The 72,089-nt window shown below is 34.0% G+C and overlaps 4 protein-coding genes across 11 annotated transcripts; 2 read left to right on the forward strand and 2 right to left on the reverse strand.

Moving 5' to 3' along the window:
* Nucleotides 1-19,190: 19,190 nt before the first annotated feature.
* LOC129313525 (uncharacterized) lies at nucleotides 19,191-27,994 on the reverse strand. 6 transcript variants are annotated; one of them, XR_008593991.1, is made up of 13 exons: nucleotides 27,663-27,994; nucleotides 25,165-25,353; nucleotides 24,985-25,038; nucleotides 24,644-24,754; nucleotides 24,312-24,374; nucleotides 23,953-24,207; nucleotides 23,565-23,711; nucleotides 23,452-23,479; nucleotides 23,043-23,113; nucleotides 22,076-22,135; nucleotides 21,904-21,993; nucleotides 19,614-21,554; nucleotides 19,191-19,513 (listed from the first exon to the last, which is right to left on the reverse strand). XR_008593991.1 is itself a non-coding variant. In XM_054956726.1 (12 exons), the coding sequence occupies exons 1-12, from the start codon at nucleotides 27,876-27,878 to the stop codon at nucleotides 21,486-21,488; spliced, it is 1,350 nt and encodes a 449-aa protein (XP_054812701.1). In that variant the 5' UTR covers nucleotides 27,879-27,994; the 3' UTR covers nucleotides 19,191-21,485. The 6 variants fall into 6 exon arrangements, 5 of the variants coding, with proteins under 5 accessions (XP_054812701.1, XP_054812703.1, XP_054812700.1 ...); XM_054956726.1 differs by having other exon boundaries at nucleotides 19,191-21,554; nucleotides 27,666-27,994; XM_054956728.1 differs by having other exon boundaries at nucleotides 19,191-21,554; nucleotides 21,904-21,919.
* A 9,475-nt stretch (nucleotides 27,995-37,469) lies between these two features.
* LOC129312889 (sm-like protein LSM8) lies at nucleotides 37,470-41,689 on the forward strand. Of its 3 annotated transcripts, none has more exons than XM_054955666.1 (6): nucleotides 37,470-37,602; nucleotides 37,993-38,089; nucleotides 39,425-39,465; nucleotides 39,552-39,626; nucleotides 41,113-41,165; nucleotides 41,273-41,689. In XM_054955666.1, the coding sequence occupies exons 2-6, from the start codon at nucleotides 38,053-38,055 to the stop codon at nucleotides 41,361-41,363; spliced, it is 297 nt and encodes a 98-aa protein (XP_054811641.1). In that variant the 5' UTR covers nucleotides 37,470-37,602; nucleotides 37,993-38,052; the 3' UTR covers nucleotides 41,364-41,689. The 3 variants fall into 3 exon arrangements, with proteins under 3 accessions (XP_054811641.1, XP_054811643.1, XP_054811642.1); XM_054955668.1 differs by having other exon boundaries at nucleotides 39,437-39,465; XM_054955667.1 differs by having other exon boundaries at nucleotides 37,479-37,602; nucleotides 37,946-38,089.
* Nucleotides 41,690-43,328: 1,639 nt separating this feature from the next.
* Nucleotides 43,329-45,745, forward strand: LOC129313378 (pentatricopeptide repeat-containing protein At1g79080, chloroplastic-like). Its single transcript, XM_054956410.1, is given in 3 exon segments — nucleotides 43,329-43,423; nucleotides 43,576-44,798; nucleotides 44,800-45,745. Coding segments are annotated over 2 exon segments (1,698 nt in total). The 5' UTR covers nucleotides 43,329-43,423; nucleotides 43,576-43,584; the 3' UTR covers nucleotides 45,284-45,745.
* Nucleotides 45,746-46,333: 588 nt separating this feature from the next.
* LOC129313376 (transcription initiation factor TFIID subunit 4b-like) lies at nucleotides 46,334-60,065 on the reverse strand. Its single transcript, XM_054956408.1, has 15 exons — nucleotides 59,767-60,065; nucleotides 55,591-55,677; nucleotides 55,382-55,487; nucleotides 54,118-54,644; nucleotides 53,877-53,972; nucleotides 52,871-53,773; nucleotides 48,649-48,767; nucleotides 48,477-48,564; nucleotides 48,237-48,372; nucleotides 48,066-48,121; nucleotides 47,933-47,989; nucleotides 47,711-47,851; nucleotides 47,478-47,543; nucleotides 47,134-47,395; nucleotides 46,334-46,887 (listed from the first exon to the last, which is right to left on the reverse strand). The coding sequence occupies exons 2-15, from the start codon at nucleotides 55,627-55,629 to the stop codon at nucleotides 46,715-46,717; spliced, it is 2,769 nt and encodes a 922-aa protein (XP_054812383.1). The 5' UTR covers nucleotides 55,630-55,677; nucleotides 59,767-60,065; the 3' UTR covers nucleotides 46,334-46,714.
* Between the last annotated feature and the right edge of the window lie 12,024 nt (nucleotides 60,066-72,089).

Below are 72,089 nucleotides of genomic sequence, written 5' to 3' on the forward strand. Positions count from 1 at the left end.
GTCTATTCAATAAAGATGCTAATAACCATTTGATGTCTTTTATGGAAGTATGTGACTCTTTTGGATAAAATGGGGCGCCTAAACATGTCTTGTGCTTGTGATTGTTTCCAATTTCTCTACAAGATAAGGCTAAAGAATGGTTCAACAATCTTCCTGAAGGTTTTATTAGTTCATAGGAGGATCTTGAGAACAAGTTCAAAACTCGATTCTTCTCTGATGATACAACTGTGGAAGCAAGAGATGAATTTCTTAACTTTAAGCAATATCCAAATGAGTATCTCTATGCAGCTTGGGAGAAATACAAGATGTTGATGAGGAAATGCCCAATCATGGGATGGATAAATAGGTAGTGATTCAAATTTTTTACAATCGGTTGAATCTATCTTCTAAGGCTATGGTTGATTCTATCACAAATGGAGGATATCAAAATGTTCTTGTCAATGAAGTTTTTCAATTCTTGGATCAATTGTCTACAAATAACACTCAAAACATGAATAGAAGGAATACATCAATGATGACTAGTGTTAAAGATGATTCTTCTTCCTAAATTGTAGTCATCTTGAATACAATGAACAAGCATTTTGATGTGTTGGAATCTTAAATGCAAAGGGAAAATTCTCATAATGTGCATGCTATCCAAGCCATTCTAACTATGTGCAATCAATGTAATGATATTCACATGCTAGATCAATGTCCTTTCTATATGATCGCTAAGTCTGTCAACTATATGGGCAAGTTTCAAAATCCTCATAACAACCCTTACTCTTAAACATACAACTTAGGAATGGAAGAATCATCCTAACTTTTCATAGAGTCAAGAGAATTCTTTAAATCTACCTTCCTCTTCTAATGTTAAGCCAACTCACCTCTGGGTTTTCAAGCTCCAGTAAAACCAATGCTGATTAAGGAAGAGGAGTCTAGAATGAAAAAGATGTTATCACAAATCTTGAGTAATCAAGAGTATGCAAGAGTTAAAACTAAGGCAACTCTTTCTCTTCATGAAATGGCAATTAAGAATCTCAAAGTGTAAATAGAGTAATTGGCTTCACAAATGAATGCTATATCAAGAAGTAATCTCCCTAGTGACACTATTCTAAATCCTAAAAAGGATGGTAAGGAGGAGTGTAAGGCAGTCACTTTGAGAAGTAAGATGCAATTATCAAAAGTTCTTATACCAAGTTCAAGTGGTGTGAGTAATGGTACCACTAATATGGTTGTTGATGATAAAGTGATTAATAAAGAAATTATGGTTGAAGAGTATGACAACTCAAAAGAGAATCAAAAAGAGAAAAAGAGTGATGATAAAGCTAAAAAGGTTGCTGATGAGAAGAAGTAATAACAGGCCAAGTCAAAATATATGCCTCCACCACCTTTTCCTCAAAGGTTTAGGAAGCAACAAGAAGATAGCCAATTCAAAAAGTTTCTTAATATGTTCAAGTAATTGCATATCAACATTCTTTTTATGGAAGCCTTGGAGCAAATGCCCAGGTATACTAAGTTCATAAAAGATGTGCTCTCTAAAAAGAGAAGGTTTAATGAGGTTGAGATGATTGCTCTAACTAAGAGTTGTACATATATTATGAAGCAATTACCTCAAAAGATGAAGAATCTCGATAGCTTCTCAATTCCACGTTACATTGGAAATAAATTTTTAGGCAAGGCATTATGTGATCTTGGTGCTAGTATCAATCTTATGCCTCTTTCTATTTTCAATAAATTAGAGTTGGGTGAGGTTAGACCAATAACTGTGACTTTACAATTAGCAGATAGAAGTTTAGCTTATCCACGTAGTGTTATTGAAGATGTTCTTGTGAAGGTGGATAAATTTATTTTTTTAGGTTAACTTCATTATCCTTGATTGTGAGGTGGATCGTGATATTCCTATTATCTGAAGAAAACCATTCTTGACAATCGCTAGAACCTTGATTGATGTTAAGAAAGGTGAGCTTATTATGTAGGTGGATGATGAGCAAGTCACTTTTAATATGCACAAATTGATGAAATCTCCTAATAATCTTGAGTAATGCTTCTTTACTGATATGCTTAATCAAGTTGCACGAGAAAAATTCAATAAGGCGATTCCTAATGATTTTTTAGAAGCCTTGTTGCTAGAAGCTCAACTAAAGACTCAAGATGGAGAAGAGTGTATAGCTATCATGAATGCATCACCGAGTTATTCTAGAAACTGTGTCCAATTTAAATATCTAGATTTATCTTCTCTTGATAGACCATCTTTTAAATCCTCTATTGAAGAGCCACCATCTCTTAAGTTAAAGACATTACCTTCTCACTTCGGTATGTCTATTTGGAAGCCAACAACACTTTACCAATGATTATTGCTATGGACTTGAATGCAAAATAAGAAGAGCAACTTGTGAAAGTCTTGAAAGCTCACAAAAGAGCTATTAGATGGACTATTGCTGACATAAAGGGCATTAGCCCTTTAATTTACATGCATAAATTTTTCTTGAAGACAATTATAAGGCTTTCATAGAACACAGAAGATTGAATCCAATTATGAAGGAGGTTGTGAAGAAGGAGATCTTAAAATGGCTTGATACAGGCATTGTCTATCCTATCTCTGACAGCTCTTAGGTGAGCCCACCCCAATGCATTCTAAAAAAAAGGAGGCATGACTGTAATGGCTAATATCCACAATGAGCTAATTCCTACCCATACTGTTACTAGATGGAGAGTATGCATGTATTACCAAAAGCTAAATGCAGCCACAAGGAAAGATCACTTTCCTCTTCCCTTTATCGACCAAATGCTTAATAAATTAGTTAGAAGGAAATTCTTTTGCTTCCTTGATGGATATTCGGGCTATAACCAAATTGCCATAGCTTTAGAGGATGAAGAAAAAATGACATTCACCTATCCTTATAGGAACTTTTTCTTTCAAGTACATGCCTTATGGGTTATGCAATGCACCAGCCATTTTTCAAAAGTGTATGATAGCAATTTTCTCTGATATGATTAAGTACACTATGAAAGTCTTTATAGATAACTTCATGATTTTTGGGGATTCTTATAAATGAGTGCTTAATCAACTTGGCCAATATGTTGAAAAGATGTGAAGAGACTAATTTGATCTTGAATTGGGAAAAATGTCAATTCATGGTTAAGGAAGTCATAGTTCTTGGCCATAGAATCTCCAAAAATGTCTTGGAAGATAATAGAGCCAAAATTTTTATGATTGAGCAACTTCCTCCATCTACTAATGTCAAGGGTGTGAGGAGCTTTTTTGGCCATGTGAGATTCTATTGCCTCTTCATCAAAGACTTTTTCAAAATAGTTAAGCCCTTTTGCACTCTTCTTAAAAAGATGTTGAATTTAAATTTGATGATTTGTGCCTGAAGGCATTTAAAGATTTGAAGAAAAAACTTATGTCTGCACCTAACATGATAGCTCCTAATTAGAGTTTTCTCTTTACTGTGATATGTAATACTAGTGACTTTGCTGTGGGTACTATGCTCGATCAAAAGAAAGAAAAAGTACTTTACCTAATTTACTATGCTAGCAAAACACTTAATAATGATCAAGAAAATTACACCACAACTAAGAAAGAACTACTTGCTTACCAAGTTTAAATCATATCTTGTGGGTTCTAAGGTGACTGTTTATATCGACCATTTAACTTCAAAGTACTTATTCAACAAGAAGGAGTTTAAGGCAAGGTTAATTCAATGGGTACTATTTCTACAAGAATTTAACTTGGAGATTGTTAATAGGAAGGGTACTGAGAATCAAGTAGCAGACCATCTCTCTTGGTTAAGTATTGATGCTCAACTTAAATGTAATATTGTTAGTGATGAAGCTTTTCCTGATGAGCAACTCTTTAAGGTTGACAACATTCAAACACCATGGTATGCAAACATTGTCAACTATCTTGTTTGTGGCATCTTATCCTTTAAGTTGAAGTTTTATCAAAAGAAGCAGTTTCTCCATGATGCTAAGTTGTATTTTTGGAAAGAACCTTATTTGTTTCTTAATGTGTTAACCAAATGATTAGAAAGTGTGTTCCTGAATGTGAGCAACAAGAAATTCTAAGATGTTGTCATTCTTCTGACTATAGAGGCCACTTTGGGGGTAACAAGACAGTATCTAAAATCTTGCAAAGTAGTTTTTATTAGCCCTCTTTAGGATGCATATGACTTTGTATTGAAGTGTAATAGGTACCAAAGATGGGTAACATATCTAAAAGGAATGAAATACCACTCAATAATATGCTTAAAGTTGAATTGTTTGATGTGTGGGAAGAGACTTTATGGGACCATTTTTCATGTCTTTCAACAATCAATACATCCTTGTTGCTATTGACTATGTCTCAAAATGGGTCAAAGCAGTAGCATTTCCTACTAACGATGCTAAAGTAGTGTTCAAGTTCTTAAAGAAGCATATTTTCACCCCCTTTTGAGCACCAAGAGCCGTTGTGAGTGATAGTGGTACTCATTTTTGTAACAACCAATTTTAATCTCTCTTAAAGAAATATGTTGTCAAGCACAAAGTTGTACTTGCCTACCATCCTCAAACTAATAAGCAAGCTAAAATTTTTAATCAAGAAATCAAGAAGATACTTGAGAATATAGTAGGAGTGACAAGAAAGGATTGATCCACCAAACTTAATGATGCATTGTAGGCTTATCGAACGGCTTACAAAACTCCTATTAGCATGTCTACATTTTGATTAGTTTTTGGGAAAGCATGTCATCTTCTTGTAGAGCTGGAACATGGTGCTTATTGAGCTATCTAAAAGCTCAACTCCGCCTATGTTTATAGCCGGTCCCAAGCCTGGGTAAAGGAGGAGGGTTGTGTTAGGCCATCAACAGCCAATGTAAAACTTTGTTGAATCTATCATGAACATGGACAATAGACATTATAATGTTAATGCTAGGTTGTTGCCCGTAAGTAACGCGCTGCATGGCTTGAGTACAGTGATAAGTGAGTTAGAGCCGCTGCATCGGTGCCCGGATGTAGTGTTAAATGAGCAAGGGCTACCGCATCATTCTAGACGCACGCGGCTAAAGAAGTTAGTCCATAAGAGCAAAATTAGATTTGGTACTTGGAATGTTGGGACATTAAATTGTAAATCTGTAGAGGTTGTAGGGGTTATGATTCAAAGGAAATCAATATCCTTTGCCTGCAAGAAACAAAATGGCGTGGAGAAGAAGCTAAGGATATTCAAGGTTTCAAACTTTGGTATACAGGAAAAGTAAGTGCACGCAATGGAGTAGGCATCATTATAGATAAGGAGTGGAAGAAAAACTTTATAGAAGTTAGCAGAATTGGAGACAGAATTATTTCCTTAAAAATGATAATTGGACGTGAGACTGTTAATATTGTTAGCGCTTATGCGCCGCAAGTCGGGACAGAAGCTAGTCTTAAGGAATTATTTTAGGAGGATCTGGAGGGGTTGATTCGACATATACCACAGAGTGAAAAGATTTTTATTGGAGGAGACTTTAATGGGCATGTTGGGAGGGAAGCTGGTCAGTATGCGAGGGTGCATGGTGGTTTTGGTTTTGGAGAGCTAAACAATGAAGGACAAACTCTTCTTGATTTCTCATTGGCATATGATTTTAAGATTGCCAACACTTATTTCAAGAAGAGAGATGAGCATCTCATCACTTACAAAAGTGGAGCCTCAAGGTCACAGATTGATTTTCTTTTGGTTAGGAACACAGATAGAAGACTTTGTAAAAATTATAAGGTGATCCCCGGAGATACTGTAACGACACAACATAGGGTCCTAGTCCTTGATGTGTGTATTATGAGTAAAATCCAAAAACGTCGACAAGTAGTAACACCAAGGATTAGGTGGTGGCAATTAAAAGGTGAGAAGCAAGATATTTTCAAGCGAAATCTTTTGGATAAAGGAATTTAAGAATCTCAGAGAAGTGCTAACATCATATGGGAGGATATGGCTAAAAAGATACGGGAGGTTGTAAAAGTAGTTTTGGGAGAATCGAAAGGTTCTGGTCTGAGAGATAAGGAGTCTTAGTGGTGGAATAATAGTGTACAGGACAAAATCAAGTATAAAAAGAACTGTTTTAAAGCCATACATTTGTGTAACAATGAGAAAAATTGGGAGAGGTACCGTATGGCTAAGAAGGAAACTAAGAGAGCTGTGGGTAAAGCTCGTTCTAAAGCTTTTGAAGAATTTTATAAGAACCTTGAGACAAAGGAAGGAGAGCAAAATATTTATAAGATTGCCAAGAGTAGGGAAAGAAAATCAAGAGATCTAGAACAGGTAAGGTGTATTAAGGATAAAGAGGGAAGAATTTTAGTTACAGATGATGAAATTAAAAATAGATGGGAGACTTACTTTTCTAAACTTTTCAATGATGGAGAGGATTCATCTAGTAACTTGGAGGATTTAGTAACTGGTGAAGGAGAACAAAATTTGTCATTCTATCGAATAATACGTGATAAGGAGGTAAAGGAAGCTCTTAAGAAAATGGCAAATGGTAGAGCCAACGGACCTGATTGTATATCTATCGAAGCGTGGAAATGTTTAGGTGAAGAAGGGGTGAAATGGTTAACTAAGTTATTTAATATGATTTTACGATCCAAAAAAATGCCTGATGAGTGGAGGAGAAGTACATTAATTTCTATTTATAAAAATAAAGGAGATATTCAGAATTGTACTAACTATAGAGGGATTAAACTCATGAGCCACACAATGAAATTGTGGGAGAAAGTAATTGAGCACAAGTTGAGATTAGAGACAAGTATTTTTGAGAATCAATTTGGTTTTATGCCAGGTAGATCAACTATAGAGGCGATTTATCTACTAAGGGGATTAATGGAAAAGTATCGTTGTAAAGATAAAGATCTACACATGGTTTTTATTGATTTGGAAAAAGCTTATGACTGTATACCAAGAGAAGTGCTTTGGAAAGCGTTGGAAGAAAAGGGAGTACGGATTGCTTATATTAAAGCCATACAAAATATGTATGAGGGGGTAAAAACTAGTATAAGAACACCTAATGGTCAAACAAAGGATTTCCCTATAAAGATTGGACTACATCAGGGATCATCTCTGAGTCCTTATTTGTTCAACTTGATTTTAAATGTTTTGACGGAACATATTCAAGAGGAAATCACGAAATGTATGCTCTTCGCGGATGATATAGTTCTTATAGCAGAGACAAGAGAAGAGGTTAATTGTAAACTTGAGTTATGGAGGAGGACATTGGAGTCGAAAGGTTTTCGTCTGAGTAGAAGTAAGACGGAATATTTATATTGTAAATTTGGTAAAGGAATATTCGACAATAATTTGGAAGTGAAATTAGGAGATCAAATTATACCTCAAGTGAAAAAGTTTAGATATTTGGGAGCCATTATTCAAAATGATGGCGAAATCAGTGGAGATATTTCACATAGAATTCAAGCTGGGTAGTTTAATTGGAGAAAAGCTAAAGGAGTTATTTGTGACCGTAAGGTGCCTAATAAACTTAAAGGAAAGTTTTATCACACTGCTATCAGACCGGTAATGTTATATAGTAGTGAATGTTGGGCTCTAACGGGACAACAAGAGCATAAAGTTGGAGTAGCAGAGATGAGAATGTTACGATGGATGTGCGGACATACACGTAAAGATAAAATTCGAAATGAGCACGTACGCGAAAAAGTGAGGGTGGCACCTATTGAGGAAAAAATGGTAGAAAATCGGTTGAGATGGTTTAGGCATGTACAAAGAAGACCAAGGGAGGCACCAGTGAGAAAAGTGGAACATATAACTTTGAGTCCGATTAAGAGAGGTAGAGGAAGGCCTAAGAGAACACTCTTGGAAGTTGTTGAACGCGATCTCTTAATTAATAATATTCCTAAAAGCTTGATAAATGATAGAGTACAATGGCGTCTTGCAATCCATGTAGCTGACCCCACCTAGTGGGATAAAGGCTTGTTGTTGTTGTTGTTGTTGTTGGGTGAAAAGAGACCTCTCCAACTAAATGAACTTAATGAATTTTGGTTCAATGCCTATGAGAATGCTAGGCAATACAAAGAGAAGACAAAAAGATGGCATGACAATAAAATTCTATGCAAAACATTTGAGCCAAGCTAAAAAGTACTCTTATATAACTCTAGATTGAGATTATTTCCTAGAAAACTCAGGTCTAGATGGTCAGGATCGCTCACTATGGTCTAATCTTTTAATCATGGTGCTGTTGAGCTAGAGAGCATTGAAAGAGAAATATTCAAAGTCAATAGGCAATGATTGAAGCATTATTGAGGTGGTAAGGTAGACCATGAAGCAGTCATCTTGCCCTTATTTGATGCCTATTAAAGAAGAAAAGGGTCAGGCTAAATGACTATAGAATAAGTGTTACTTGGGAGGCAACCCAAGCTCTAAACTTTATCTTTTAATTTTTCCTTTATAGTTTAATTTTTTTAGTAAAGTTATGTGTGATCTTATGCTTTTTGTAGGTTAACATGAAGACATAAAGAAGTATAAGCCTTTAGAGAAGTAAGAAATGTGGCAAAAGATTAAAAGAATCCAACAGGAGGAAAAATTTTAGGGAAGTCAAGCTACTTAAGTTGCTTTTATGATTGTAAACTTGTCTTGGTAATTATTTTGAGCTTATTGAAATGAATGTAAATTTTTATGGTTTGATTCACATGAAAAATGATTCTTTTCGAGGGTTGATTATATTTTTAATTGAAGAAAATTTGTGTATGGTTAATCAATGATGGTTAGAGATTGATTTTAGAGTGAATATAGTGCTTGAAAGAAGTTTTAAGGGGTGAACAAAGAAAAATTTTTGAAAATAGATTGCTGCAGAATTTTGCTTGAAAGTTCTGACAAAAGTCCTGACTTTTGTCTCACAACTTTGGGAGTCTAGAGAAGATGAAAGTTGTGACTTTGGATTTAAGCCTAATCTAAAAGTCACAACTTTGGGTTTATTTGAAAAAAAAGTTAAGAATATATATATATATATATATATATAATTATTATTATTATTGTAGTAGTTGTTGTTTTCCCCCCTTTTGTGCTACGTTTTGTAGCTAAAAAAAATTTTTATTTAGACTATTTTGCTTAAACCCTGTAGGACTCTCAATATCTCCTCTCTTCATTCATTTGATTCAATATTTTGCCTTCCCCTATCTCATGTTCACCCTTATCTCTGCCATCACCTTCTTGCTTCATCTCCATTATTCTGCCGTTACCTTCTTGCTTCATCTCCATCATAGTCATCTCCTTGTTTTATAACCCACCTCCACTAGTTTTTCCACTCACCCACAATGTCTTCTTGCAGATCCAACATAGTCCTCCTCGTTGGTTCATGAGCTTCATCCTTAAGTGTTTGAGCTACGATCCCCCTCACTCGTTGTCATCTCTCGCCTTCCCAAGCTCATTCACGCTGCCCCTTGTGTAATATTCTCATTTTATTAAACATAATTAACTAATATAGCTCCTAGTAATTAGAGACTTAACTCAAAAAGATGATTACCAAGCTTTAGTATAAATTAAGGGATCCCAAGTTTTCTAATAACAATGAGTTTAAAACAATTAAATCCTTGATATCATAGTAAAAATAAGTTTTAGAAGTATAGGATACCGAGGAGGAGTAAAAGAAGTAAAAAACAACTCTCTTAATGTGTGACAGAGCAGTGCATTATAACTTGTGCACTCTGTGCCATGGCGTGTTGCTCTCTATACCACACACTGTGGGTCAGGCACCATGTGCTGCAACGTGTTGCATGAAAATTCAACTGATTCTGCTATCATTTGATAATAGAACTAGGGAACTTTCGATGCACCCTGATTCTCTGTCCGATGTTCAAATGACATGATCTTGGTGTCTATGAAAAGCTCTTTACATGAACTAGCTAATAGCATGGGTTTTGCTTTCAAAACAAGTCATACTAAAAAGTTGGACACCCAAACATATTTTAATCACTTTTCATAACTTTAACACAAAATGGGTGTCCAAAACCTTCAACATGTGCCAAAAGCCTTTTCTAACACCTGGACCATGTCCATTGGACTCTACTCTACTAGTGCAACACGTCACACATACTTAAACCACATCATAATAGAAATGTACTCCTCAACCCCTTTTTACCAAAAACAAAGGGGGAGATAATTTGGCATTACGTTATACCCAATTCAATCAAAACATGTTCAAATATCTAATTCTACACTTGCACTAATGTTTTGGCCCTATTAACATATATATATATATATATATATTTCAATATACACAATTACTCAAGGCTCAAAATATAAATTAGACATTTGCAACAACAAAATAGTGCAAGTATGATGGCATACATCCTAGAATTGGCCAACATATACTATTACACAAAATAAACTAAGCTATAGGCATACAAATAGGAATATGCTAATTCCTAGCCTCTTGAGCCTTTTCCCTCTTTACACTAGAGCTAAAGCCTGAAAAGTGTTAAATGAAAGGGATGAGTCTAGCCACTTAGTAACTAAGGTAAAACCTACCCTATGCAGTTATATATCAATAATAAACCAAGTACGTGCATAAGAAACCAAGTATGTAGAACATGCTCACATCATATCATAACTTGTCATTTATCATTAAATAACTTCTTTATCTCACAAAAACTAGGTGCATTATCACCATATTCTCAGATATATGATCATGACCCATTATTCACGAGACTTGTCACAACTTAACACATGTGACACATCATATATTTACTTAGACAATGATCAACCAACCTTATACCCTCCTTATTTTCTCATACTGAAATTGTGGGTTATAACACTGATTAGGGCTCTATCTGCGTGACTGGACTACCCAAACTCACTAATTATGAGGTGTGACTCGACTAAAGATCACAGGACTTACTCTTAGACCACGGTTTCCCCCATTCTTAAATCTTTAGGGTGTCTTATATCCTAGACTATTCTCCTTATTAAACTGGTGGAGATATTTAGGTTCTAGTTCCTTGACAAACTATAGAACAGTCCCTTGATAAACTGTAGGACAAGGCTATACTTCAGTGTATCGGAAGGTAGCCTAAATATCATATGAATTTTTCTCTACTCCCAATCCTTAGGTGAACTCCCGTCACTGATCATGCCATAATCAATTACTCACTCGTTTTTACTTTTTCATTTTCATTTATCATTATTACAACAATCACGCTGGGCTCATGACCGTGTGCTACCGAAATATGTATTCTCTTCATTTTTTCAATATTATTCTCACTTATCTCAAAATCCACTTCTCATTAACACATAATTATCTCTACACAACATCACATTCATTTTCCAAAAGCATAAACATATTCATAGTTCGAAAACCCTCTTGACTTCACATTTTACATTTTAAGCCAAAAATAGCATTATGCACATTCAAATTCTCATACACTCATTAAAACTAATACATGATTTCACATTAAAAATCAATCTCATACATGTAAAATTCACAATTCAAATTTAAAAATCAATTATCAATCAATTAATATATAACTACCTAAAGTAGGATTCTCTTAGTTACCTCAAACCTTTGAGAAGTTAAAGGTTTATCCCTTAATATAAGAGCTTCCAAACTTGAATTCCAAGCCAAATAGGTGACTAAGAGCTAAACATTACAATCAAATAAGTTAAAATTCATCAACATTACCAATTTAAGCATTAAACCCTCAATCTCTACTTCTAAATTGTCTAACATTTACTCCACAAGAATTTGAGCCTATCATTAGGTTTAATTATTACCTTTAGTCTCCAATAACATTAATGAACCATTAAACTCTCATTAATGACATCATACTCTTCCAACCACCCAAATTAAATACAAATTCAAATATTTATGGTGCCCAATAACCTAAGACACCAAAACTCATTATACTTAGATTTAGATATTCTAATACACTCCTATTAACTCCATTTGAATCAATAAATTTAGACTCATAACCTATATGGACCAAAATTTACTTTTGTTATTAAACCTTAACCATAAACTCATAAATGTAGAAGAGGTGGAGAGATTAAGGAGCATGGTACTTACCTTGGGTATTTGTAGCCTCCAAAATACTCTCAATGTCGTCTACTAGTAAACCCTAATAGAGCTTGGTGCATCCTCTTCATTCTCTTCTTTCTCATTCTTTCTTGTCTATCTTAGGTTCGCGTCTAATAAATTATAGAAAATGGCCATACACCATGATAGACGTACAATGTGCTGCGACGCATGGCACAAAGAGGTCCTCCTTCGCATCTAAAATATCTATGTGCCGTAGTAGGCAATCTCCACGCCATAGCATGTAGCACAGCAACATCATTCTTCATTTTTCTTCTCCTTTTGATGTTCAGGTGGCCCGCCTTAGTACCCAACCCATAATTAGGGCTAAAATACAATCAAATATGCTTATTAGACTTCCCTAGCTACACACTACCTTAACTTACTTAATTACCTTAATTTGGTTTAATTAATAAGGTGATTAAAAATTAGGATGTTATGCCCTGTATCTCATTTTCCTCCACCCTTAGTCTTTATCTCATCTCATTTACTTCATTCTCCATCAGCAGCCACTGTTTTTTTCTCATTCCACCTTCTTTGTTCCATTTTCATTTGAGCTACCACACGTCTTTTGACTCTCGCTATTTTTTTGTCACCCCTATTCTTTAGTCCATGCTCCAGCCCTTCTTTATCAACCACTAGCCTTTCCCTTATTTCTCCTTTCTTTGCCATTTTCATTCAAGCCATAATAATTAATCAGCCATTATCCCTATCTTTGTATCACCTTGTTCTTATCGTTCGCCACCCTCAAGTCTTCCTTTCCATGTTCACTCACCCTTCCTCCTCTTTCCATTGTAACCCTCTACTCCAATCTATGTTTCAACGTCATCATTTAGATTTGGTGATTGCTTCAATCAACATCAACCCCTATGCAGATCTACCACAACCCTCCTCCTTGGTTTATGAGCTTCATTCTCAAGTGGTTGAGCTATGAGTCCTCTCACTTGATGTCGTCTATCCCTTTCACAAGCTTCAATCTCAGCTCTACTCAAACCTTTACCATCAACCTTGTGCTGTCATTGCCGTCAGTGTTTGGTCCACTCATCTTCACCATTATCTCTATTATCTCTACTATAACTTCTCCATCAATTGGAAGCTTCCTGATTGGTGTCATTTTTTTTCATTATCTACCTCTCACATAGCCGTTTTCTTTAAATCCCTTTAGTCTCTTCGGTGATTGCTTATATCACTGTTGAACCTTATCCCCTTATTTTCTACCATTATTTCATCACATTCCCTCTTTCTCTCTTGTCAAGCATGTCGTTAATCTCTAGAGTTGAACAACAAGGGCATTATCATCGTCTTAATTTCAAAGGTGATGAAGCCTCGTTGCGTTGGAAGTTAGTTTATCACTACTTCACTAATCAATTGAATTCAAAGAACATAGGGTCCTTGTCAGAAGTTGCAATCTTACTTTTCTCCCTTATGTTTTAAGATCCATGCTCTTGCTCATTAAGTTCGAACCCTGTTCTGCTACTCAATCATTTTAATGTTGTTGGGCATTTTTTCCTATTTGAGGTAACCTATTTTATTATGTTAGTTTTCATGTGCTCTAGGTAGTTTAGAATCTCTCACACTGAACTCTACAATTTTGATGTTGCTACAAGAACTGATTTAAATAAGCTGAGAAATTATGAAAATGAAATCTATATTTTAAGGGCAATAGCACATGTGTTTTAGCATTGGCTTTGTAGCTTAATTTTAATTGTATTAGTTGAACTATAACTAAGAATTTTTGAAATGATGTTCTAATTTGATTACCATTGTCATCGAGAAATGTTTGCTTTGAGATAGCTTTGCTACAGTGTTGGGAATTTTGTTATGATGCGTATTTGGTCCTTGACCATAACTTATTTTGTCCTCAGCCACATTGAAACTTTTAGCTAATGATAACTAGTTTTGGGAGTTGATTGCCATTTTTAAACCCAAATTCATAGTCTCTAGATACTCGTTATGGTATTTCATTGTGCTAAAATGTGTGTTTTCATGCCTCTAGATAGCTAATAATTTTAGCAATAGGCCCTGGATAGTTGCTTCGATTGCTGAATTTTGTCTCAACTAGAGCTTAAAATTGCTAATTGCATTGCCAAACCATGGGTGAAGATCTTAGTTTAAGATTTATTCTGTGCTGATCCTCGCTTTGGAGTTGATTACTATTATACAACAGACAAACTCAGTTTGTTATTGTCAGTTGAGATTGGGAAATTTCTATATTGGAACATTGACTAACTGGATATAGGTGGTTGATTGTCCCAATTTTAACCTTTTAAACAAGAATGAGTTGAGTTTGTCTTGTTGGATGCTTTAATACTTGAATTGGGCTCCCTAAATATGGCTGTTGGAAATTTTAAATTGTTTGAAGCATGCTTTAAAGGTTCTAGATGTGGAAAAAAAATGTAATGGTAAAGCAAGAAGAGGAAGCCAATACTGATGTTGGCTTTGACTTAGATGCTAATGATCACACTAATTAACTTTTCATTATATCTTATATTTTTTGTTTTGTTTTTATTAGTAACTTTTTAGTGAGACTCTTTTTAGTGTGCCTGTGGATATGATCACTCTATACTTTGCTACAGGTTTTGATTTTTTTGTGCCTCTCATGCAACATCTTTTTGCATGAGAGAGGACCCTCATTTTGATCTTTTGACAATGAGGACACTGTTTAATTTAAGTTTGGGGATTTTGGTTGATTTGTCATGAACTTCAATTTTAAAACTTAGCTATTTACTGTTCCTCTTTTCTAAAATTTGAGCTAGATTGAGAAATTTTTTATTCAACTGAATGAATGATCTAATGATAGAATGTTGCTTAAACTATATTTTTATATGAAGTGGTGATCAATATTTTGGCATGCTTGATTTGTAGTGTTCAGGCTTATTTTCCAACAATTGGTAAAATTTTCTTTTGCACTTTTGAACTAAACAATAATTTGAATGCCTCTGTTAGGAAATTTTGTGGCAAATTAATGTGCATTTTATTTCTCAATTAAGAGACTCTAAAAGCTATCTTGAAATCTCTTGAGGCATTTTAATCACTTTGTATGATATTGAAAAATGATTTAGGCATTCTTTCAAATGCGTTTGAACCTTTCAAGCCAACCTATTGCATTATTTCCATTTGATCCCCTTTTGAGGGAATGGTTAGTTTTTCATTATCTCAAGTTCTTTGAATTTCATTTATCCTTCACAATGATGGAATGGTTAGTTTTTCATTATCTCAAGTTTTTCATTGCTATCCTCTTTGATATACATTTGGAGCAACTAGTGAGGATATTTTATGCATGCTTAGTAGATGGATAATTGGTCAATCTAGTTATTTTATTGCTTATTTTAGTTGAGGATGAGTAAAAATCTAAGTTTGGGGGTGTGTTAATCTCTAAAATTTTATGTTATTTCATCACATTTTTCTTAGATTCTAATCCATTTTGGCTCAATTGCATATGTTTTTATTGCCCAAATTAAAAAAATGTGTATTTTGTTTTGGGTTTGTATTCTTGGCTTTGATTTGATATTTTTTGGCCTAATTTTGTATTATTTTGGTTGAAGACCTTGATTAAAAGCATTTTTAGAGCTTTGTGGATGTTTTTAGAAGGATTTTGGATGAAGAAATCAAGCACAAAGTGAACAATTTTCGTTAGCTGCAAAAACAGTGTAAAACTACCAAAGTCGTCCCAAAGTCATAACTTTCGTTTGCAGCTTTTACTGCTATCAGAAAATGCTATGTTTTATTAAGTCTGAAATTGGTTGGGTTGGACACATATATTCAGAGAGCTCGACCTAGAAGTCATTCTACACACTTGAAGACACTTTAAATGCTTTGTTGTGCTAGGATTTGAGCTTTAGATGATGTGGATCCAAGAGTTGAAGCTTTAAAAAGATTTGAAGCTCTATTTATTCAGTTCCTTTGCTTCTTCTCCATTTCTCTTCTTGTAATCTTGTAATAGCTATGAATATCTTGTGTATTTATAGTTTTTTGATATTTATGAGTAGCTAAACTCCTTGCTCTATGATTATTTTGAACCCTTGTATGGATTAACATTATATTCCTCCTCTCTTTTTGTGATTAATGATGTGTGTGTGTGTGTGTGTGTGTGTGTGTGTGTGTTTATATTACTCTTTGCTTAATGCTTCTAAGATGATTGGCAACTATTTAGATGTTGGGTTCACTTAATTGATGCTTGAGAGGGCTAGGTTGAATGTAGAACTTGGGTAAAATTTTGCAAGAACTTGATATTTGCATGCTGAATGGATGGTTTTGCTAATAAGATAGAGATATACTTGCTAGCCTTGCATAGCCACATTAGGATTGGTATTTAAAATTGAGTTTTATTAATTGTAACAAGAGATTGGGCCATTAATTTAACTAAACACTTGTTCATGACTTGAGAGAGATTGTTCAAGTATTTTTAGAACGCTGGGTTAGCACTTATTTTCATTAAAAGCATTTATGAAAGGAGGTAATTTTGGTGTTATAAAATGCAAGGGGGATAAATAATCCTAGGTCCCAATTTGTGTTTGAAGTTTGTAAATCAATTACTTTTCTTTATTTTTAGTGTTTTAGTTTGCAAAAAATTATTTTCACCTAATTATATTTGGCTCAACTTAATTAAACTCACTTAGTCTTTTGTTTGATCATTGTTTTTGAACAAATCCTTAAGGAAATAATACTTTACTTTTATTATATTACTTGTTATGACCCGTGCACTTGCAGTGAGCAACAACTTCATTGCATTATGTCAAATTGCAAAACCACGCATGAAATTGATGGTAGCCACGTGTGATTTGTTACTTGTTGCACAATCTCATTTTGCTTTGTTGAGTTTTAAGTCTTCTCAAGCTAAGCTAAAATTGTTCATATGTATGATCATTAATTCATAAATTTATATCTCTTGATAGTACAAAATCTTCCTTAAGTTATGTGTAGTTCCACACGTGAAAATGCACCAAACGAGTTTGTGCTTTAGTACTTGCAATTTCACGCGTAATAGCTTTTTAGTTCCATGCAAGTTTTGATCACATAAATTTGCCAGCCATTTCACGCGTGAGAGAGAAAAGGTTCACATGTGATTTATCATACAGAACTGATGATTGTTTCTCATGTGCAAAACCATGAGTGAGAGCTAATGGTGCACTCGAAAGTTTTAGTACTTTGATATGTGAATATATTCATAAGTGCAAATATGAGAAAGCAATATGGTACCATGTGAGTTTTGGCACACAGAACTGAATGATTATTCAGAAGTGTAAAACTACTCATGAGAGCTCAAGGTTCTCACATGTGATTTATCACAGACAGATTCCTGGGATAATTCCAGTGCAAATGCACAAATGATTATACCAGTCACTTATAAGAAAATGCACTAATGAATAGAATCAATGTTCTAATGGTCTGTCAACTTTCAAAACTATATAAATAATTCATTTTGAACCAGAATAGGAACTAATGATCCTTGAGCGAATAAATTATCATTTGTGCATTTAAAAAGCTTTCAAATTGTGCTTTTACATCTTACATTCCTTCATTATTCTTGAAAAGAATTGTGAAAAGATCTCATAAGTTTATAAGCTTTCAATTGTATTCTCATCTACTCTTTAAGAAAGTTTTCTGCAAAAGCTTCTCTTATTTTCTCTAAAATCTTGAAAAGTAATTTTTCAAGTGCTTGTAACAATTTATTGAATTGTGGCAAGGTTATTAAGTGAATCAAAATAAGTTTAGTTTGAGAGTTGTACTGTGGTAGCAAGCACCCATTGAAGCTTGTGATCTTATTGAAAATTTCAAGTGTGATCTTGAGGATGAGACATAGGCTAATTTTGAGACTGAACCAGTTTAAATCTCATGCATCTTATATTCTTCCTTTACTCTTTAGTTCTTCTCTCTTTTTAAGTTTTTAAAGTTTTTAAGTGTCACCCAATTCACCCCTTATTAGGTGCCAGCCTATCCTAACAATGAACAAGACATGTGGAAAGGATAAGTGGACAAGTAGATGAGAAAGAGGAAGAAGAAGAAGATGAGAAAGTGGAAGAAGGAAACTAAGAGGAAGTAGAAGAAGCAAAAAGCCAGATAGATGGATAGTCATGTTCATTAAAAATCACATGCATGGAAACATAAATTCAACCTTTAGGATCCCAACACTTATAGCCTTTATGAACAGAACTATAGCCAACAAAAACACAATTAATAGATTGATAATTCATCTTATGTTTATTATAGGGCCTAGCAAGTAAAAAACATAAGCAACCAAAAGTCCTCAAATGAGTGTAATCAGGAGCTTTATTGTAGAACCTTGTAAATGGTGACAGCACTTTAAGAATTTTAGTATGTAACCTATTCTGAACATAAGCAGCAATGTGAAAAGCCTTAAGCCACAAGGAAAAGCAAGAAGAAGCATTAGTAAGTAATATAAGACCTGCCTCAGCAATGGTTTTATGTTTTCGCTTAGTGATCCCATTCTGTTCATGAGTATAGGGACAACTAATATGATGTAGAATGCCATTCTCCTTCAAATATTTCCCAATCTTCATTTATTCAACACCAGCATCAAATTGTACAGCAAGAATCTTAGCATTAAATTGCAAGTCAACCATCTTTTTGAATGTCAGAAAGATATCATAAGCATTAGATTTTCCAGACATAGGATAAATCCAAGTATATTTGGAAAAAGCATTAGCAAAATGTATATAATACACATGACCTTGCAGAGATTTATGTGAAGCAGGACCCCATATGTCAGTATGAATAAGTTGGAAAGGTGTAGTGTAAGCAGTCTAAGAGTTAGAGAAAGGAAGTTTACGTGCTTTGCCCATACAACAAGATTTGCAAAAGTCAAACACACTTTTATTAGAAGCAAGAACATTACAAAGTTTCATCACATAAGAGACAATAGGAGAGGCCGAATGCCCTAACCTATTATGCCAAAGCCTAAAATTGGAAAAAGACTTTTGCAAAGAAGCATAATCAAAATTACAAGGCAAATAAGAAGGGACAGTATTTGTTGTAGAAGTAACCAAAGCTGAAAATGATGAATGGTGTCTATGATGATGAATCTAATAGAGAATTTCTCATAAAGGACAAAGGCCAGTAGTTGTAGTACCTCGAAAGAACTCTATATTAGTTCGCAAATCCTTGAGAACATAAGCATTGGAAAAGAAAGTAATTAATATCTCATTATCATCCCATAGGTGAAAAATGCTGAGCAAATTTTTGGTAATAGAAGGGACTTGATGAATGTTAGACATGTTTAGATGGTAATTAGCACAAGAAGCAGTAGAATGTCCATTACAATGAACTAACAAACCAGCACCATTACCAACAAAAACTAATTTAGAGTTGATATCACCTAACTTATCATCAACATTCTTGCATGAACGAGTGACATGAGTTGTAGCTCCAGAGTCAAGGTGCCAATCTAGATCAATTAGAGATCAGTAGTAGCAAAATTTGCAATATGACCAACACCAGCTAAATGCTTATCGTCGAAGCTCATAGCCTAAAATTCCTCATCAAAATGATGCCTGCAATCAACAACAAACTGACCCGGCTTAGTACAGATCTGGCAAGGCACAAAACTTTTAGATCGACCACCACAACCATTGAAGCCAGAGCCACCCCTACCATTAGATCTAGAGGAGTATCCTCTTCCATGATGGCTACCACTAGAATGACTACCACGAGAAGAGTTCTTGGGATGAACAAGATTCACTCTCAGTAATAGACTTCTTATTTTTCTCAATCCTAGCTTCTTGAGCTAATAACTCAGCTTCAATCTCATCAACAATGTACGGATCTATTCTGGTAGTAAGTATCGTAATAATGGATCATAATCTTAAGAGAGATGATCAAAAATATGCTCAATATGATCTGATTCAGTTATTGGATGTCCAATGGCAGCAAGAGCATCAACAATCCCCTTGATTTTGAGAAGATAATCATTGGCAGAGAGATCACCTTTCTTTGTGGACTTTAACTGAGTTTTCAATTGGCACACTTCGGCCTTCGTTTGGGCCCCAAAATGCGTCTGAATTCACTCCCAAATCTGGAGAGAGGACTCAGATCCAATGATCCGAGTAAGCGTAGCTTCAAACATTGAACAAGACATCCAAGACCCAAGAAAATTAGGATTAGGTTGGACTCCATCATTGGCGTCACCAATGGCAACATATTTTGTTGGTGGTTTGACATTCTTGTCAATAAAATGCTCAAGACCATGACCGTGAACTACAGTGCTAATTTGTTGTTTCCAGAGATAATTGTGCTCGTCAAGCTTCACAGTAATCAAATGAGTAAAAGTGATTATATCACTTTGAGAAGCAAAGACCACGATCTTGCGAGGAGTCTTCATCATCGATGAATGAGATGATTCAGTTGTCTTCTCCATGTCTAAGATAGATCGCTGCTCTGATACCATGAAGGATTTAAGAGAACATAATCCATGAAAGAGAGAGAGCGTAGATAGGACTTTTGAGAATGATCTGATTACTTCAATATATGAGTATTAGTCTGTAGTCATAATATATATATTTCAAGCACTGAACCTAACCATGGTTAGCTAAATTGGGTTGGTCATAACCACTAATTACTATTTGTAACAGATACATAAGTAAATATAATTATTTCTAATACTTATTAACCCAATCAAGAAAATGTGGTTTTACATTATTTTGTAATAAAACTTTAATTTAACAGTAATTCTTGTAAAAATCAAATAATAGACTTGCTCTTAAAAATAATTACATTTTTCTGAATTTTTTTTTTGGGTGAATTTTTCTACATACTTTAAACTGTGAAAGTGTGATAAATTAGTGTGCGTAAACAGCTGACATATGCCATTTTCTCTCTGTCTATCTATCTATCTATCTTTACAGATTACCAAAATTTTCTGTTCAGAGTTTGAACATTCCTAAAATAGTTTTCAAGGGAGGGCAATAAAATACGACCCAGCACCAGCTTAACGTGCTTAAGCACATAAAAAACTCCATTTAAGCTTAGGTTTTAAGTCGTAACTGATGAGATTCAGATATTTTTAGCTAAGCAAGCCAAAATTAATAAATGATGACAGATAATAGCATTGAGCATTCAATTACTTGGAAGCAAGGAAATCACATCAGTGTGACAGCAAGGATATTGAGTGCAGAAAAGATAATTAAAAATAAAATATTCGAATATAAAATAAGAAAAAGATATCACCTTCTAATATCCCTACATTACTATTGAAAGGTCTAATTGTTAACTTGGAAGTAATGCAATAAACATCATATTCATATCTATTTTAAGCATGTGTAGAAGACTAAACAAATAACTATCGAGTGTTCTGCTGTTAATACACTCCTTGCACGAAAAAGAAAATTCAGAATTTTTCCAAAAATACAACAATAAGAATGCCTTTCAAATCTATACTCAGCAATTGGCTGAAAAAATGCCCTATCTGTCGTTGTGCATTAAATATCAACTTCCCTGTTGATCCTCACTTGATAGCAGCAAGTGCTATCATACATTGAAACGAAACAACATGACATCTCCTTCTTGTACAATGTAGTCTTTACCCTCAGATCTCAGCTGCAAACATATATATATATATATATGTTCAGATTAAATTAGAACAATTGTTCAGGAGAATTCAAAATAGTTCCTAGTTCATGAATTTGTACAGGCCCCCCCCAAAAGAATGAATAACTGAAGATAATCTAAAATCTTCTACATGACGTAAGTGAATGTTTACATTCTAAACGAGACAAAAATAAAAAAACATGATAAGGGTAAAGATGATAAGTCTCACATACAGTAACCTTTTTTTGTGTTGTTTTTTTCCCAGAAATACATATATAAAGATGATGCAATTTAGTAATGGATGTTGAATTATGCTAAATCTCAATCGCACTAATCATTCGAGAAAAAACTGATATACCCCGATATTGATCCTCCTGGGCAAGTAATCGTCCAAAGTTTGACTCTTATTACAGGAAATCTCATCAAAGATGAAAGAGTATTTACAAAGCTGGATTAGCCAAGAAAAAAATAATAAAAGATAGATAGTCAAGTGTTATGTATCATTTGCTTAAAAAAAAAAAGCAACTTACAAGTCCTTTCTCTCTTGCTACAGCAAGTGAACCAGATGCAACAAAATCATCATAAGACACCTAATTTAAAATTGAATCGAAAATAAAGGTGTCAATGCAGCATAAATATGCATAAAAGCAAGCCCTTTCCTACATTATACACCTATATGCATAATTTAAGAAGAATTAAAACCATTAGATATAGCTGTCAAGGTAAATTCCAAGACATTCAGAGCAAAAGTTTAATCGATCTAATTAAAGCAGGTTTATTACTAACCATCAACTAGAAGAACTGAATTTTTAAGCAAGAGAACTGAAAGATTGTCCAATTAGAAACACTATTGTTGAAAGTCATATGCATTTGTCTGCGCGTGATATGTGAAGCAGTGAGGATTATGCTTTAGCTATCTATTGGATTAGTTCCCCCACCCCCACCTCCCGGGGGGGGGGGGGGGATTTTGATCACTAAGTCGAATATATTTTCTTCCCTGTATCTCATTCAGTTACAATGGCATTTCATCTTGGGTTTGGTAATTGGCATGACACACACACGTGGAACACCTGAACAAACAGTGAAGACCACACCCAGAGTTCTGAAATACCAATGGTCATGGCGTAAATAAACTCAGAAATAATTAGTCACAACTATTATTTGTAACTGATTAAAGAGTTATGATGTTCAACAATGTTCCATGAAATGGTAATCTGAAGATGATTGGCGACCACCTTGCATTTCGGTTTAAAATTTAGCCCCTTAACAAAATGTATAACTTTTACTGACAGTTTATTAAGTCTTTTTCTATAGACTTAATGGATCAGGTGTCCCATATCCGAATATTACAACTACCTTGGTTTTATTTTATTTTATTTTTGAACTATCCATATGATATACCAGAGGGCCTCTCACTTTTATGATACTTGCAATGCCAGATTGTATGTTCCAACGTATCACCCCAAGTTCAGAACTATATCCTGTCCTGTTACTTACTGTTTCTGCTCGAATAAAGCCTTTCTCGAAGTCCGAGTGAATGACTCCAGCAGCTTGAGGTGCAGTCATTCCTAGAAAAATAGAGGCATAGAAATATTTAAAAAAAAAAAACAGCACTCCAATCTTGGCAGTGACTATATATCATTACCAATATTCTATAATGAATATGAGCTATCAATGATCTTACTTAATAAAATAGGTCATCTAAACAAAGAAACGGTCAATAAATGAAAAATTAGATGGTATATATTTATTACATCAGTAGATGAAACAAGTTTCATGTTAAAAATCAGTCAAATTTATATGATTCCCAATTATTTGAAAATGATGCTCAGAGCAGGCTGAAGCCAATGACAGTAACATTTTGCTATAATGTAAATTAGCATGCTCACATGCAAACAAAACCAACCTGCAAGTATTGTCCATGCCTTTGTTTCCTGCGTACACATTATAGGGAAAAAATCAGTTTCTAAGTAAATTATGTTATGATATTCAAATATATGTTCCATGCTTTTTTCTTACCTTCTCACCAGAAGTAAAGTAAGTTCGAAGCCCCAAAAGGTTATAGGTTGCCCTAATTAGATTGCCAAGACCACTTTCACTGACACCAAGAGATTTCAAGTATTCTTGTCTTTCTTCAGTTGGTAGTTCAGTAAGCTCTGCTTCAACCTTCAAGACAAAGAATAATCTCAGCTTACTAACCTATCAACAATGACAATATCAAGACTCAAGATTTCATTATTTTGTCTTCTTTCCCCCACTAACTTACAAGATGCAGACAAACCACTGCACTTCCAGAAATTAGCTTTAGATAAATTCCCCAGCACCATTTCATACAAATGCGCTGACTCACAAGAAAGATGCCCTGAACAGTGGTAATAGCTACAATGCTCACTTCGTAAATGAATACCTGTGCTGAAATAGTCACAATTCCTGATTTCAATTCAGATGATAGATTCATGACTTCCTTTACATGGTCATTGCTTGAAGGATCAGCTAGATCAGATTCCGCAACATTGGCCACGTATATGACAGGTTTCATGGTGAGTAAGCAGAGATGCTTTACAGCATCCCTTTCAAAATCTGTTAAGGTCACAGAGCGTGCAGGTTTTCCATCCATGAGTGCTTCCCGGATCTTTTCTAGTGCAGACTTTTCTGCTTCCTCCTAAAATCAAGAAGTTCTAAATTAATTTTAGTAATATATCTTGATCCCATCAATTAACAGGATAGGAAAAGTCACAAGGGATAGTTGCACTCTACAACTGTTACCTTGAGTCTAGATTGAGAATCTTTTGCCTTGCCCTTCTTTAGTTTCTCCAATCTTTTGTCAATCTGCATTTCATAGAAGAACAGAATTTCCATTCTTTAGTTCTCTAGTTGATTTAATAATAGCAAATCATAAAATGAAGGTGTCATTACACAAATAGACAGCCAAAATTCCAAATGAATGCCCTCCACCCCCCAAAAAACCGAAAATATATAATACATATACAATCAAGACAAATACAATTTAAGTTATTTAGCCACTAACATAATCTTGGATGTTCTAAAGGAACAGAAAGGTGGTTAAAGAAGAGAATAATGAAATTAAATAAGCTGACCTGATCCAAGTCTGAGAAAACAAGCTCCAAGTTGATGACATCAATATCAGTCTTGGGATCAACTTTCCCATTCACATGAACAATGTCATTGTCCTCAAAACATCGCACAACCTAATGCAATAATCAATAGATAAATAACAATATAAACTCACGAAATAAAAAATAATGTTCATCAAAACCTGCATTTATCAAAGATATTCAAGATTTCCCAAACTTCATTTCTGATAAGCAATACAAAGAAGAGTGCTTGATTCATCAACAAATGAAAGATAATTTACAAAATAATGTGTATAGTAGCAATGATGACAATGTAACAATGTCAAGGAAATGGTAAGATATACCTGAAGTATAGAGTCAACTTCACGAATATGAGACAAAAACTTATTACCAAGCCCCTGAAACACTTGTAATTAGTAACAAACTCATAGCAGGAAAAAATGCAGATAAATTATAAAAATAAGATCGACAATAAGTCTTCAATGACACATAAAAGCTAGAAAGGAGAGAGATTATGAGAATACCTCTCCTTGACTTGCACCTTTGACTAGCCCAGCAATATCTACAAATTCTACAGATGCTGGCACTGCTCTCTGAGACTTGCTGAGATCAGAAAGCACCTGGAGACGATGATCTGGAACGGCAACGATCCCTACATTTGGCTCTATTGTACAAAAAGGAAAATTAGCTGCTTGAGCCTTTCCATTTTCAACCTAGAAATATATGATCACAATATATCAAGGTTTGATGGATTATGATAGCAGTAAGAGCAAGACAGAAAAATTTTCATAGGACATCCATACAACAACCAGTGGCATCAAGTAAATTTATCAGAACTAGGAGAAACTAATATCACTTTTGTTTTATGTATATATTTTTTAAAAGATGGTCATTATACTTTGTTAGATAGTTGGTAATATACAGATGTACAAGACCCCTGCTGGCAAGTTGCTTGTATAAGTATGGCAAAGAAATCTCTAAATATTATCCAATAAAGCATAACATTCTTGTTCATGGCTTTCAGAGAGAATTCATCTTTTAGATTAAGTTATGCATAAAAATAAAATAACATAACCAAAATTGTAGCCTAGATCTCTTTTGCAGATGAGTCCAACTTCAGCAACCTCTTTTCAATCTCATAGGGCATCTACAACTACTAAAGCATCAAGTTATAAGCTCGATCTCTCCTAAAGCATATGCACAAGGGTGTTAAGAATGAATTGCTTAAAGGATTCTGATGCAACGATATAATAATCTGGTGCTCTAAAAGTTTTTGATGATATAAAAAGGACCAGGAAAAAGGAACAGTTGCGTTTTTCTTTACAATTGCTGCAAGAACTATGTCTAATTACATCTCTAGTGCCAGGATCACGTGGAGAATTTGTCTCAATGTTTTACAAGAAAAAGTAAACATAAATCGTTTGCTTGCATCATGTGAACCTTGTGTTGGCTTGGCTTTTGGGATTCAAGTCAGAGCTCTCAAGCCCAGCACACCAAATATGGTCCAAACAACTTGCAAGGTAATAAAGCTGGAAAATTGAACCAAGAAAATGGAAAGAAAGCTGCATTGAAGTCATTTTTGCTTTGCTATCAGAAGTTGCAGGACATGATCTATATCTCTCTCCATTTCTATCTTATTCCTCTTCCATTAAATCTTTTTAATTATGTCATATGAATGATGCTTGTATCTTTCATGATTATGGACTGTGAACAGGAATAAGGTGCATGTTAATTTTAGTAGTTTGGAACACCCGTCAAGGCCATTCAACAGTCTCCTTTTCCATCCAACTCAGATTATAGCCTAAGCACTTGGCTACACCATTTGGTTCTCTCTTGTCTTTCTTCTTCAAATAAGAATAAGACTGTATCATCTTTAGCCCTTACTATTGTCAATTCATATGCACTACTTTTATTATTTTATCACGATCTTCCCATGGGCTTCTTTCCAGTTTTCTTAACTCAAGCCCTCTTGATAGTCTTCCAGACTAGTACAGTTCCATGGATGAATATAATGAACTAGCTATATCAACTTTGGGTTAGCTTATCTTCAACCTAAGACAACAATCGTCAATCAGTATGTATGTACAGAACAATTTTTTCTTTCTCATGTAAACACTACTCCCCTCAGTCCTTTATAGAGCAACTTTTAGAAAAAATTATTTGGTCCCTAATATAAGGCGCTTAGTGTGGTATTAATTATGTTTTTTTTTCCAATGTTACCCCTATTAAAACTAATGAACTATGAGAGAAAAATGTAATGCAAATTTTTCAAAAAAATTCATTTAAATAGGGATAAAATTGAAAGTTTATTCTATGTTTAGACAAAATTAATAACTTAATCACCTCTCATTAGTTTTGGTGAGATAATTAGAAGTGGCTTATAATAGGGACCAGAGGGAGTATGTCATAAACACGAAGCAACATGAAAGAGAAACCACTTTGATGTTTTGTAGTATTAATGGTATGAACTAGCAGTATCAAAAGTTCAGAATATAATTCTCAATGAGGTAGGTAAACATCCACAGGGAACTATTCAAGGCAAATATAAGTGCAACTTTGCTATTAAATAAGAATCAGGGACCATTTGGAGATTTCAGGAACAAAGAATAACTAATTCGCAGTAGGGGGGGCCGGGGGGTTTATTGAGAATCAGCATGGCTAATATGGTTAGAAATGCAGTCTCTATTTATCCAGAAGACTGAGGCAGAAAATAGATGAGGTCTGGTCAAAGATAGTTCATTCAATTCATTTAAGTACACAAGCAGAGTTACGGTAGTGTCCATGTAAACTAAAGTAAACTGAGAAGCATAGTTCAATCATAATAAAACGAAAACATTGACCAAATGAGCTAGACTTCACACTGGATAGCCAAAAAAGGAACTTTAGAAAAGAAAGCTCCCTTATTTCAATGGACACCCAAATTTTAAAAATACGCTGCATTCCTTATTAGTAGAGTTTCTCGTCAATTTTGGAAACACAGAAACACAATGGCAGAGTAGAAGAAAGGATAAGAATGGCTAACAACGGCATTGAAGAGAGTGGATTTCCCGACGTTGGGAAGACCAACAATACCGGCTCTGAGGCTCATGCTTATCTTAGATGAAGAGAAGCGCCGCCGATGGCCAAAAATGCCTGTAAAGTGAGAGTTTCCGGTGAATAGAGATTGATTTCTGTAGAGGGTCGACTTCAATGGATGCACTAAACTGGGGATAAAGTGATTGCAGGCCGCTCTCGCCATTGCAGCTGATACCAGAGATGCCCAGGGAAGCAAGCGTAGTGAAGATTGAAGACACAAATATTTATCTGCACTGCTCAAATTCTCTGGCTCTCTACTTTCAAGTGCCGCGTATCGAACAGGTTTGCTGGCAATAATCGTCAGTACTCATACCATTTTCTTTTTTTTTTTATTTTGTTTTTGCCTGAAAATACACACTATAATTCTTTTTTCATAATTCCATTGAACTTTTTTTTGTCATTAACTGAAAATTAATTAATTTCAAAGGACTGAATTTCAAATTGTTTTATATATTTATTGCTAAGGTTTTTATGAATATATGAGGTATGAATTTTTATTCAAAAAACATCTGGCCATCTAATATTCAATTGTAAAAATTATGTATTTACTTTTGGTAAAAATCACATTCAATTTCATCAACTAATCCAATGAAAAGTAATCATACAACATGATATTAAAATGAAAGTTAAAATATATTTTTAATAACCTAATTTTACATAATATATCAATTTAATCTTTTTATGTTATAAAGTATATTTTCAATCATTTAACCCTAATACTATTAATTTTTAATAATTTTTTGTATCAATATTGTTATTTAAAAAAAATTAAACCTAATGTAATGTTCTTCAACATTATCCATACTTAACCACTTCACTAGCACAATTAAAGAAATTAGCAAAGGTACCCAAAAAAATTAAATCCAATTTACAATGATAGAAAGTACTAAAGGAAAATAAAAATGATTAACCTTGACTATTGGCATATTTCCAAGATTTCTTTTTAAAATACTTTAAACAAATGAGATCCCAACATGATATACATTGAAAACAAGAATTAAGGCCCTTAAGAAAAATCACTTGAAATCAGAGTATTAATAATTGTGTGAACGCATAGAAAAAATTTTGAGCATTAAAGACAAGTTAAACAAAAGTTGAAAAGATCATTTTCACAAAACAGAGCAATCTGTCATGGCTAAACATGTATTTGTTGTAACTGATGGCACAGAGGCCATAGTACTCAACCACATCCGCTGCAACCAACTAGGCATTCCACCGCGACACACACCTTGATAGAGATATAAAAGCAATTAAAATCTAACTTCTAGAATGCCAAATTTTCAGTTGTGATCTTCGATCAAGGTGAACCAAGCATCCACATGTAAATAATTAAATACCCTAATTAATGGCTTCAATTTTACCTTAATCTGATACCAAATAAGGATCATGGATACTCAAAACTAGAATTAATGATTGTCAAACTTACAATCACATCAACCAAATGTCTACCCCACAAACCTTAAGTATAAACATCTCAACAAGCATAACGAATAGTCAGGTACAACATGCACACCTACAAATCATGCTATTATAATTAATCATCATTCATAACACACACCTTGCATGCTAGGCCTTATTATTAAAAATCATATGAAAACCAATACCAAAAATTGCCCAAGTCAATGCTAGGCACATGTAAATGAAATATAGCTAGACATGAACAAACCCCTATTGTTTGAAACATAAATATTTGAATTATTACATATAAACTAGGCTAGAGACTTATACTCTTGCATCTCTAGCCTAAAAGGCCTCCATTTTTGCTCCTAGCTAGATTGTCTCCTAAAATCATTCAACCATAGGGAGTAAGATTATAAAATCTCAACAATCAAAGCACATAAATTCAAGTACATAAAAGTATGGTAATATAAGCATGTAAGCAAAAGATTCACATTTAACATCCTAATGACACTCAACATATATCATAAACTATTAATCATTAATCACATGGCATAATTCAATCACAATAGTAACGCATGATCATATGCAATCCATCCGTATTCCTTCCCTTATATCTGTTGATTGAATTCATGTGCTATCAAATCATATAAGACTAACTCGTGTGATTGCATTAAGCGTACTCTCTAATTGTTAAGTGTAACACCCTCAAAACTTACAGACTGATTTTTCGCAAATTATTAAAACCATTATCATGGTAGAAAATTTTCTTACCATGATACATCCAAGACATAACGCAAGTCTTAAAATATCCAAAAAGGCAATTAAAACCATGAAGGACAGACATAATCCTCTTGGTCATATAACTACTTTTAATAAAAAGGATTAGAGTTTACATGCTTCACAAAGAAGATATGTTTTAAGTTGGCACAAGATACATTGTATAATTCAAAATAAGAGGCAACGTAAAAAAATGGTGTCTCATACACCATAGTTACACCTCTGGTGCTTTCTCGGCCGGACTCGATCCTGTAAAAATATTAACCACGGGGAATGAGACTTAAAAGTCCCAGTAACCAAAAATTAATATGTAATGATGCATGTGGTTGTAACTAATCATGCGATTGCTAAGTGGGCACACAAAATTTAACCGAACAATATTTTCAAACAAATCGAACAAGTATTTAATTGCATGACTGCACCTTATATCCTCCTTTCACCATGCTCGGACGCCAAATCACCTGGCCAAAGGTGAGTTGGACCAAGCGACATGCCACTCATTGGGTCCAATGAGGGTTTACCACGTAGTTATAATTAACCGAACAGAAATTCCCATTAACACCATACATTAAAATACCCTGATAAGTCATGCATCATTCAAATATCCAAACAGAAATATATCCGAACAATAATATCTCATCATGATAAATAAAAATAAATTTTTGACCCACTTGGCAATAATTTCAAATAAGTATATAATAGTATTTATTTTCAATAATTCATAGTTTTTCCAAACAACAAGTCAACACATAACCATTCACAAACACACTCATCACAACACATTAATAATGGTTACCTTGTGTCTTGAATAACAAGTTCCCCTTCACAACTCTTTTTTTACCACTATCTTTGTCAATATAATCTACATAATTATTTCACAATACTATATATTAATTTTACATTAAAATAAATAACTCTAATTTAAAGAATTAGAAAGTCTTAGATCTATAATCCATATTAATACTAATTTAAGATTTATGCCTCATTTAACTTCCCAAATTCTTTTTCTAAAATTCTCGTACCCTAATAAACTATTTTTTTTATCCTTAAATCACTTCTCGTATCATAATTTCATCCTTCTATATTCTGAAAATTAGTCCAAAAATAAATTAAAAATTTTAGAATTATCCTGAAGCCTCAAATCACCTTTCTATAACCTCAAAAATACTATTCATACTTAAATAAATATTTAATAATCATAATTTATCCCTACATCTCAGATTAACTATCATATAGAAAAATCCTAATCAGAATATTTACTCTATCCTACAAAATAATCATATCACTAGAAAGCTAATATTATTTAGAAAATAACTATAAAATTAATTTTGTAATTAAATAAATTTTTAAATGCTAATCTAAACAGGAAAGTTAGAACATACCTGAAGAAAAAGAAAATAATCCCCCCTTGCAAGAAGACGCCGAGCAACGTGAGAGGAAGAGAGAAAAATAATATAAAAATGGGATTGTGGGTCCCAAAATTATATTAAAAAAAAACTATAGGTCTGAATTTAATTATTCAAACCTTTGGGCCATTACTTGCAAGTTTCTCTAAATTGCATCTTGGGCCCTTAGTTGCAATTTTCACAATTACATAAACTTTTCTTTTCTTCCTTCCCTGCACGTTCTCGCTTTCTTTTATACATGAGGAATCCTTTCCTCATCCCACATTTAACCGATGTGGGACTTCTACACCCCCCTTTCTTTTTTTTTTACTTTCTTTTCTTTTTTTTTAAACTCACACACACATAATAATTTTTTTTTAAATCTTAAAATTATATCTTAACAAAATATTTCTTATATAATTTTAAACCTAAGTTTTTAATTCATAATTAAATTTCTAACCATATTATTATTTTTGAATAATCTCAAATAATATAAATTTCTATTATTATTATTTATTTATTTTTTTAAATAAAAACTTAAATTTCACAACAATTTTTTTTATCTAAAAAAAATCAGGATGTTACATTAAGAGTTACCTGACTAAGGTATATGCTTCCCACTCTTGGACCATGAACTCTCGCTTCTTGAATTTTTGAGGTTTCATAGTTGCCCAACTTCCCCCATCCCTCATAGGAAAGGTGGCATGCTCACACATGTCATTCCCAAGGGACAATGGACATAAAGGCACTTTAATCAAATACGCCAACTACCGTGCACAAATCTTGATAGAGGCAAATGAAATTTCTATATTGTCTTTACTCACTTGGGTGAACTCCTACCCATCCATGATCATGCAAAATGCATATGTTATTCAATATCCTGTCATAAATTTAAACTTGATTAACTTATCTCATAATCAAGTACATACTATTAAGTCAAGAATACATAACCAATATGTAACCTTATGCATAATCATATATTCATACTTATCTTAATTCCAAGCTTCCATTTAAGCACCTATTACAATTCAATCATCAAACTCAACTTATCGTTGTTCATATTTATCATTATGCCAAGTATTGACTTAAACACATACCCTCATTCTTATGCTCATGTTCATTAATTCACATGTCTATGTTCATGCTCATTAGCATTACATTGGTTAAAATTCCATTATCATATCATGCTTAATGTAATGTCTACTTTGATATTCCCATAAATCATCATACAACACTCACTTCATTATGCACATAGGAGGAAATTAAATCACTCCTAAATATATACAATCAGAGAAAGGTTAATAATAAATAATCTAGAAATACTTTTGAAATTAGTTTGGGATCCAAAAACCCTTTAAAATCATTGTTTGAACCCAAATAGATTGTTTTAAAACATCATAAGAAGCATAAAAATAAAACAAGAATCAAGCTACAAGATAACAAGGCCAAAATGTCAATTTTGCACTTTCAAGCACAGATTTCGCAATAGTGATACATACGCCACGTTATGTGATATAGAGAAGGAAGATCTTGCCTCTATACTATATGTCATGACATATGCTTCTCGTGCCATGGCACACGTGCATTGTCATAACAGCTTTTCTAGCCTAGCTTCAAATATGCACCATTTTTGCATCTGATATAATTGGAGTAATTTAAGTACCCTCACGAAACTTGTTCAAAAATCTAACTAATAGTACAAGTTTCAAATCATTTTAGTGCATCTTAGTACTCAAATCAAAAACTTAATACCATTAATCGAATTTAGGGCTTGAACCAAGTTCAATAGATCATTATATACATGGTTAATCATTCAAACACATAACATCAATTCAAATACAAGATTTGATCACTTTAAACCCGATTTAACATAATAAGGCCATATAACATAATACCATAAATAATCGCTGCTTAGTCAAATCATCACTATATAACATACTAAATTTATATATCAACACGGATATATATAATATCTTTTGTACTTGTATTAGTATTTTAGTTATTTACCACAAAAATCACTACATATTCACAACATATACATACTTAGACTAAAATATGACATGCCTACAATATCATACAAGTGCAACCATTAAAATGATATGTATTCTTAATTGCCAACTCATAATATCATATGTTTACAAATATGTACACATTCAAAATTACATAGGGCATTACAAAATAGCTATCAAGCTAATCTTTCCTTGGCTCTTTCCCTTATACTTTGTCTAGCTCCAAACTTGTAAAACTGTAACCGCAAGGTGAGATAAAAATTACAGTAATCAAAATAATCTACATTATTAATTAACATGCATAGACACCTATATTTGTACAAATAAATTCGCCATAGTATAATGCATGACCATTACTCATCCAATCCTCTAATACTCCCAATTGAACTCATAGGCTTTTACAAGACCAATACATATGTCCAATCCAAGCTCATCATTCATGGAAAGGAAGCTTAGCCAAGGTGTCTTAAACTATTTTTGTTAGCCAAGGTGTCTTAAATTACTTTTGAACTACAAATTCCTCCTATAATAAGTAATTAGGGTGTTACTCTAATATCGCATCTTATAGATGCTAAGGAGCATAATTTCTAACACCTCACCATTTCAGGCATTAAAGAGAATATAAGTTGCACCTGATATCCTAAGGTGTCAATAATGCCATATGAACTTATTCTCCACTATCTCCACTAAGGTGAACTCCTACCCTTACTAACATGCACCACACATCAATTCTAGATCATGCATAGATTATTTATATATAATCATGCTCATTTCACCACTTATCCAAATATATGTTCATCCTCATATTAACCTTTTTATTAACATACATTAATATCCATTTAAAACACACACATCTCCCCCCACAAATGTCTTTACCTTTCATTTTTAAAAACAACTCATATACAAATACTTTAATTTTTTTTTTCCAAAAACACTCTACTTTTGCAAAACCTATATATATATTATTTATTCTAAACTTATATAAATAATCTTGTAAATCAATTTTGCATGCTAATAAATAATACAAATTATCCAATTACCTCAACCTTTTTATCACTAAAAGGGTTACCTGTGATACAAAGTTGCTGCTATCTCCTCTTGAACCCTAACAAGATTTCATGCACCTCAATCTACAATAATAGGTATTATATGTTAATTTTGCAACTTAACATAAATACCTTTTAACTAAAACTCTCCCCAATTTCACTCCTCAATTTATAACCCTTACAGTTAAGCTAGCCCAAGCTATATTTTTCTCACACCATCACTTCTAATTCCCATTAAGCATAATTACAACATAACTCACTTAAGAAACCCCAAAACCTTAGATTCATATTAGGGCTCATCTTAATTCTCCTTTCCAACCACCACACCTCACAAAGTCACTCGTTCTATGTCTAAAAAACCTAAACCAAGCTATTGGAATCACATGCAACATGTAATACAAAAATTCCTAGTTTTTCTAACTTATTTCAAAACTTCCCCATTCTGAACTCTCAAGAAATTAAGATGAGAAATAAAGAAGAGTGATGAGAAGCTTACCTGAGTATGTGATGGTAAAAATCCACCTTTAAGATCACCTTAAGTCAAGCCTTAGCACATCTCCTCTTCTCTTCCCTTGTGTCCTTTAAATTTCAAATCTTCCTTTTGTTTTCAAAGTTGAGTCACAACTTAATATTATGATTTTAGTGTCATGCACTACAATGCAGCGTGTATAAATCACAACATGTAACACAGTGAATAAACTCACTTTTTCATGCCATCTTGTCCCAATCCAATCTCCATCCTAGCCCAACCCTATAGCTACCTAATGGTTTAAAACATCCATTAACAATCCAAAAACATGATTAATTAAATTAATCCATTTAATTTTACCTTTAATTAGTAACTAAGCACCAGATTAAAACTCAGGATGTTACACTTAACGGCCAAATTGAAATCCATTCAGTCAAGCCACACAATTTATGCCAACACTATATATTAACATGGTACAGCCACACAACTCAAATCACCATTCTATTTCATCATTAAGTAAGCCTATGATCACATGTCACATAATTCGCAACCATCAATACCAACATACTTGTGTTTTCATATCACTAAGCAATTAACAAACAACTCTTAATTGCAAGCAACAATTATCTATTAGAATTTAACTCTTACTCTTGGTTTCTTTACCAAACTAAAAGTATAAATTTGAATTCCAAGTGAGCTTCCAAATGTACAAAGAACTCTAGAGACAGTCAATTTACAATTTATAATTAACAGCAACATTAATGACTAATAATTATTAAGTATTCCTTAATGGAAATTAAGGCCTAAGTGCCTAATTCGTGATGTAACTTATATTATTAATCTTATTTCTCGTTTCCATTAATTTATTTAACCTCTATGTAGTTCAATGAACACTATTAAGCAACCACATTAGCTTAATCTAGGTTAATTATATCATTAGGGTTAACTCTAAACACATCATTAGCACCCTTAACCAATATCATTTTCTTAAACAAATGATTAGAAACTTAAATAACTATCATTGGACTCCATCATAGTCATAAGAGTGGTTGGAACTCCTATTAATTTTTAGACATAACCCCCAACCTAAAAAAACTTGGAGACAAAAGCACGAAGAGGGCATGAGAATGAATGGAAAAGCTTGCTTAAAAATTTGGTAGTACAAAAACACCTCCAAGCATGGGTAGGGTCAAGCCCTAGTAGAGCTTCATGCTTCTCTCTCAACTTTCTCTTAACTCACCCTCTATTTTTTTATTATGTTTGCACCTCTCGAATTTTAAAATCCAATGCATCCACTATGGCACATGGCATTATTCACCAAAACAGATAGCACAATCTAGAAACCTTAATTCAAGCCCATTAATTTAGATCCAAAGTAGCCCAATAGCTCTTGCAATCCCCATTTAAGCTCCTTATAAGGTCTAATATATGCATTGGCCATCCAATTACTCTAATTAATCTAATTAGAACCTATATTGATTAATCTACTCCCTTAATAATTTTAATTAATTTTATTTTAAATTTTGGGATGTTATACCAAGCATGTCAACATTTGAAAATGCTTTATCAATATTTACAAATTCAATATAAAAAAAATTATAACAATGTTAGGATTGGAGGACTAAAATAATAAATTTTGATGGCTGATCTAAATTATTCTGTAGTTATATATATAGGCAATAGTGGGGTAACTTTTTTTTGGGAAGAAAAAAATAAGAATATTATGGTTGTTTCATGCTCAAACTTACTTTTATTTTAGTCTCGTAGTAATAATTTAGATTATTTTAATCTTTTGTTATAAATTTGCTATAGTGATCCTTGGTTAATATTTTCCGATAGATAGATATATATATATATATATATATATTAAAAAAAAGAAGAAGTTGGAAGAATACCGTTAAATCCCATAGTCTATAGCTGGGACTAGGGCTGCACAAAGGACTGGATGACATTGAATTTCACCCTAATATGAAGTTTAGTTTCTTTTATGAAAAAGATTGGGTTAAGCAACCCGTAGTTCAGTCTTGTCTAGTGATAATTCCAACATTAATAGGATTAAATTTGATCCATAAGACTAGGAGACTAGTCTTGTTAGTCCAATACTCACTTATTTTTTTCCTTTTTCCTTTATGAGGAGCAATAATCCATTTCAATCTAATAAATTCAATTCAGATAATAAAATTACTTATAGTCATAATAAATTCAAAATAATTTCCAACAACAAGAAAGAAACATTCTAGTTACAGTCCAAATGATTTAAATTTATAACTTTAACAAAAATAACACTTGACAAACTTGAACAATACTACATTACAACAACAATTTAAAAACAAATTCAACAAGTCTTCATGCAATTATCTCTTTAATGTCAATTATACTTGAAATATTTGTCAAAAATAAATTAAACATAATTATATTAAATAATAAAATAGGACTGAACCAGGTGGTTTAGATATCTAATCTCCTATTTAGTCTAACCCGAATAAATAGTCTGATTTTTTTCAATCTTTTTAATCTTGAAGGATTAATGTTTATAAAAATTAGATAAGACAAGACTATCTCAAATTAAATTAAATCGAAGTAGATTGAAAAATTTTTGCACAGCCTTAGCTGCAACAATATTTAAAAAGGTTGGCCAAACCCACCATGACGGCATGAGTTAAAGTATTTATAATTAAAATTTTGGATACAATTTCTCTTGAAATTCCCAAACAACCCAATTCCTCGCCGTCCCTCTCGAACGACTTCAGCAACGGTTCTCCGTATTGCCGGCGAGTGACTCCTCTGGAAACTCTTAAAGGTGAATCATTTTAATCTTTTCCTCTCGATAGGTGGATTGTTTATGATATACAATACTAATGTCTCGTAAAAGGTTTATCATTTCCCTTTCTCCGTGTGGCTGTTCATGTGTTTAAATTGTTTACTTGCTTTTTTCTTCTTTTTATTGAATCAGTAGAATTTTTTGTAATGATAAGCGACGGATACAAGAACATATTTCTCTGTTTTGTTTAAAATGCTTGATATTCTCTGTAAACCTCATGTGTGCTTCCAAACTGAGGACTATCGTTAAACTTGTGCTTTTTACTGATGAGCCTCATCATTGTTAAATTGTGGCTTTTTATTTCTCTTTTGCCCCTTTCCAGATGGTTTGATCTTCATTTGCATTGTTTGGTTAATGTTTTGATGTCAGACGCTTCAGAGGCGTGAAGGGTAGTGTGGCATTAACTTGGCTAATACCAAAGCGTGCAAGATGTCAACTGGGCTTGGACTTGAGTCTCTTGTAGATCGTATGTCCTTTGTGTGTTTGTTTGTCTTTTAATATGATGTTTCATATTTCAAATTTCATAATTTTTTTTATGCTTTATTTTACGCTTACTATATGCAACCTAAGTTAACTAAATGCTTTTTTTGAGTGTTGTTCTCCTGAAATATATCTTCAGCAAAGATATATTCCTGATCACTTTTGGCCCCACAGTTTCACCACAACTTTAATTTTATTTCTGAAGTTAGTTTCACTTTGTTCCTTAACTTTCAAGTAGTTTCTCTCTTTTTAACACCATCAATATTTTTGGAAGAAAATGATGAATAGAATTTGACATAGCTAATCTAGGCAAGCTTCATGCCAAATCTCTATTATTTCAAGTTCCCATTAACCTAGCACATGCAATGACAAACTCCCAAAACTGCACTATTTCGCTTTGTCCTTTCTCTTTATATCTATATCTATATATATATATACACATGTCTGTCTATCTATTTATTCTTTTGTAAGTTTTCAATTATTCTCTCTGTTCTATCTGTCCTCTTCATTTGTTTGTACTCCTTTTCAATAGAACACTTAACTGTTTTCTTCAATGCTTAGTTTGTCCTAAGAATGAGGGATAAAGAGCCAGAATTTTTATGCCATGAATTGCCATCTACCTCTGACGCAAGTAATCATTGTTTCTCTATTTTTAAGTGGTTCTTCTCTTCTCGTTTGTTCTATTAGGATGGCTGAAAGAGCTAAGCAGTACATACGTTCTCCTCTTCGTCCTATTTTCAACCATTTTGCTTAATTTAACGTTACATTTTAAAAATATAATGGAAAGGAGGAAAATTCATCATTTGAACATTATCCATGCCAAACCAAAACGACCTAATGATAAAACTGATCAAGCTTCTGTCTTGGTTTGAACTGATTTGTTGGGATTGCTTTGGTTTTTGCCCAGAACCAAACCAAACTGAGCCTATGAACACCTTAACTTATTGTAGAGGTAGATAGCAATTTGTGGGGCTAAAACATGGCTCCTCATCTCCCATTCTTAGGATTCAATAAGCCAGTGAAAAAAATGCACTTAATTAAACAGTGATCAGGGAAGATAGAATTTAATTGGAAGTGTGAAGATAGCGTGAAGCTTTCATAGGTTAAACTGATCATATTGTTGTCATACTTTTCGGTTAAAATAATGGTGTTAGAGTAGAGGAAATATTCTGACTCATATTTTGAAGTCAAGGCACAGAAGTGAAAATAACTAAAATTTGATGTACAAAATAAAACTGAAGGCAAAGTTTTAAGAATTAAAGTGTGCTTTTGCTTATATCTTGAGCTGTTTATTTTTACTGAAGCGTTTACTTTTTGGCAGAGACCATTTCAGTCATTACAAATGATGGACGAAATATAGTGGTGAGCTTTAGTGCTCTGTACTAAATTAGCTCTTGACAGTGAGTATGTATGTATCTTTAATCTAACCACAGCAATTTCCTGTTCAGGGAATCTTGAAAGGTTTTGACCAGGCAACAAATATAATTCTTGATGAATCCCACGAAAGAGTTTTTTCTACTAAGGTATGCAAATCTATAGGGAATTTTTTTTTTTTTTTTTTTACCAAGATCAAGTCATGACCTCAGCCACACACCTAAAAATATTATACAATATTTCATTTCACAATATGGTTATAAAGTATGGATCTAAGATAGGGAAAAACATGTTTTCTGTTTCTAATTATAACTTGAAAACTAGCAGTTATGACCTTTTAAAAATTGCAGTTTTTGAGTATGCTGCTATATTTAGAATCTTCATATGGCTTAGTTAAGTGGTTTTCCAAAAGAAACTATTTGGTGCTGTTTAGAGTTGCCTGATACAGAAAAATGAGGCAATCTCAGCGGATACGGATTTTAAATATTATGCATACATATAGTTCTTTGGCAATCTCATCAGGTACAGATTTTTAATATTACGCATACATGTAGTTCTTTGCTTCAAGAAAATTACAAAGTAGGATCTTCTGCATTTTGATATGCTGACAATTTCAATGCATAATATATCAAAATGAACGTCATGGGCTGTCCTGTAACTGAACCGTTTTTGTGGGGGATATTAGATAATCCACATAACATCTGACAGTACAGTACTCATCTTGAGCCTGCTTTGGATTTTCATGTTTATTCTTTGTCGCTTGAAAGTAACCTTGAAGATTCATTAGCTGATATTACTTATCAAATAAAGCATCAGACTACAATGTGTAGACAATCAAGGGCATTTACTTAGGTAAGGATTTAGTGATATGCTCTTTTAACAAAACATATTAAGCCCTTGCTAAACAAAGAAATTTACTTGAAAATGCAGGAATTCCTCTCTAATCAGACATTCTAGAGAAGTCTAGACCTGACATTGCCACAAAATATTCCCCTCTATCTTGCCATTCTTTGTATGCAATTATGTAATATATGTTAGATTAATGCATTGTTGAACCCAATTGGAAGTAGCACCCTTGACATTGCTTAAAAGGAATTGAGGTCCTTTCACTCAACCCAACCACCATGGGTTGCCAAAATGTTTTGAGTGGATCAATGTTATCTACTCCGTAGTGTTATGGCAGAGTCAATGTTCACAGAAAAGTTCAAACAGTTTATTCAAAGGAAATATGGCCATCTGTTATTGCAGAAATGAACGACACATTTCTAAATCAGATTGGCTCATGATGCATGTGTCATTTTAAAGAATGGTATGGGTTTTGCAATTCAATAATATGTCATTTATATTAATCCTGCTGATCTTTGATCAAGTTTTGCCTGGCAACCATATATGTACTATTGTTTGATAGTTGGGGATGAAGATGCTCTTGGAAAGACTCAGGTGTCCTGACGGATTTGCCACCAGATATAGTATTGATTAATGGGGCATAGTTTGTCTTCTGCCTAAGCTAGAATTGAGTCATTGCTTAAGCTTTTTGTAGTAGCTAAAGATTCTTACTGGAAAAGCTTTTCTTTTGATCCTTGACGTTTCATTTAGTCCTTCAAAAGTCTGCCTCATTCTTATATCTGATAACAGGAAGGTGTCCAGCAACTTGTTCTTGGTTTATACATCATTAGGGGTGACAACATGTAAGTCCTTTTTAGTTTTGTTTGTTATAAAATTTTCTGCTGTCACGCTCCTCGCCTTGTTATGTACTCTTACTCTAATCCTGCGTGGTTTTCTATGGACCTTGCAGTAGTGTTGTAGGTGAATTAGACGAAGATCTTGATTCGAGGCTGGATTTGTCGAAGCTCAGGGCTCAGCCCTTAAAGCCTGTTATCCACTAAACTACCTACCTTACCAGTTGTTTGTTAACTTCTCGGTGGAAAGGTGTGAGTCTCGAGTATGGAGGGTTATTCGATCATGTGAGAGAAAGGAAGTTGTAAAATGATGTGTAAGAGCAAGCTGGCACAATCACAATAGTGTGCAAAGCATTGTTTCTCCTTCGGCTTGGAGATAGTGACTTTCTCATGCGGGTCTTGACTTGAGATCATCTTCTACTTACCAGACTTGGACAATTTTTCTGAGACAACCTTACTTTAGAATATCCGTTTTGTCAATTAATGTAACTAATACTATAGGTTGCTTATCAGTCAATCATTTGTTTGTTTTATTTTGAAGTAAATCAAGTATACATAATAGAAACAAAATAATACAGAAAAGAAAGAAAAAATAAAGTGTTTAACGCCCAATCAAATTCAATATAAAGAATCTAATTGGAAGAAGAAAATTAGAACTATAACAAGATTAAAAGATAAAAAAAAAAGGAAAGCAATTCAAAGAAATCGTTCTTGTGTCCAAAGAACTTAATCCAGTGCCAGCTTTTGAATTCATGTCCAAAAAAATTTCTTCATGTCTATGCTTAGCCATTCCTGCACATCACCACAGAAAAACTAGAATAATTGTCAGGATTTAAGAACTTCCATATCTCCTTTGATCTCATGCAATCTCTCAAAATGTGTATAATTGTTGCCTCATATTGGGCTCATAGGGGTACTCCATATCTTGAGTAAGACATCTCTTGATTCTTACGATGTTTGTAAGAAGTTTCTCATGAGAAGCTTGTCACTAGAAAAAGAAAATATTTTTTCTGGTAAAGGTATTTCCAGATCCTCCTCCGCAACTGATCATGTTGCTGATTATAACGTTGTTCAAACACTAGTTTGTAAGCTTCTCATACCCCCCGGGGGGTGGGGGGAACCATTGGAAGGAGGTTCTCCAATAAAAGAACATCATCTAAACTGCTTGTAGGGGCTTAATCATCTTCAGTTTCTGCATCACCCATGAAGGAAAGTATTTACACCACTCATGCACAAGGGGGAACATGGCAATGATATGGGAAAGTTCAATTCAAATGATAAAAAATGGGAGGAAACAATGAAATTGGAGGGGGGGGGGGGAAGAGGCTTGCATAAAAAATAAAAAAAGCTATCAGCGAGCCATTGTTTTAAACGCTCCAGCTTTAAGCTCTGATACACCGTCTCTTTCTAGCCAAGCATGCCTAGCTGCTCCAGATCTTCACTTTTTGCTTCTCCATTGTGTGTCAACATGAAGCAGATTGAAAGCCGCGCATTAGCATGAGTCGGTTACTCTTCACTGCGGCTATAGCGTATTGAGCTTGAAGCTCATTCGAAATGAAACTCGGCTGGTACTCTCTTAGGGGATATGTTGATGATGATTTTCTAATTAGTTAACTGTAGGTAATACTGTTTTACATTTAAGTTTACGCTGGTTATAATAAAAAAATTTTTGTATGGTTGGTGGTGATCTATAAATATTTTTGTAAGCATTTTTTGAATAAAGAAACATGTCATGATATGCCCCAGATCTTCCAATATTTCGATATGTATTGGAAAAAGTTTTCATTTTGATTAAATTAATTAAAAGCTCACAATGTCATTATTATTTTATTTTTAATATAACAATACAAATGAGTAAAATAATTAACCCTTTTAACTTTATCGGTAAAAAAGCGCTTTTTTTAACTGATGGAATTGGATATAGCAAAAAAAAAAAAAACTAGCTTTTAATGATATAGTAAATTAAATTCAAATTCTTGTAAAATGAGGGACTCATATTTACTACTCAATTTTAATTCAACCAAGGCTGTCTTTGCCAAAAAAAGACACTGAAAAAATCTTTTAACATTAATCATGAGAGAAATATATAAAATAAAATCGCATTATTTACGATGCAATATAAAATTGTCAATGACTAAATGTAATGGGAAACGAAGATTATGACCATTGGCATTTGGCATTAACCGTTCCGGATAACTAAGGAGGCAGTCGTGGTTGGGACATAGGCGATTATCACAGAAGGCCGAGCAATTGATAAATGCTCGCCGGTATCTCTCTCTCTTCTTTAACCTCAACTGTTGAGCCACTCAACATTTGTTCTGTCTCTTCAATCTTCATTTTTGTTTTTAGTCAATACTTTCTCCGTTCTTGAAGCCCAACCTAAATGTTGATGATTGTTTTACATACGAATGTCAGCTAGGATTCAGCTATGGCAGCACTGCTGAATACCGTATCTCCAGCCGCAAATCTGTCACCAAAAACAAAAAGGAATTGTTCTAGCTTTCACTCTCAGATTCCAAACATTCATACCCTTTCACTTAACAAGGGTTTTTCGAGGGTTTTGTCATATAGCCAGATAGCTATTTCTCCTAAAGGTAATGTTTTTACTCTGCCTGATTGGAGGATTGGGAAGAGCGACCCAAAAAGTAAGGAGCTTAGAGTTAATAATGCATTCCTTCATCTAGAGCATATGGTAGGCAAAGGCCATAAGCCTGACGTAACTCAAGCAACTCAGCTTTTGTATGATCTTTGCAAGGCTAACAAAATGAGGAAATCTGTCAGGGTAATGGAGATGATGGTAGGGTCAGGCATTATACCTGACGCAGCTTCCTTCACATACTTGGTCAATTATCTATGCAAGAGGGGTAATGTTGGGTATGCAATGCAATTAGTTGAAAGAATGGAGGAACGTGGTTTTCTTACTAATACTGTTACCTATAACACTCTAGTTAAAGGGCTGTGCATGCATGGGGGTTTAAATCAAAGCTTGCAACTTTTAGATCGATTGACCAAGAAGGGTTTGGTCCCAAATGCATTCACTTATTCTTTTTTACTTGAAGCTGCTTACAAGGAGAGGGGATCCGATGAAGCCGTGAAACTTCTAGATGAAATAATTGCCAAGGGTGGGAAGCCCAATATAGTGAGTTACAATGTTCTGTTAACAGGTTTATGCAAGGAAGGTCGGACTGAAGAAGCTATTAAGCTTTTCAGGGAATTGCCAGCAAAGGGGTTTGATCCTAGTGTTGTGAGCTACAACATTTTGCTGAGGAGTTTGTGCTATGAAGGGAGGTGGGAGGAGGCAAATGAGCTTTTAGCCGAGATGCATGGAAAAAATCAGTCTCCTTCTGTAGTTACCTATAACATATTAATTACTTCTCTTTCCCTCCATGGAAAAACTGAACATGCTTTCAAGGTTTTAGATGAAATGGCAAGGAGTGGATTCAAGGCAACTGCAGCCAGCTATAATCCGATTATTGCCCGTCTCTGCAATGAAGGGAAGGTGGATCTTGTAGTTCAGTGTCTGGAACAAATGATGCTTCGGCATTGTAATCCTAATGAAGGGACATACAATGCTATTGGTATGCTTTGTGAGGTGGGGAAGGTACAAGATTCATTCTTCATAATCCAAAGCTTGGGTAACAAATAACTCCCCCATGCATGACTTCTACCAAAATGTCATTTCAAGTTTGTGCAGGAAAGGGAACACGTATCCAGCTTTTCAGCTACTATATGAAATGACGAAGTATGGATTTACTCCAGATTCTTATACTTATTCATCTTTGATTAGAGGAATGTGTAGAGAGGGCATGTTGGATGAGGCCATTGAGATATTCAAAGTTTTGGAAGAAAATGAGCACAGGCCTGATACTGATAACTATAATGCACTTATACTTGGTCTCTGCAAGTCTCGAAGAACAGACTTGTCTATGGAGATGTTTCAGAGGATGATACGTAAAGAATGCATGCCTAATGAGACAACATATACCATTCTTATTGAAGGGCTTGCTTTTGAAGGAGAAATGGATATTGCTGCCAAGCTTTTGAAGGAGTTGCATTTGAAAGACGTTCTGAGCCAAGGTACTGTTGAAAGACTAGTCATGCAGTTTGGCTTCAAGAAATTGACATAGTAAGAGACAAAACAAAGAAGGTGACGACTCGCGACTTATTTCAGATATGAATGGTTTGTATGGACAATTGAGTGTAATCCTGGTTGCCGGTTAACTGTAAGATCTTAGACAGCCATTGAATTATTGAGCCCAAATACTTGGAAATTTTGCTCTAGAGTTTAGAGGTGACTGAATAAAGGTGTGAGCATAGAATTTAATGATGTCTGCTGTCTGCATTCTCTCTCATGCTTCAGGTTTAACATTCATGTAAAATTTGGCGACTTAGTATGTATGACCTAGGAAGGAGGAAGTACATCCGTTTGTCCAGATTTTCACGGAAAGAAAACTTTAACACCATAGTATATGATGATCGAATAGCTACTCGTAACATCTTTCCTTGTATACAAATCCCATGACCCTGAGCATGCTTCTACTAGACCTGAATTGGTTACCTTGATGACTTGTAATTTCCCAATCTCTTTTCATCTTTTGCGCTCTTACAATATGCAAAGCACTTCTGAGATACTGAATGTGAAACTACGTATATAAGCACTGCCCTTTATAACTTTCAGGCTTTCAGCTCACCATGAATTAGCTGAGCTGCATTTTTCTTTTAAGGCAGTAGCGACATAGATTTCTTTCCCTTTGTTTTTAAATTCTGGTTACGCGCGAAGGTATATAGCTTGTTGAGCTGAGTTTAATAATCCAAAAATGATGTGGTTAAATTACAGATGCCTAAAAAGAGATGCAGAAACTGGCTTAAAGTAGATGAGTTCTTCGACGATCACCCGGTCCCCAAAGAAAAAGGCCTTGCTGATTAGTAATTATGGTTCGTTAAGTTTGAAAAATAAGTAATTTTCAAATTATTTATAGATTTTTTAAAAGAGATGTTATTTAAAAATTTCATGAAAATAAGAAATCGGTGTATTTGGTTATAATCATGACACAAGTTTGTTAATTTACACATTTCAAAATAATCAGAATATGAATACTTTTACATTCTGATTATTTAAAAAAAAAAAACCTAACAAGTGATTGCTTCACTATAAAAAAAAAAAAAAAAAACAAACAAACAAACAAACAAGCGGTTCAATTCCTATAGTTATATTATGGCCAACGTTTAGAAGGCCACCTCTGCATTTCATCTTACATTAAATCGAAGCATATCATGGTTGCAAACAGAAAAATAATAAAAAGAACCGTATGTCATATTGACAAGTGTACATTTTGGCCAAAAAAAAAAATTGACAAGCATATACAAAATTAGGCTAACTTTTTGAACTTCAATTGGATTAATTTCCTACATCGGAGTTGACAGTAGCTTCAGTAGACCAAAAATTTAACCAGTAGCAGGCCAGCCGAATAGCTGAAATCAGCCAAACTAGAGCAGACCTTCAATTCTAGAGCTTATTCAGATTAACGAGGCCAAAATCTTCAAAACCATCTTTTATCTTATTCAGCCAGTGCATCGGAATGAATTCTCTCGTACAAGCTATATATTAGTGGTGACTTGGACATCTGGGGTTCCCTTTCCAGAGCTGCAATCACATCCTTAACAGAGATGCTACGAGCTACTCGAGTTTGATGTGCAATGCCTTGATTTCTCCCAAGTTTTCGAGCAGTTCCTGTTGGAACAGTAACATTCAAGGAAGTAGAACAACTCAGAAATAGCACGAAATCTAGGTCAGGCAGCATCTGCAAATGCTTATGTTAAGCTAACAACAGCGCTACAATGAAAAGGAGAGACCAATTTTATTGGAGAGATTAGAACCACCTTTCACATGTCGATATCTTAGTATCACTTTGTCATTTGACTAGAAAATACAGTACGTGGCACGCATGAATGAATAATCAGTTTGAACGGAACCTACCAGAAGTCCCAAAAGACGTTGAAAGTCTTTTCTCCCCATCCGAATTATCCTTGGTACTTCTTCCAGATGAAGATGCAGACTTGCGACTCGCATCTTTAGCAGGTTGAGAACTAGATGATGCATCTACCACTCCTTCACGTTTTTGACGGGCTTGCTCCGCCATGAGTTGCCATTTTGACAGCATGTCATCTCCCCCAACAGCAGCTCGAGCAGCAACATTTGCAGCATTTGTCCTCATTTTGTCATCCTCTTCCTTATTTACCTACATGATGCCATAAATTAAATAAAAGATTTCTAACATGGACTGTGGAATAATAAAATACACAAGAAAGAGGGATGAATACCTTTGTTGATTTATTACGACCTTCATCCTTATCCTTGTCACAATCAAGCCCAGGATTACTCTCAGCCTGTATAATTCACGGTTTAAATGATAAGAAAACATGTTTCAGAAGCAGATATTCAAAACAACCGCATGTTATGGGAAAATTTCACGGATGCAGCTTCATGTACGTATAAACCTTCTTCAAAAAACTCTTGAAGATAGACAAAAATATCTTCCACGGGTGGAACTCACTTCATTAAGTTTACGAGTCTTCTCTGCTTCTGTCTGTTTCTTCTCCCACTCTTCCCTTGCTCTCTTATTAATTGCCATGATTTGTTGCCGAACGTCTGATGTGACAACAACCCGGTGTCTGGTCTTCTCAAAATCCACTCGCTGGTACGAAATTGATTGGGGGCATAAGAAACTGCTTGCATTGATGAAAGACCGTTCATGCAAACAGTTGAGACAACTGACCTGTTTTGAGAGTCTGATCAGGCTACTTATTAATCCACGCATTCTTTCCTCCACGCACTGAACATTTACTTTCAGCCATGAGTTTACATGCAAAACTACCACAACGTTAATTGAAAATCTGCTCGTATCTCACCAGAGACAAGCATTTCTCTACATCATTGCTCATACCCTTCAAACCACATTTGACCACTGCCAGAGTGAGAGCAAAATGAAGTATAAGGCTATGTATAGATCCAGATAAGTTTAAAGCATACAAAGAATCTTAAACATATGGGCAGCATTAAACAATAAAAAGAAGACTAACTAATATCCATCAATTTGTTCTGCAGTGGTGCTTTCTGCAAAATCAGTCTTTCTTCTTCTTCTTGCACGACTCTTCGAGATGCTTCTGAAATTCGGCTGTCCTCTTTTGGCCCTGAAAATAACTGTTCTTCCTCCTCCTACAAAATAGATAAAATATAGAACCATGTGGGCTTTGATTATAGAAGAAAAACAATCCCTAATCTAGAATTATTTGCCCAAGATCAATGGCAAAGTACGATACCCTAAGATCAACTCCACTAACAGCAGTAACATCATTAAGCTGTTCAATGCTTTGTTCCATAGAAGCCCCAGATGCTTTCTGTTTCTTACTGTAGGATAATAGGCAGATTATAGAGATTAAAAAGGAGTTAGATAAACAATCAATCATGATTCATTAGAATAAGAAAAAAGACCTTGGAGGAGGTGGTGAGGAACCAAGTCCCTCCAGTGGTTTCTTTTGGCCAAGAGAGGGCTTTTTCAGAGGCGCCCTTGCAATAATCCCAGAAGGGTTTGTGGAGATCTGAGAGCTTAGCTGACAAAATGCAAAATCGAACGAGGAAATAGGCATCATTAAGCATAGAGATTATATTACGAGGCAAGCTCCCGTGCACAGGATGACATTTCCCTTAGTAAGGAATATTGGATTCTAAGATAGTGATGCTTGAAAAAGCGGGAAACCTAAGGACACATGAAAAGAAACACGATTGTATGCATTGTTACTCTAGCAACCTGTAATAAATCTTTAAGTCAAAAACACACAGCTACTCCATTAACTGACGTCAATAAAAAAACATCCATTGCCAACAACAACATTACAACAAAGGACAGATTACATGCAGAAGTTTGATTTTTCCTAACCAATAAAATTTATAAAGTAGGAGAACCAGTATTGAAAAGGCCAGAGTAAAGTTTCTTGGTTAATGAGTATAAAACTTAAGTTTAACATCCGACATTAAGTCACAAGCCATTATGCAACTAATAGCAATAGGTGTATTATAAGTCAAGGTGATGGACATTTGGGGCTGATATAGCATCAGCAAGATTAACTCCGCCTATGTTTATAGCCGGTCCCAAGCCCGGGTAAAGGAGGAGGGTTGTGTTAGGCCATCAACAGCCAATGTAAAAATTTGTTGAATCTATCATGAACATGGACAATAGACGTTATAATGTTAATGCTAGGTCGTTGCCCGTAAGTAACGCGCTGCATGGCTCGAGTACAGTGATAAGTGAGTTAGAGCCGCTGCATCGGCGCCCGGATGTAGTGTTAAATGAGCAAGGGCTACCGTGTCATTCTGGACGCACGCGGCTAAAGAAGTTAGTCCATAAGAGCAAAATTAGATTTGGTACTTGGAATGTTGGGACATTAAATTGTAAATCTGTAGAGGTTGTAGGGGTTATGATTCAAAGGAAAATCAATATCCTTTGCTTGCAAGAAACAAAATGGCGTGGAGAAGGAGCTAACGATATTCAAGGTTTCAAACTTTGGTATACAGGAAAAGTAAGTGCACGCAATGGAGTAGGCATCATTATAGATAAGGAGTGGAAGAAGAACGTTGTAGAAGTTAGCAGAATTGGAGACAGAATTATTTCTTTAAAAATGATAATTGGACGTGAGACTGTTAATATTGTTAGCGCTTATGCGCCGCAAGTCGGGACAGAAGCCAGTCTTAAGGAATTATTTTGGGAGGATCTGGAGGGGTTGATTCGACACATACCACAGAGTGAAAAGATTTTTATTGGAGGAGACTTTAATGGGCATGTCGGGAGGGAAGCTGGTCAGTATGCGAGGGTGCATGGTGGTTTTGGTTTTGGAGAGCTAAACAATGAAGGGCAAACTCTTCTTGATTTCTCATTGGCGTATGATTTTAAGATTGCCAACACTTGTTTCAAGAAGAGAGATGAGCATCTCATCACTTACAAAAGTGGAGCCTCAAGGTCGCAGATTGATTTTCTTTTGGTTAGGAACACAGATAGAAAACTTTGTAAAAATTGTAAGGTGATCCCTGGAGATGCTGTAACGACACAACATAGGGTCCTAGTCCTTGATGTGTGTATTATGAGTAAAATCCAAAAACGTCGACAAGTAGTAACACCAAAGATTAGGTGGTGGCAATTAAAAGGTGAGAAGCAAGATATTTTCAAGCGAAATCTTTTGGATAAAGGAATTTGGGATTCTCAGGGAAGTGCTAACATCATATGGGAGGATATGGCTAAAAAGATACGGGAGGTTGCAAAAGTAGTTTTGGGAGAATCGAAAGGTTCTGGTCCGAGAGATAAGGAGTCTTGGTGGTGGAATAATAGTGTACAGGACAAAATCAAGTATAAGAAGAACTGTTTTAAAGCCATACATTTGTGTAACAATGAGGAAAATTGGGAGAGGTACCGTATGGCTAAGAAGGAAACTAAGAGAGCTGTGGGTGAAGCTCGTTCCAGCTTTTGAAGAATTTTATAAGAACCTTGAGACGAAGGAAGGAGAGCAAAATATTTATAAGATTGCCAAGAGTAGGGAAAGAAAATCAAGAGATCTAGAACAGGTAAGGTGTATTAAGGATGAAGAGGGAAGAATTTTAGTTACAGATGATGAAATTAAAAATAGATGGGAGACTTATTTTTCTAAACTTTTCAATGATGGAGAGGATTCATCTAGTAACTTGGAGGATTTAGTAACTGGTGAAGGAGAACAAAATTTGTCATTCTATCGAAAAATACGTGATAAGGAGGTAAAGGAAGCTCTTAAGAAAATGGCAAATGGTAGAGCTAACGGACCTGATTGTATATCTATCGAAGCGTGGAAATGTTTAGGTGAAGAAGGGGTGAGATGGTTAACTAAGTTATTTAATGTGATTTTACGGTCCAAGAAAATGCCTGATGAGTGGAGAAGTACATTAATTCCTATTTATAAAAATAAAGGAGATATTCAGAATTGTACTAACTATAGAGGGATTAAACTCATGAGCCACACAATGAAATTGTGGGAGAAAGTAATTGAGCACAGGTTGAGATTGGAGACAAGTATTTCTGAGAATCAATTTGATTTTATACCAGGTAGATCAACTACAGAGGCAATTTATCTACTAAGGGGATTAATGGAAAAGTATCGTTGTAAAGATAAAGATCTACACATGGTTTTTATTGATTTGGAAAAAGCTTATGACCGTATACCAAGAGAAGTGCTTTGGAAAGCGTTGGAAAAAAAAGGGAGTACGGATTGCTTATATTAAAGCCATACAAGATATGTATGAGGGGGTAAAAACTAGTATAAGAACGCCTAGTGGTCAAACAAAGGATTTTCCTATAAAGATTGGACTACATCAGGGATCATCTCTGAGTCCTTATTTGTTCAACTTGATTTTAAATGTTTTGACGGAACATATTCAAGAGGAAATCCCGAAATGTATGCTCTTCGCGGATGATATAGTTCTTATAGCAGAGACAAGAGAAGAGGTTAATTGCAAACTTGAGTTATGGAGGAGGACATTGGAGTCGAAAGGTTTTCGTCTGAGTAGAAGTAAGACGGAATATTTATATTGTAAATTTGGTAAAGGACTGTTCGAAAATAATTTGGAAGTGAAATTGGGAGATCAAATTATACCTCAAGTGGAAAAGTTTAGATATTTGGGAGCCATTATTCAAAATGATGGCGAAATCAGTGGAGATATTTCACATAGAATTCAAGCTGGGTGGTTTAATTGGAGAAAAGCTAAAGGAGTTATTTGTGACCGTAAGGTGCCTAATAAACTTAAAGGAAAGTTTTATCGTACTGCTATCAGACCGGCAATGTTATATAGTAGTGAATGCTGGGCTCTAACGGGACAGCAAGAGCATAAAGTTGGAGTAGCAGAGATGAGAATGTTACGATGGATGTGCGAACATACACGTAAAGATAAAATTCGAAATGAACACATACGTGAAAAAGTGAGGGTGGCACCTATTGAGGAAAAAATGGTAGAAAATCGATTGAGATGGTTTGGGCATGTACAAAGAAGACCAAGGGAGGCACCAGTGAGAAGAGTGGAACATATAACTTTGAGTCCGATTAAGAGAGGTAGAGGAAGGCCTAAGAGAACACTCTTGGAAGTTGTTGAACGTGATCTCTTAATTAATAATATTTCTAAAAGCTTAATAAATGATAGAGCACAATGGCGTCTTGCAATCCATGTAGCCGACCCCACCTAGTGGGATAAAGGCTTGTTGTTGTTGTTGTTGTTGTTGTATAGCATCAGCAAGATTGATTATACCAGGCTAACGGAAACTGGAAGTAAATCAAGCAAAAAGAAGAATGAAGGTTTTCAAGTAAATAAGATCGTTGAGAACCAGAGTTAGAAACATTGAAACACTTTAGAAAACATCATTTCTATGAGTAACACCTTAATCCCCATTAGTATTCATATCTTCACATTCAATTTTCATACCTCAACTAAAATACAATGAAAAGCGATGCAAATCCATATCTTAGCTATTTTTAGGACAACATTATCAGCGACACACAATATGCAAATGTATGCAGGCAAAAGTCTGATAGAAACATCTAACCCAAAAATTTTGTCATCTTAGAGAAACAAAAATCCATGCATCAGTACGTAGAATGCATTATGCAATAAGCCATAAAGACACAAGTAATGCCAATAAGATTACCGGACTTGGTTCCTGTTGAGCAATCATTGAAGGGGTACCAGAATTGGAATGCAACAAGCTAGAAGTAGTTGTAGGCGGCATATTTGTACATGCTGGAAGACCTCTTGAAAACTCATCCTTTGAAGTTCCCTGATTGCCATTTCCCTGTTCAATCTGACCAGTGCCAACAGAAGAAATTCCATGCAATTTAGATAAATGATGTCTCTGTTGCTGCTCAGCAGACAGGTCAGTAGGTTCCTTTTTAACATTCGAAGGTTGCCAAGCATTGGGTGTTTGTTGTGATCCTGCACTACTTACAAAAGGAGGAGCAGATACTCCCTGCAGTCTCTTTGGATCATTGATGGAATTCTGTCTATCAAGTTTTGTCATGCCAATCAGATTCATACCCTGTGTGGGCCCCCCCAGGTGATTTTGAGCAATGTTTTGATGAGGAATTTGCCTCAAATGGGAATCATGCAGTGGCGCTTTGAGAGATGTAGAACTACTGCTTGTGCCAGAATAAAGATTATAATTGGTACCACTACTTCCATGTGCTGATGAAAAATGCAGATGCTGCTGCTGCTGCTTAGTAAGCCCTTGTATGTGCAAGGAGGACCTTTCTGATTCTTGGCTAGCAAAGTTGGAACTGGAAGATGATATCTGACTCGGTTGCACTGCTTGGGATTCTATTTTAACATCCAATTCCTGAGATTTTTTGACACTATTATCCATAGTTGGATAAACTGGTTCATTCTTCACATGTACAGTTGAAGAATTAATATGAGATTGGTTTGAAGGAGGGTTCACACTTCTGTGATGCAATTGTGCTAATGCATGGGGATCACTGAACTGTGTTGCCCCCGAACTAACAGCAGGCATCCTCATAGGGTGCTGCTGCCCAATGGGTCCTTGGTTGGATCTCGTCTAAAACAGTAGAAAAGAAAGGTTATAAGCATGACCTCGAATGAATGCACATTGGCTTAAAAAAATATCAAATAAGGTACAACATACACTATGCTCCACATACCTGTGATTGCACTTTTGCTAATGCCATTCTGAGCATCTGATCGCCTACAATACTTTTCATAAGCCTCACAAAATTATCCTTTGGAATTTCATCTTTCTATAAAAACAGCAGAAGAAACTGCAAAGTCAGCAACATCGAAAAGCCATGCATAAATCAGACATGGCCCATACCATATAAAAAAAAAAATAAAACAAAAGCAGGTGGAGGGTAGACATTGTTTTGATTGAATTAAAATACACACCTTTAATTTGGCAAACAAAGTTTGGAGTTGCATGGCTCTGTCTTTGGGAAGCTGCGGAAGCAAGATTGGCAGCAATAGGCCAAATGGCACTTGTTTACTACGATTTATTTGGCCGCTTGGCTGGTCAGTGACTGTCGCCTGTTGATTACTCATCTGCTGCAACTTGATATATTGAGATTCATTGCTCTGATTATGCGTTTTGACTGGCTCATTCTTAATAACTGGATCTTTCCCAGGATTTGGGATCCCACTCGTTTGAGGGTTTTGGAGGGAACCGTGTACAGTCTGCCCTTGGTGACCTTCATCTTGAGATTGCTTCTGAGAGGGGGGTGGATGATTAACATCCTGAGGAGCAACATTCTGCAGTTGGCCACTGTGTTTGATCTCCATCTCAGACGAAGATTGTTGTTGCTGCTGAGCAATGTTAGGATCTTGTTGAGTTTGAGGATCAGTTTTATTATCATGGCTAGAAGCTGGCCACTGTGGTAATGACTGACTGTATGTGGTGCTGTTTCCTTGAGACAAAACTGTAGCAATTGTAGTAGCATATGAGTTGAGATTAAGAATTTACCAAGAAAGTATAAAAATCATGTAAATTAACAGCAAATAGAGCTGATAAATTTTCAGAAGATACTTGTCCTTGATTCCTACAATTCTTCCGGTATATTCAAACTAGACTCCAGAATATATTAGCATTCATGAGTCAATAAAAGTCTCCCTTCCAGACTGAAAAGGACGGATGGAAAGAAAATTGTGAAATAAATAATTTCAAGGAAAGAATGTTAGGAAGAAAATCAACTTTGAGCAAAGATTTATCAAAAACACGAGGAATCTGAAGTCTCACAGTACGAACAGGTGCAAGAAAAGATAAACAATAGGATGAAAATAATGAAAGCAAAAAAAAAAAAAACACTATTATTGGTTTATTATAAAAAGAAATATCAGCATTAATAAACAAATTCAAATACTGATAAGGCACTTCCAAGACCTGCCAAAATTATATTGATCAAATTTCATTTCCAGAAAAATCAAGCCATGCTTCATTGAGCTTGCTATTAAAAACAAAGATACCTTGATGTTTCAAAATCAATCATCATGTTTGGACTTTTCCATTTCTATTATCTAAATTACATATAGCAGGCTCACAGACAAAACTGACTAATAACATTACCGAAATAAAATAAAATAAAAAACCATCAAATGCTTTAAACAAAAGTTACTGGAGGTGAAATTCAGAAATATAATGAATCAAAGTGATGCATGCCTGTGTCTGAACCAGAAGGCTGAGAAGTAGACATGTCTCCTCCTATGTCTCTATTTAAGGCGGCCTGGAAGGCTTCCACGTCTGCCCCTGAATGCATCGTTTCATCCTGCACGTCCAAAAACAGTGGTAGAATTAGAAATAGAGAACCCTATGCCACAACTTACGAACGCGGTTTTTTCTGCAAATAAGGTAAAGAAAAGAGAGAAAACCTCATCATCTTCAAGAAGCTTAACTATAGATGGATCCATAACAATTCCAAGTCACCGTTATCTTGGATCATAAATGAAGCAGTTGAACTGAAATGGAATCATTAATGAATATAACTGCAAACGATTTGATCATTTTGTTCAACTTAAATATATGCAGTGTCAAATAACCCAAACATAGAATTTAGTTTAGGGAGAATGATATTTAAAGCCCTCTCAAGAGAATTTATCCCAACAAGGGCACATAAGTTTTGCTTCGAATATTTTCTTATGAAAACACGTATATATTGTTGTTAAAAGCAGAACCTTAGCTTGTTAAATTTTTAAGGAAACCCTAACAAAAAATACAAGTTAAAGTTCAACTTTTAACAACATATACGTATTTTCACAAGACAATATCCAATGCACCCTTATTGTAATAAATTTCCTTGAGAAGGCCTTAAATGTCATTCTCCCCTTAGTTTACTCCACAGATGATAGACTCCACAAGAGAGAGAGAGACAGAGAAACCATCATGATCTAACAACATAAAGAGAGTAAAGTAGGAATAGCAACGGGGGCATATCCAATTTTTGACATTACCAAAATTTGAAGGAAACATCTACCAACCCCTAATCAAATCCCAGAAAAATTGCCCATCTAACATCCTTATCCAAAACTTTCCAATATTCAAAATACTCAATAAACCCATGGTAGATACTATCCATAAAAATTGATAAACAACAATTAACATTTACCCACAAATTTCCCCCAATGAAAGAACTATCATATCATAGACAGACCTATATTACATGCCCCCACTGAAATCTTTGAATTTTGCATAGTTGATATCATACCCTTTTAATTTTTTTTGTTCCAAATACTTTAACAAAGATGCCTTAGCAAGCCAATTGATTCAGGAATCTCCTCCAAGCCACTGAATAATGAAATAATAACACTCCTGCAGTTTATGATCTTCCAATTTCCTCTTGCAATTTATGATCATGAAAACTACTGCCTAGAGTAAGGAGCACAATTGATTGTTTTTGTCAATAGCTTCTAAATTCACGGACCAATAAGCAGCAGGAAATGATTTATCTCAAGCTTCTAAATTTTCAGACACAAATTGAGCCAAGTCATTTACCGAATTATGCATCACAAATACCTTGAGAATTTTATAAATTGATGATAATATAAAGATATTAATAAGCAAAATGCCACTACACAATACAAATCCAACATTGTAAAACAACACGATACAAAGCTTATAAGTTGCTATAAATCAAAATGAAGAGAGCAGAAGTATAATAGCCCATTAGACACCATTCAAGCAAAAACTAGTAATCAAAGTTAAGAAATTAAACTTGATCTGTAAATATTCCCAGATTCAAAACCATTAATACCAACACCAGCTAGCGAGATAAGGCCTATTGTTGTTGTTGTTATCAAAAGCATCAATGCTCAAACAATTGATTGCATGACCAATTTCAAAGCCAAATTAAAATGAAAAATTTAAAACCAAGCAAGAAACGGTGCAATAGCGTCTGACACAAGGGTTGACAACCACACAGGGAACAGATGACATGCAGAACAAACTGCCTGTTTGGATATGTCATTATAATTGATCGTCAGTATGGAAATCCACTTTTTCATCAAAATTATCCTAACACTCCTATTTTCCCACAATTGATTATCTCACCTTAAACTGCACTAGGGCTTAAGCTGATCTCCCTAGCTTTTCAATATCAATTATGCCTATTCAAATATTCAATGTTTGCCAAAATTTCAAAACTACCAAATATACCCTTGTACTGTGTGATTTGTGGTGTCTTTCTCACATCCAAATATATATCTCTAGCATTCATTTTGTTAAATAATTTTATCTATGTGTTTCAAACATTTATTATATTTATATTAAATAATTTTATTTGTATTAAATCATCACTATTATATTTTTTAAATAAATCAAAATAAATGTAATAATATGGGAAAATTAGTCACTTGATTTCTATAGTTTTGATTTAGTTATAACTCAATTTTTAAACTTTAATTTATTATAACTCGATTCTAACAGTTTTAACTCTATCATAACTCAGGTCGTTAGTGCTTGCCCCCTCTAATTAAAAAAAAGAATTAAATAGAGCATGACGAAGATTATCATATGAATGAATATTTATCCTTACCATCATCCATAACATCTTCATCAAACATGGCCAGTCTTCATGCTGTCAATAGAAATCAACTTATATATTATCAACCAAATATTTAATTATTGTAAAACTGATGTTTCATATTTAAGAATTATTGCTTTATGTTTTATTAAATTTATTTCAACTTAGATATATTGAATTGGTTTTTACATACATTAAATTATTAATGTTAATATAATTTAAATTTTTATCACTAATCAAGTATATATAAGTTAGATAATATATGTTAAGTTAATAATATATGTTACTTGTTAAATAAAGTTGAACAAATTTACTAATATTAAATATACAATTTTATCAATATTTTAACTTTTAAACACAATGTCCTTTATGGTAATTTACATATATATATATTTAAAATTGATTTGACTAAATCATCCAACCATCTTCAATTCTATCAAAATTTAAAAAAAAAAAAAAAGTATCCAAACATGATCACGTTATAACATAATCAATTATAATCAAAATCAATCATATTTATCAATTTTTCTTAATCAATTATACCCACCTAAAATCTAAATAGGCTCAAATTCAAATTTATATTCAAAGGCAGATTGAACAAATCAATCTCACTGGATTTAAGGAGGAGACAAAGCCCTAGGGTTATGACCTTCTCCAATACTTGCCGAAGAACAACCACGGAGGACTGACAATGGTGGATGGCATCTTACAGCGAGCTTGGCCAAGTGTGGAAAGCTTGAAGATGCTGCTACCAGCTGCAGTGGAGTGGCTGTTGGAAGGGAGGAGGGAATGACAAGGTAGAAACTCACTGGGAGTAAGGATGGTGGGAGTTAGGGCTGTTCACGGGAGGGTACGGGCCACCCACGCCTTACCCATTACTTACCCATTTTTTGTTAAACAGCTGGCCTCCAGTCTATACCCACATACATCCGTTTGCACCCATTTTAAAACGAGTAGAAATGGATCTAGGCGAGTATGGGCCACCCATTTAAGTTGCAACACCTACTTGCTTTAAAAAAAAAACAATAGAAATATATATTTTTCATCCCATTCTAATTTAACATAAGTGGCATCATTCTAAAAGTTTAAACCTGTGAATAATATAAGGATTACTAATTTAACAATAACTCCACCGGAAACTCCATAAGGCTACCACAAATCAAAAAATTCAAAAAGCACCATAACTTTTTTTTAACGAAAAAAGCACCATAACTTCATGGCAGCCATAAATGACGTTACACAGGTTGAAAAATCATAATAAATCTGCCTTTCACAGCAGCCATAACTTACTGCAACCTTCTTGAATAATGAAAGTAAGAAGTCCCAGCAACCCAAGTAAAACCAGTACAGACAGGAGTCAACCATAATTATAAATGGAAGGCAGAGCACTATTAAGCAGGTTCTTGGTTCTATGGCGTGCACTATTGCAGATTGAAACATCAATGTGTGGCAAACGTAGTTATATAGTTCAAAATACGAATATGAATTATATAATGCCGGCTTTCACAAGCCAAGCATTGTCTAAAATGGAAGATTTCTACATAATTTGTTATGCACCTATATGAACACATTACTGATAGTTTTTATACCTATATGAACATTTTAGAACATAGTTCAAGTAAAGTATTTTGCCAAATGTCAAAGTCATCTAGCTGTAGCAGTAGATGTAATAATTGAAATAGCCATGGATCCATGTAAAACAAATAGTATGTCCTAAATAAGTTACAACTTACAATATAACTTAGAACTAATTTTCGCCCACTAAACATCATTATAATTCCCCAGCACAATATTGATCTCCAATTGTAATTGTAATTGTAATAAGATGAAGTTTAACAATTTATAAGGAAAGCAATTTCAAGATAAGCTTTATGAATCAAGAAACACATTGATGCTTATTTCGAAAGGATGAAATTATATATACATACAGATGCTCAGATGCGGCTAATCGGCTATCCTAAAAGCTTTGGTAGAGAGAAGAGTAAAAAAGAAAAAAGGAAAGGTGTGGAAGGGTTTGGTAGACACTTACGTCTGCGAGCTGCCAGGCGGAGGCCGACGGTAGAGGTGGAGGGAGGCTGGACGAGGGCGATGGACGATGGGCGACTCTGCGTCTGTCTCTGCGAGCTGCGAGGCCTAAGGCGAAGTCTCTGGATGGGCGACGACCGAAGGCCAATGGAGGATGGGCGACGCTATGGCGAACAGACGGTGGGCGCTGACGGCTCGCGTCTCGCTCTCAAGCTCGAACAGGGAAGAAGATAAAGTGAGAAATTGAATGAAGACCAACTTAGGGCAACGGGTTTGGGAACTGAACGAGTACCCGGCCTAGGTGAGGTGAGGACTCATGTAAACATAAATAAATAGACAGACAGATGACAATACCCACTCATTTTTATTACATGGGATAGGAATTTACCTGTATTCATTTTTTTTTTTTTCCTGCATATGGGTTGACTCATTTGGCATAGGTTGAGATAGATTTGCAAATTTAGGGCTATATTGCTCGCCCCTAGTGGAGTGGGAGTGATCGATGCAAGATTAAAATTCGATTATTTTAGAGTTAGTAATTTTAGTAGGTGAGAATTTATTTTAATTAATTTAAAGTATCTTATTTTATTAAAAAACACATGCAATCAAGCCTGATCTTAACACTTTCGAGCTTTGATTTATTCACCTGTCCAAATACCCAAAACTTTTTAAAAAAATTTCTTATTTTTTGAACCAATTTCAATTTTTAAATAACTTTATCAAACATCAAACATTATTTTGACTTTAAAAAAATAAAATAAAAAAAAAAACATATTAACTTTGTATTTAAGGGTGTGTTTGGTTTGAGGATAGGGATTTTAATGAAATAAAGCGAAAGAATTTGATGTTATCTTGTTTGGTTTAAGGAATGAGGGGAAGAAAAATAATTATATATAAATAAATTTACTCTCATTTATTAGTGTTGAGATACACATCTTTTAAATTTATCATGGAGGGCATATTGGTTAAAGTGTGACAAATTTTAGTATTTTACCCCTCCCCTCCCAATCCCCCCAATTTGAAGGGAAGAGGGGCAAAATTCCTCCCCTCCCCTCACCTCCAACCAAACACCCTTTAAGTAACTTTCTTATTATTTTGTTATATTATTTGTAATTTATTTATGAATTTTTTTACTTGTAAATCAATATTTTAGTTGTTTAAATATTGTTCTTATCATGGTTATTATAAATATTTTATATATTTTAATTATGATCAAGTTGACCTTAATTCAATCACAATTAGACCATTAATTTAAAATATTACCCTAATCAGTTCAGAGCTTTCAATAACTTTTAGATAAATTGTACTTCTCATTTTTAAAAATATAAGAAAAATAGTTGTTATTATTATATTATATAAAAAATATATTTAATTATTAGTAAAATACTTTTTTAATTATTTTTCCTTTAATTTTTATAATGTTTAACCCCTACATATAAGAGGTAAAATTTATTTTTAATTTTTAATTAAATCTGGCATGAATAATAACCAAATAATTATATAAGGATATTATTTTATGTATTATATTTATCTAGTAGTAAAACAGAAAATTCATTCATGCCTGAATTTTATTTTTAAAATTATTTTTAATTTAATTTTTTACTTTAAAATTAATTATTTTATTTTATAAAATTAAAAAATATATTTTTTAGATGCTTAAACAATATATAGGACTCAAAATTTTTTAAAAAAATGTGGGTCTTAAAATATAAAAATTAATATTAAAATATATTTTAAATATTATTTTAAAATATTTTATTGATTAAAAATAATAAAAATATGAAGATATAAATATTTTTATTTTTTTAAATAACTATAATAATGAACTCAAACGAACTCAAACGCATGGCATTTTATATAAAATGACAGATATATCCTGCCAAGTTTAATACAATTAAAAAAAAAAAAAAGGATGTCAGAATGTTGCTAGCTACATTTTCTCTCCCCTCACGTATCATCCTTCATTCTCTTTTTCTCTCTCCCTCACATTTCGGATGTCTTGGTGTCAGAAAAGCGAAAACGGTACGAGGCATTCAGGCCAAAAAACCAAAGAAAATGGAATGGAGGAGATTCTTGACAATGAAAATCGACTTCTAATAAACCAACTTGATCACATATTCCCTGACTCGGTCTTTACAGTAGCGAGTTTTTTTTTTTTTTTTGACTAAAAAGATACGATTTCACTAATATTGAAAAGGAGAATTACACACACTAGAATCAGCCAAGAACAAGAAAATAAAAACCCGTATACAATCCTAAAGCAAAACAAAGAATGCTAAAGTATCAACTAAAAAACAGAAAACAAAGTACAAAACAGAAAAAACAACAAATTAACCAATTCCAGTCCTAATCTGAGACATTTCTTCATCTTCATTAAACATCACCAAACTCTTGCCTTTACCAGCTAGATCGTCCACCAAAATTTCAGAAAGAGAAGTTGGAGCTGAACACAACCACCCAGAGGGCCACAACTTCTTTGCACACAAGGCTACTATTAAATCAGCAGCTCTATTCCCAAGTCTAGCAACTAGGGAGAAAGAAACACAAGGCTTAAATCTAGCTAAAGCAAGTAATTCAGACAATAAACCTTCATAGATCCAATCACAACCTGCACAAGAGCCAGAAGTTAGCACATCAAATAAAACTTTACAATCCATTTCAATGCACACGTAGCCTCTGAATTTCTCACACAGCAGCAAGGCTTCTTTCACAGCAAAAATATTCAACCATGAATGCAGAGGAAGCCTCAACAGCAATCCCAGAACAGCCCAAAAAGCAACCAGATGAATCTCGACAAACCACCCTAACATCGGCATCCCCATTCCTCTTGTATGAGCCATCAACATTCATTTTTACTCCAGCCCTCCAAAGGCACCATCCACTTAGATTTTCGACCAAACCTCTCGTTCATCCTCCTATTAATCCCAGCCTTCAAACCCTTAGCACTCCAATACTCATCAACAAACCTATATGCCATAAAAATAAGCTTTTCAGGATTAACCTTATCATCCTTAAAAACAAAATCACATCTCATTTTCCAGATCTCCCAACACATCACAGCAACAAGAGATCTAGAATAATTAGAAAAATTAGTTGTATTAAGTAACAACTCTTCACACCACTTTCCAACATTACTAATTCTGTTATCTTCAATAATCAAAGATAAAGAACAACCAAACCAGCATCTTTTCACCCAGCCACAACCCAAAAACAAATGTTCAATAGTCTCATCCACCAATCCACAAATAGGACAAGCTGGATCTTTAACACACCTCTTATGAAATAAAGCATACCGTGTTGCTAATACCCCCCTTCAAAAGCCTCCATATAAAATGCTTGATTTTTGGTGGCACATTCAAACTCCACAAGGTCTTCCATAATGTTCTCGGCACCTGATAAGAGCTACAAGGCTTATCCTTCACCTTAACCTTTTCCACTTTACGAGCTACATGATAACCAGATTTCACCAAATAATTCCCATCCTTCGTAAACTTCCAGACCAACCTATCCTCCAAATCTACACTCAGAATAAGCATATTCCCAATCAAATCACAGCAATCCTTATCAATAAAGTTTCTAATATAGTCAAGCTTCTAAATCCCATTAGTAATTAAATCTGAAACTTTTAACTTTTTCACGTCATTATTAAGATCAACTCTAGGCTTCAACTACCCTTCCAATCCTAACACCCAACAATCATTCCATACACTAATTTGATCTCCTCTTCCTACTCTCCATTGCAAACCTTTAAGGAGAAAATCACGCCCCTCAATAATGCTAGACCAACTCCATGAAGCCTTTCCACCTTTTTTGGCCTGTAAAAAATCTGCCTTAGGGAAATAAATTCCTTCAATATCCAACACCAAAAATCATTAGGATTTTGAATTATACTCCAGGCAAATTTAGCTAACAAAGCCTTATTAAAGGCTTGGAAGCTTCTAAAACCCATTCCCCCATCATTCTTAGCCCCAGACAAATCACTCCAATTCTTCCAATGATTCTTCCTCCCATCATAGTCATTATAGCCCCACCAAAAATTAGAAATCATGCTATCAATTTCCTTACAGACTTTATCAGGATATGTAAAACAAGCCATGGAGTAAACAGGAATGGAATTAGCAACAACTTTAATTAATACCTCCTTCCCCGCAAAGGTAAGCAATCTTTATTTTCCATCCTTAAAGCTTGAAAAGTATTTTTTTCTTCACAAAAGTAAGAGCAGCTAACTTAGATCTTCCCCACAGCACTGGCAAACCTAGATAAGTGCCTGGATCCTCTATTGCTTTCACACCAAGTACCTCCTCAATTTCTGTTCTCAAATCTGAAGAAGTGTTAGCCGAAAAAAACACACAGGATTTATCCAAATTCATCTCCTGTCCAGAAGCATCACAGAAATGTTCTAAAATTCTTATCAGAATTAAGCAATTATTTCTATTTGCCTTTACAAAGAAAAGCGCATCATCAGCAAAAAAACAATGGGAAAGAATTGGACCTCCCTTAGACAACCGAATCCCCATAAGCTCCTTTTTATTCACATGATATTACAGCATCAAGGATAAAACATCTACTGCAATAATGAATAGGTATGGAGACAAAGGATCTCCCTGTCTCACTCCCCTTTCAGGAACAATCCTTGCCACCTTCCTATTAGATATTAGCATATCAAAAACAATTAAAGTCACACACTCCATAATCCAATCTATCCACTGTCTACGAAAGCCCATTTTTGACATCACCTCCATCATAAATTTTCAGTTCACTCGATCATAGGCTTTACTTAGATCAATCTTCAAGGCTAACTCAGCTTTGACCCCTTCTTTTCTCCTTTTCAAATAATGAAACGCCTCATGCGCAATTACAACATTATCCTGAATTTGTCTACCAGGAATGAATGCTCTCAGTTGTTGAGAAATACAACGATTCAGCAGCCTTCTCATTCTAGCAGTCAAGATTTTTGTTATAATCTTATATGAAGCATTACACAGACCAATTGGACAAAAATGGTTAACAGTTTCTGGTCTTTCCTTTTTAGGAATCAAGACTATATTTGTTAAATTGAGTTTCCTCAAACTTGAATGCCCTTTAAAAAATTGATGCACCGTGTCACACACTTCTTCCTTTACTTCCTCCCAAGACGATTGATAAAACAAAGTAGTGAAGCCATCTGGACCAGGTGCTTTTGTGGCGCCAAGATCAAATACAGCCCTCTTAATCTCTTCCACAGAAACATCACTGACTAACAAATCATTATCCTCATCAGAAATCACAGGATTCACATACTTCAACACTTCTTCAAGCTTTTCAGAGTCCTTAACAGAAAAAAGATTTGAATAAAATCTGTCAAAAACAGAATTAATATCTTCCTCCTTCTCCCACCAATCACCATGCTCATTCTTCAACCGAATAAGTTTGTTCCTCATATACCTTTGAATAACAGTATTATGAAAAAACTTGTATTTCTATCCCCATATTGAATCCATTTCAGTCTAGATTTTTGCCACCAAAATAATTCCTCTTTATCCCAAGCTTCCTCCATTTTAGCAACAATCTCCTTAGCTGAATTAGCAACTTCAGCAGTAAAAAGGCCCTTTTGACATTCAACAAGTTTTTCTCTTAAATCCTCAATCAGCTTCCTATTATTAGGAAAGGTCTCCTTAGTCCAACAAATTAATTCTTTTTTACAAGAATTCAACTTTCTTAAAAACATATCAATTTTATTAGCATCCTCACAGCTATAACCCCTTCTCTAACCTCTCTGTACAACCTTTAAAAATTGCTCATGTTTAACCCATAAAGCATCAAATTTGAACGACCTCTTGGTCTTACTAGTCTGAAAACGATAATCAACTATAATCAAGTTATGATCAGATCCCACAGGTTCAGAATGGAGGACCACTGCCTTGCTAAAAAACCTCTCGAAATTCAATATTGCCATAGCCTCTATCCAATCTTTCCCTTACATGAGCTTCAACCTGTCAATTATTCCTCTAGTTAAAATATGGTCCCTTAAATTCAAGATCAAGCAATCCACAATTAGAAAGTAAAGTCTGAAAGTTTACCACTCTGTTAACTGAAACTGGTCTTCCACCTTCTTTATCCAAAGAACTTAATTCATTAAAATCACCCACACAAAGCCAAGTACCAAGCACTCCTCTAGCCAGTAATCTCAGTCTGTTCTAAACTAAGCCTCTATCTTGTTCAACAGGAGCACCATACACAAAAGTAATAAAGTTAGGGATAGATTCAGTTGTAGAAGACAACTTACAGTGAATCAGATTCTTAGAATGGAACAAAATCGCTAAAGTAATATCTTCAAGCCACCATAGAGCTAATCCTCCAGATCTACCAACTGGCTCCACATAAAACTCCTTCTCCAAACCACAGCTTCTACGTAACCTTTTCAACTTATTACAACCCATTCTAGTCTCCATTAAAAAAATTATTGAGGGCTTAAACTTTTTATTACAATCTTTCAAATTTTTCTTTGTCAAGGCCGCCCCCAAACCTTGACAATTCCACGAAAATATCTTCATGGTGACTTAGCAGTTGTTAAAGGCCAGCTGCCTTCGCCCTCAACAAAACAAAAAATCCTTTCCCACATCTGCTCCGATCAAAACATTTTGGAGCTTAGCTACCCCTTCTTCCCGATCCTCACAACCTTCCTGAAACTTTGAAGAAGCCACCCCTTTCTTTCTTGCTTCTCGCTTAATTGACATCATCCTTCTCGAAGAACCTCTTTTCAATTTCTGCTATTCTTTCTTCAAACTTTCAGCAAAAACTAAAAGCAAGAGCTCTTGATGATCAGCAATTCGCCTCTTCTTTCCTTTTCATCCTTACATAAATCATCCCCTCCTCTTTTCAAGTTCATTCTCATCAAGTTTTCCTCAATTTCTAAAACCTCTTTATTTTTAATCAAGGCCACTAAAGCAAGAGCATCAGCTATCTCTTCCTTCTAATGCACTACAGTATCCTCAGCTTCATCTCTTGAAACAATCTCCTTAATCCAAATCCCCTTCACAAAAGCCTTACCTCCAATAAGGCTTTCAACACAAAGCCTAGCCCTATTATCATCAGCAACTTTATTCAGCATAGGCCCAATATGATTACAAGCCCAATCTGTCCCAATTACACAAGAATTCACTTGTTTAAAGTTCGAACATGTCCCCTTATCCCAAGATAAATTCCTTGAGCTAGTAAGGACTAGATCATCACAAGTATTTAGTCCACCCAAACTTTTGAACTCCCTAATCTCAGTCTTTCCTTCTGAAATATCATTCCTCTTTTTGCCAATATCCTCCTTCCTTATCCTTGAATCAGTTTCAACAATAGAATTCCTTGAATCACCATCTTCAAAATTCAGTATGCGTTTATCCACATTCGAACCTTGCTTGACTACAACCAAAGCCTCCAGTCTATCTCGTTCTTTCCTTGTAGCCAGCCATGGTCCAAACCTTAGCAATCTAGGATTTACAGTAGCGAGTTTTAAAAGAGGGAATTTTGTCTTGCTCTGGAAGCGGTTTCTACCACAACTAGTTCACTTTATTTTTTTAAAAATATAGATGTTGAGATGTGACACCAGGTATAATATCCTGACAAAATTTAACTTAAAGTTAATTGAGTTATTAAAAATAAATTAAACAATTGAGAGTTAATTTAAATTAAAAAAAATAATGTATAGATGACTAATGAGTCTATCAAACCCTAATTAAGGATTAGAATTGAACTCTAGGTAGTATTAGGCCACATTTGGGCCCACTTAGATGGACCATATACGAAAATTTAATTTTTTTGTCTTTAGATGTAGCTAAAAGTCTCTTGACCATAGCCAAAACTCAATTTTTAAGCCTCCAGATTTGCATTTTAGCTTAGAAAATTAGAGAGTTAGGTAAGAATCCAAAGGTAAAAGAGGAGAGCTCTGTTAGAGTTTGTTGTGGGCATCCAATTGAGTTTATTTAGAGCTTCTAATTACTTGGATAAGTGCCTACAATCTCTTCTCTTCCTCTCTTGTGCATTTTTATCACTGTTTTTTGGTAATTCTTTGGGAGTTCAAAAATGGATTGTGGTTTTATCTAAAATTCTGACTTCAATATGAGTAATAGGTGTTTATTTAAATGTCTAACATTTGGATTAAGATGTTATTGATATTTTAGGATTTAAAAGTAGGGTTTGGTGTAAACCCTAAAGCTAATTAGTTAAACTAAAGAGGTTATGAGCTACTAGTAGTGTTGATTAGAATAATAAGAGTCTAAATGAACTAATAGAACTTAAAAATGGATTTGATTGTAGGTAGAAGACCACAATATGATGTTTGAGTTTTAGGGTTTGATTATAGTTAATTAAAGATAATTAGTCATTAATGAATGTTGATGTGTTTGATTGTAGATTGAATATTATTGGTTCTATTGAACTTATAGAAGGCTCCATTTGATATTCATGAGTATTCTTGGTTGGTAAATCAAGAGTTGAGGTAACTGAGAATTTAATTATAGTATATCATTATTTCTGTATTTTCACTTTAAATATTATTATAGATGGCTTGATATAAGCAAATGAGCTTATGAATAAATATATTGACTTTAAACTATTACCTAAATATAAAACATAATTCATTGTGATGAAGTGCTTGGTAATTATATTTATATAAAATGCTACGTGATATGTTAAGCCTAGAATGGCTATGACGTGAATATGTGTTAGCATGATGAGTGATTGTAATTGATGATATTTGAAGAGTTGTGATAAGCATGCATATTTTTGATGAAATACTTGATAATTATGTTTATATAGATGTTATGTGGTATTTAAAATATGAGTTGTGGACTTGGATTGGCTATAATTTGATTATACGACAATTTATTATAAATTATGATACGTTGTGAACTGTGATAAACATGCAAATTCTAAACAATTATGAGGATGATGAATTATTATGTTATACATGAGTTTAGATTGGCATATATTGATTGAACTTACATGATCATAATAGGTAGGAGTTCACCCTAGTATTGTAAAGGAATTATGATAGAAAGTTCACATGGTATAGCCTCTACTGAGCTTGCGCACAATGATTAGCATACTTCATTACTTTATGTGCTTAGTATTGCCAACAACTTACGGGTGTGACCTGGGTCAGGCATGATACTCAATATCACTAATCTTGGATTTGACGGTGTAGGTCGGGTAGTTATGACACTCTGAAGTTCAAGTAGAGGGAATCTATAGTCTGGGAGTGGGTGTGAGAGTTTTTGGCTGGGTGTCCCCTCACAATTGGAGAGTGAGGATACTCCAATCATTTAGGCTAAACCAATATGATATAATAGCCCATGGATTTGGTCAGATGATATGAAGAATGATATAAGATAGATGTATTTGATCATACAAAATACATGATAATGATGCATTATTAATAATGTCAGGTTTGCCTTATGTGATATTAAATGCTTAATTGTTGTGAATGTCACACTTTAATATTCTTGGTTAAAGGACTTGATTACTAAGATATTGATCTCACTCTCGTAGTTTAATGTTTACAAGCGATGATCAAGTTAAGAGTAAAGGGGAGGCCTCTAAAGCTAGAGACTAAGTGATCAATTGTAGTGTCTCTTATTTTATCTTTTATGTGTAATTTGAATACAATATTTGCTATCTAAGGGTCTTTTATATTGACTTATGTTTATTTGAAATTTACTTGTATTTGTAACCTTAAACATTAAATTTAATCATTTTTTGATTATCTTGGCCGTAAAAGGGTCCAAACCCTTAATCTGACTATGATAGTATGTCAAGATAGTTTGAACAAGTATATATTGACAAGTTAGTTGAGTTTAACATGTTTTGAGTGATTATTTAGTTTAAATGCAAATCATTGTATTTTCACCCCTTATTATGTGCCTTATGGTGGTTGGATAGTCAACTCTTGTATTAAGAGTTGTTTGATGCTTGTAACTATTTATACAAGTATATTAGGACTTATTGAGTATAGTTTAAGCCCTTGTGTAGACTAATGGCTTATGGTTTGAAATTTGGACACTTGATTGATGATTTAGAAGCAAAAATATGAAATTGTGATTTTAGGTGTCCAAATTCTTCATCTGATGTCAGAGTAACATGAAACCTAAATCATTAGCTATACTATGAAATTGTTGACATGTGGGTGCATGAATCACCTCAATCAAAGGTCTAAGTCAAAAGTTATAAATGTTGGAATTTCATGGTTAGGGAGCCATCATAAGGATTAAGGTGCCGTCATAATAGTTGCTGTCATAAAGTTTTGGCTACAACTTACAAATTATTGGCTGCAACTTACAAATTGTTGGCTGCAACCAAAGGAATGGCCAAGACCATTTGACTACATCCAAAAGGGAATTGCCGTATGATATTTCTCTAGAAATGGGCTCTAGTCGTAACTAAGTGGCTTTGTTGAGCAAAAATAACCCCTTGACTTTGTTTTGACTTGTTTTCAACTCTAAATATTATTCATACTACCCAAATATTTTTTTACTTTGATTTATAATGGTTAAATAACTTTCTAAACTTGGTTTTTGAGATTAAATAATTTATAGGATTTAAAGTTTTCTTATCTAACCTTATAAGTTTTCAAACAGCCAAAGTTGATCCTTTTATACCACAATATCTTTTATTGTTAATTAAATTAACTATAATTACTATGATAGTTCTACTTTAAAATTAAGTGTGAACTAATTATCTGTTTAAGTGGAGGTTTTACTTTTACATCAGGTTACAATAGTGGCTGCATGTGCATGTATTACAAAAAAAAATGTTGCAATGGCAATGAAAGCTTGCCACAATTTTTCTTAAATTGTGAGAAATCCCAAGGTTTTCTCAAAAAAAATGTGGCTATAGTAATTTTTAAAAAATAATTAAAGCCATGAGTTTTTCAAAAACCATGGCTCCTAGCAAAATTATGGCTTCAGCCCATTCTTCTTTCATAAAATCCCCTCCCCTTCCATTTTAATTTTTACTTTGGCACACACTTTTTCTTAGGTGCATGCTTTGTGTGTTCTAGTTTTTTTTCCTATTTTCTTTTTTAAAGTTATATTTTTATATGTGATATTTTTATTATATGTTTACATATTTTTTAGGCACTTAAAAATTCTCTAATTTACTAGAAATCTTTGACATTTTTTGGACACTTAAGCCATGTTTGGTAGGTTGGAATTCTAAAAATGAAAATGAAATTGGGATAAAAAATCTGAATAAAGTGATATTTGATAAATATGAATTATAATTCCTATGAATCCTAATTCCATAAAAATAGGCTGAATTGAATTCTTTGTTCAAAGCTATGAAATTAGGAGCAATTCCATAGAATTGTAACTTTTAAGACACTTTTACCCTCATTGAAAATTTAGAAAGACAAATTTTCCCTAAAGACATATATATTCACATCCCATTATATCATATTTTTTCCAATAATATATGTTGGCAAAAAAATAAAAAAGGGGGTATAAAGGAGTGTTTGATATTTTCACTGAATATATATAAAATATTATAATATGTGTGTGTATATATAAGATAGTATTATATATAATTTATATATTTATAATATTTTTATAAAATATTTTAGTTATATATAGTATCTATCAACTATATAATATTTCATTAACATATAAAATATATAACGAAATTGAAACACAATTAAGCTTTTACTTTGATTTATTTTGATTTTTATATAGGGGTATTTTTATCCTTTAAGTATAATTTGATTTCCATGTCTTATGTACCAAACAAAAGCAATGCAAGGATTCCATCTAATTTTTTTTAACATACTAAACATATTTTTATAATTCAATTATATTTTGATTCCGATTCCATCAAAAACTATTCAGACATGCCAAACAAGATCTTAAGGCCATTTATTTTTATTTCATATTATATTTAAATTTTTGATTTTATAGTATATCATGTATAGCATTTATTTTGTTTTTAATATGTTATTAGTTAAATATTTAATCTTTTAGGATGAAATATGACATGAATTTCTGTATAAGTATTTTATTAGTTTTAAATTTTTACCATGTATTTTATTCTATATATAGAATAATTTAAATTTTAAATTGATATTTAAATTACTTTTGTTTTTCTTTGCTTAAATTTATGTTGTAAATGTTGAGATTTTTATTTTTATATTTTTATATTTATTCAAATAATAAAAATTTGTTTAAATTTTATGCTTAAATATAATAAGTTGCAAATATTCTTTTATTGTATACAAAAAATGGATAAATATTGATTATCTAAACTTTGCAATATGAGAAAATATATGAATGGTCTGAAAGGATTTTTAGATTTTGCTTTTGCTAATAA

This window comes from Prosopis cineraria, unplaced genomic scaffold, assembly GCF_029017545.1.
Source record: "Prosopis cineraria cultivar Desert tree isolate PC_DT_omini unplaced genomic scaffold, ASM2901754v1 PC6, whole genome shotgun sequence".
In the NCBI taxonomy this organism is placed as follows: Eukaryota; Viridiplantae; Streptophyta; class Magnoliopsida; order Fabales; family Fabaceae; genus Prosopis; species Prosopis cineraria.

Coding starts and splice junctions, on each gene's coding strand:
- LOC129313525 (XM_054956725.1), bottom strand. CDS start 27,878: ATGGCGAGAGCGGCCTGCAATCACTTTATCCCCAGTTTAGTGCATCCA. Junction 24,208..24,311: donor ATTCTCAATCTAGACTCAAG/GTAACAGTTGTA, acceptor TCTTGATTTTAG/GAGGAAGCAGAAAAGTCTGC. Junction 21,994..22,075: donor TAGCAAGAGAGAAAGGACTT/GTAAGTTGCTTT, acceptor TGGCTAATCCAG/CTTTGTAAATACTCTTTCAT.
- LOC129312889 (XM_054955666.1), top strand. CDS start 38,053: ATGTCAACTGGGCTTGGACTTGAGTCTCTTGTAGATC. Junction 38,090..39,424: donor ACTTGAGTCTCTTGTAGATC/GTATGTCCTTTG, acceptor ACTTTTTGGCAG/AGACCATTTCAGTCATTACA. Junction 39,627..41,112: donor AAAGAGTTTTTTCTACTAAG/GTATGCAAATCT, acceptor ATCTGATAACAG/GAAGGTGTCCAGCAACTTGT.
- LOC129313376 (XM_054956408.1), bottom strand. CDS start 55,629: ATGGATCCATCTATAGTTAAGCTTCTTGAAGATGATGAG. Junction 53,973..54,117: donor CTTTGTTTGCCAAATTAAAG/GTGTGTATTTTA, acceptor CTGTTTTTATAG/AAAGATGAAATTCCAAAGGA. Junction 47,544..47,710: donor AGACTCGTAAACTTAATGAA/GTGAGTTCCACC, acceptor TGAATTATACAG/GCTGAGAGTAATCCTGGGCT.